General features: G+C 45.6%; 1 protein-coding gene across 2 annotated transcripts; it reads left to right on the top strand.

Moving 5' to 3' along the window:
* The first annotated feature begins 26231 nt into the window (after positions 1–26231).
* LOC147430579 (uncharacterized) lies at positions 26232–71193 on the top strand. 2 transcript variants are annotated; one of them, XM_086493172.1, is made up of 14 exons: positions 26237–26432; positions 26533–27694; positions 27843–28650; positions 61953–62418; positions 62495–62655; positions 62723–66199; positions 66327–66554; positions 66650–66853; positions 67655–67858; positions 67947–68108; positions 69064–69408; positions 69586–69994; positions 70080–70167; positions 70442–71193. In XM_086493172.1, exons 1-14 carry the CDS (start codon positions 26288–26290, stop codon positions 70725–70727), a joined length of 8145 nt encoding a protein of 2714 aa, XP_086349298.1. In that variant the 5' UTR covers positions 26237–26287; the 3' UTR covers positions 70728–71193. The 2 variants fall into 2 exon arrangements, with proteins under 2 accessions (XP_086349299.1, XP_086349298.1); XM_086493173.1 differs by lacking the exons at positions 69586–69994; positions 70080–70167; positions 70442–71193 and having other exon boundaries at positions 26232–26432; positions 68039–68108; positions 69064–69201.
* Positions 71194–72089: the final 896 nt, after the last annotated feature.

Raw genomic sequence — 72089 nt, 5'->3', positions numbered from 1 at the left:
AAGCTTAAAGGTTTGACCTTTTATACCTTGAAGTTCTTGGAGTGATTAGCTGTCAAGAGAAAGCTCCTTGGGCAGGAAGCTTGAAGCTCTAGTGTTTTGCTACAACTTGTGGGATTAGGCCCTTAAAGGGTCTCGGCAGCTTGAGGCAGCAACCTGATGGGACTGAGCTCTTGAGGGAGTCAGAGGTTGGATGCCTTTGGAGATCCCCAGGGGAAGGCAACCTTAGCAAAGGCGGGCATTTGGGCAACCTTTGCGCGGTTGGGGCAGACTTTCGGGCAGCGGGGTCAAGGAGAGCAGGTGGGCAAAGGTGCCTCGCAAGCGATGGCAGGGTGCCAGTCGATGAGTTCCCATACAAACAAAAAAAAAAAGTTGTGCGCATGAAGTTCCCCTTGCAGACCCGACAATGGGCCTCAACTACAATTTGGCCGAAACACGGATCCGCCCATTTTCCCTCAAACTCAAGACCCTTATGTGCCAAAGTCTTTTGAGAAGAGATTATATGAATTTGCTTTGGCAGAGTTGGACACACCTAATTATAGCATAAAAAAGGTGACTAGCTTGAGGGAGCTCCCGTTGTCAGATTGGAGAGATTGAGGGCTCTATGGGAAGCTATCAAGGAGCACTTCGAATTGATGTGGGTGATGTAAGAAGGAAATGAATTAGATGAAATTAATTGAAGAGGCAAACCATGCAAAAATCAACACAAAAAAGCAATCTAAGTTCGAATGTCAATTAAGACAAACACTAATTTTCTACTAATCACGAGTTTCTCTCATGTGGCTCGCAATGAACGTGCCCAAAATCCGTGAGATTCACAATACAATTTTGTAGCTTATTGCTACAATATTTAATGAAAAAGAAAACAAATCAAGTGTGTAATTAGAGGAATTAATTAGAGAATGCTAATCACTAACACATAAATACATTACAACAATCCTAGCTAGCAAACCATGTAGCTTTGATACCAATTGATGGGAATGGGATCATACTAGCTAGGGTGGATGAATGAGAAACATTGTGCACACAAGTGAGTGTGTGTAGGCTAGATTATCACTCAAGCAAATTAGGTTCCAAGATGAATTAACTTGGACTCATAAACACAATCATGAGTAGTTGTTAAGCCATCACAAGCTCACCATAAACAAGGGAGATGTAGTGCAAAATGGAATTGGGGTTATTCATCCATTAAATGAGCTTTAAGTATCTCTACCACCTTGCACCAATACATGTGGGATAATTCCATCTCTTCTCTCCTTGACGCCACACTCTAGTACTCTAGGACAAAGCTCACACCTTACACTTGGTTCCATTTCTTTTTGAGATGTGATAGGTGTTGACCGTTATGATCCTGATACATTGTCTCTGATATCATCTCTCATCCTATATCTCTATCCATGGCCTATTAATATCAATATCATCATCCATAGCTACTCGGCTCCTACAAAAGACCAGGCAGTGGATGGTGTAGAAGCACATCCCACTTGAAGGAAATACTGGCTGAAGAGGCATCCCCAATGTGTCATTTTGTACACATAAGATCCTCAAAAAACCCAAAAAGATTCAGTGCCAAGAGTGAGGAGTTGATGAAGCCATCAATTAGTTCTCAAGAAGCATCCAACATGTCTAAACTTCCTCAAGATCTCTCCACCAAAAGGGAAGGCCATTGAAGACTTTATGTTAAAAACCTTAATAGATGCTATTGAAAATTTCAAGAGAATACTCAATGTGGATTGCATAATGTTTATGAAGATAGCAAAGATGCTACTGACTTGCATTTGAATATTCCATCAAACTGAGCAAATAGATTCCCCATGGAGCTCCTTACTTGAGGGAAATCAAGAATTTTGATATGACCTGTTAGAACCTTCAGATGAAGTGCTTTATGGAAGTAATGCAAAGGTCATTTTTCCCCCATCATATCATATGCAGACATTTGAAGAAACCTTCTACAATGGGTTGTTCACATTCAAGACTAAAATCTTTGGCCTTGCCATTGAAAATCTTCGAGCAAGGATTTGTCGGATACTCGGCCATGGAGCTCAAAACCCCTATTAATCTCCAATTTCTCATTGAAGGAGACAATAAGTTAAGAATACCTCTTGAAGCCCTTCAAAAGCAGCACAAAGCCAGCAAGACAAATCACTACCTCACAGTATGCTAATTGTGTCACGGACAACCCAGATTAGGAAGGGGGAATGTTAGCAACAAGCTAACAAAGCCGCCTAATTTTGAGCTCATTACTTGTAACTCCATTCGATTTTGATATAAAAACCCGGCATGTCCAAAGTTGTAAGCTTGCTTATTATTACAAGATTGTAAAGTCGACAGTCGTGGGTATGAGCTTCCAGCTGATAATTACTCATATGTAGTATTCTATCCCTTTAGATTACCTAGATTTGAATTTGTTTGACATTTTGAAAACCTTGGCTAAGGAATAAAAGACAATTTTTGTAAAACCCCTTATGAAGATTTTGGATAATAAGCATATGTTATGTCTTTGAGCGATGTGTACTCTCCTTCTTTGTTCTAGTGCTCATAAATCCCCTATGGATTATCTATTTGGAGTGTCATTTGCTTCAACAGATTTGCAAAAGAAATCTTTATGTGACATTATAATATGCTCCTGATGATTCCATGAGTTTTGTTAAGCTAATTCTCTTCTGAATAGATTCATAACTCAAGATTCAAGCATCCATATTTCAATTTAATCATAGGAGAGGTATTAGGGCAACATTGCTAAGCTATTGAGTGTATTCCAAGCTGAAATGGACGAGGGCAAAATAGCCTTGTAGATAGTTTTTTTTTTTTTGGAAAGTGATTGAAACATGGATTTGAGACCCCATGCATGTGTATTTAGGCTATGTCTAAGCGATCGATAGTTACCATACATATGTGGTAGTGATATGTGTGAACACACTTAGGACCATTGGGGCATTTTTTCCCTCACTAAGTGTTAACTCTCACAGCTCACGGACACCCTATTACCTACGACAGATGCCGTATTATTTATTTGGTAGAGTCAGGGACCGGGCTTGTCGGTCCAATAGAAAAAGGGTAGAGTGATCGCCGATGAGAGGCGCACTCTAACTGGAACATTCAAGGGTTAGTTGGCTAAGCATGGGCGCCCAAATGTGAATGGACAAGCTCATATAAAAGTCACCTAGACCTAAAAATCACTCATTCTTTCATTTGTGCAATTGAAGAGTGCTCTTGCTCCATCTCCATCTTCTTCTTCTTCATCTCCTTGTGTGTGTGTGTGTGTGTGTGTGTGTGTGTGTGTGTGTGTGTGTGTATGCGTGAGAGAGAGAGAGAGTGCGATCGAGCATTGCGACGACGTCAACGGCGGCGGCGAGGCGGATGAGCGCGACACGGCGGTAGCTCCTTCTTCTTCGCAACCAGGAATCCTCCACGAAGGCGAGCGTAGGGCGGTGAGTGACACACCCTTGCTCTCTTGAGCTTTCTAGATTATTCTAGTTGTGTGCTTGCAGCCATTTGTGGCTCGCATATACTGTACGGCAAGTCCCTTGAATTGACACTTGCAACATACACGCACATTTTTAGCACCGATGTTGGGGAAATGCCCTGCATTAAGCTCGAGTAGCACTCTATGCTTCTTTGTGGTGCACTATGAAATGTAGAAAAGGTAGAGAAGGAAGGTGTGTGTATTGAGAAATAGTTTGTTTTGCTGCAGTGTATTGTTTTTGTTAATAAGGTGTTGAAAGGTACTGTGTTTTCTCTGTGATAACGTGTTAGAATTAAGGTAGTAGATCCATAATGTTAGTTCTGTGTAAAGTACAGTAAGTAGATCTGTTAGCTAATGAGTTGATGTAGTAGTGTGTTAGTGTGTAACAGTAGCTCTATTAGTTGTAAGTAAGTAGGTTAGGTGTGTATGTGCTTGCGCGCACAGCGCGGCTCTGCGGCGACCTTATCCCAAAAAATAAACAAAAAAAACAATTTAAAGATAGGACCGGGGTCGGGAACATTCCCTAGAACCAAGCCCAGACCCAAGCTCAAGTCCACGCTCAGGCTCAGGCTTCAATCACCCTTTAGAATTACTTATTTTAGCCTAATGCCTAGGTAAAAATTGACCTTTTTGAGGACCATCGGAGCTTCGCATAACCGAATGTTGTGTTGTAAAGCACACAACGACCCTCTGAGCGCTACGCTTGTTTTGAGCTATCACACACTCTAATCCAAAAATCGATCATTAAAAAATATTCAAAAATGAATGAAAACGGGGCGCAAAACGCCCAAAAAAATCAGGCAGTTAACCTTCGAGGGTATTCGCTGACGCTTGTAGGGTGCCAAAGACACATGCATCTGCGCTCTGGTCGAGTGCTAGAGGCCGAGCAACTAGCAAGCATTTCGACTTACGCGAGTTCTCATTATTTCTCTACCTTAGGCTCTAGGTCCTCAGCCGGAACCCAAGGTATACCACTCAAGACCCTCATATAGCGTCTAGTGACTCTTCCTCTGACTACGACGTCATGGAGGGTTACCCAATGCCTAATTCTGATAGCTCAAGCCAAGACATGCATGCCATGGGCCCACGGTCCGGGTGAGCGCGCTTAGCCGCTTGAAGGAAACCTTTAGTAGAGCCACTCGCTCCGAACATGGAGCTAACGATGTAAATGAGGGGGGTGGGGAAGTAAATTCTCCATTCATGACCAACATAGACCCTATTCCCTTAGAGAATGTGCACATAAATACTCTATTCACTGCACCCCCTGACTCTTCAGAGCTATTCCCCTCCGAGGTTATATTACCTGATGGTAGAAGCCTTGCCGAAGTGCAAGAGGCTGAGTGATATATCATTGCGGCTAGGAAAAAGGAAATCGAGAGCTTATGCAAGGCGGAGCAATGAAGAGAGTTAAAAGCAAAAGCCCCTATGTCAATATCTTTTCTAAGAGAGCAATCGAGTGCTCATGAATTAGCGACCACTAAGGGTCAACCCATAGAGAGAGCCACATTGCATCTAGTTCCAAAGACACCCCTAGCACCTCAATCATAGATGAAGCGTTCTTAAATGAGAACTAGGAGTACGAGCTACAAACGAAAACTCTTCCCGACCTATACATAGGTCACACCTATCACGTGGGTTGGTTAGATGTCCTACAATCCACAACGGGTGCTACTAGTGTGGAGGATCAACAACAAAGAGTTTGTGAGGTCATCCATAAGGTTATTGAGCTAGAGAGACAGAACAAGGGGATCCACATGCCTTCAACGGGTCTCATGAGATTCTTGGATAGAGGGAAGGCTAAACAACCAACCTTATCGCAAATGGAGACTCCCTCTGTAAGTCCGATGGATCCTCCATATGTTGTTTCGCCAGGGGTCTCAGTGCAATCTGAGCCCACAAGTGTTAGTTTTACTATTCCAAGTCTAGCTCATCCTTCCCTTGATGACACCATGGCTACCATGCCACCCCAATGATGAGCATGCCAAGAAACACGCCATGGACCTCATTTGTTAGTAAAGCACCGCTACATGGTAGCTCAATGCCTGCAATAGTACCTACAAGTGTGTACAAATCATATACACCTATGGGTCCTCATACTCATGTAGTCCCTACCCCTCCCATTATTTCAACAACCTATGCTCCACAACCACAACACCCAAGTGCTTATTTCCATGGGACCATACCGGCTAGCATTAGCATGTCACATCCGACGTCTGCTATGCCTAGGGCCACACATATGAACTTTGGGCCACCACATGGCACAACATCATACCAAACATGGAACCCAAGGGCTTCCTACGCACCAAGCCCAATGCCAATACCTACTCCACATGTAGTCTCTAGAGTGCCTTCACCCACGGTGCATGCTCACTTAGGTGACTTGGCAACATTTTCTCAAGCTATCGGTTGATCTATTGCTGAAAATATGCGTAACACGCCTGATAGAGAACCTAGAAGTAAGGCAGTACAAATAGCCAAGCTCACACAAAAATTTAGTGGAGACGGAGATGTGAGAAAGCATATCAAAGTGTTTGAACAAATATGTGATTCTCTAGGAGAACACAATGACTTGCATAAGAGTAATGCTTTAAGCCTAACCTCAATTGGGAAGGCAGGGGATTGGAATAGAACACGAAGGGTGGAAGAAAAAATGACTTATCCTACTTTTAGGAGACTGTTCTTGAAAGAATACATACGAGAGGGAGTGCTTTGGGGTGTATCCTCTCAGCTCGAGAAAGCCCAATGAGAGGAAGGAGAGTCGGTGAGAGACTTTATTAGTCACTTAAAGCATTTGAATTCTTGTTGTAATCCAAATGAGTGCTTCAATAATAATCAATTGCTTGATAGATTCATTAGGGGATAACGACATGAGGTTATCTACAATGGCCTAGTCATTAGAGGTATCACCACTTGGGAAGCAGTCACCATCAATGCGATCCAATTGGAGGAGAATTTAATGATTCAAGGAGAAAGAGTGTCTGTTGATCCTAAATCTATTAGTTCACAAGCATCCTGGGCATCAGCCGATGACTCTAAGCCTATTGCTAAGGAGTCAAAAGATATATGAGATGACTTTAGAAAATCTCACCAAAGCCATTCAAGAGAGTCTTAGAGACAATCGTGCCGCAAACAATCATATGTATCTTGGAAGGGAGCAACAACGGTGCTCAGTATGCTATGGTCCGCATAGTACAATGAATGCCCTACTTTTAGAGTAAAATTCAATGGGAACTGCAATGCATGTGGGAGGTATGGTCATCAAGCTAAGGATTGCATAGTATTTAAGCGCACAATGGCCAATAGACCAAACTTAGCATGGACAAACACACCTCAAGTGCCTGCATTGATGCCGGCTCCACCTCTTGAACAAATGTCACAACACATGGTCCCTACGACCCAAAATGTTGTTCAAACAACACCCTTACCACCTCCAGTGCTAGGACCTAAACCACCACATCCGAGAATCACTTTTTTGAATCAAGTGGGTTGTGAGTCATCTATTGCTTGTTTGGAAGGCTGTGAGGAAGATATAGACCCTAATATTGCATATGGGATTGATGCGCTTGAAGGAAGTCCACAATACTACATGGAGGACTATTGGGGACAAGTCAAACCTGTCCATCAAGTAGTTGCTCTCTTGCTGCAAGAGGCCAAAACATCATTTACACTGCTAAGAGACCACCTCTTCAATGCTATGAGTGTGGAGGTCCACATCGTGTGGCCGAGTGTCCTATTAGGCTACAAAAGAATGCCACACTAATACAAACCAATCAAGCGAGCACGTCTAGAATGCCGATATGTGCAATCAATGTGGCATAGATCATTTGAGTACCCAATGTCCGAATAATCCTATGCACCGAAGATCACGCCCTTTAACTTGATTGAGGTTACCGAGGAGCCATCACAAAGTACACATGTGGTACCAGTAAACGTACTCATACGATCGATGCTCCAAAAACAAAACCATATTCTTGAGGAAAGAGACACGGCATCAATTGCCCAATCTTAGAAAAAGAAGGAAACACGAAGGAAGAGATCGCAAAAAGCAGCGAAGTCAGACCCCAGTTCAAAGACCAACATAGGGACTAGTGACGACCCCGTATATATGAACGATGCTGAAGAGGATTTTGAGTTAGGTGAAACCATGGAGACCAAAACGACCACTAAGATAGAAACCAACAAGGAAGATCTTCATGAGCCACAATGGCCAGGATCCAAGAAGAAGATATGAACTTATCCAAAGCCTACAAAGGAGATCGAGCGGGTCAAGCAATTAAGGAGTTTGGTAGAAGATACCCAAAGGGATCTAGAGCCAGCACCTAGGCAGATCCAGATTACAGACACAGTGTTCCCTACGCAACAACAACCTCACCAAGTCCATAGACCCTTAGCGATACATAGTCCAAGAAGAAAGTGACTTAAAGTCATGGGAAAGTGGGCGTACTCACTTCTTGTTGGAAAGAATGTTTACAGAGGGACTACTTGACCCTATTGAAGAAATGGAGATCCCATCTTCCCCACGTCAAGGGGCTGAAGCCCAAAAGGTGACGTTAAACATTGCCAAATTGATGGATTTCATGTCTTCAGAAGTTAGAACCACCATCATGTCCAAACTATATAAAGACCCTCAGCTAGTCTCAGCTCTTTGAGCTTTCCTCAATGGAGAACTAAAGGTTGGTCTACCACGATTTGCACAAATATAGATGGGGCTGGTGAGATGCCAATAGAGGAGGAACACTTAGATCCACAACCCAACCTAGATGAGAACCTTGTCGTAGAAATACCTGTTAACAAGTTGAGACAATACTTTAAGGGTGATGAATCCAATGCAACCATACCACTCACTACTAAGGGATTAACCGTGAAGGGAATCCTTGATGGTGAAGCTCGGGTTAGCATTGTGACTAAAAATTATTGGGAAGACCTCACCTTGGGACCGCAACCATAGTAGTAAAGATGGCCAATGGATCTATTGTTAAACCTATTGGGATGCTAGAAGATCTCAAGATCAAGGTCTTTGGACATAAAATACAAATTACCTTCATTATTATGGATTTCTCCAAGCACACAATTGCATATGAGATGATCTTAGGACGCCTTTCATGAGGGAAGCAAAAATGGTGCATGACTGGTCTAAGAACCATGTCTACTTGCAATTCCAAGATTCTGTCATTGAAGTGGATCTTGCAATTGGTAGAGCACATCCTCTAGGAAACAGGTTTATAATTGATCATAGATCTGACACCACAGTTCACTTGGCCACATTGCAGTATTGTTACAAGTGTAAAGCGGACACTGATGTTGGGAAAGATTCTCCTTATATGGATGTACTACTTGGGATGACTGAGTCTGACAATGTGGATTGAGTCCACTTAGTAGCAACCATAGATACTTGGGAAAACAGGGGGACAACCTGGGTAACACCCGAGGGGGATGAAATGCCATCACTCATACCCTTAAATATGCGTGAAGCAATGCATATAGCTTCTTATAAGACTCGTCCTAATATAACAAAGAAAACATACAAGTGGGTCCCTAAATCTTCTCGCGACCATGGCTGATGCTAAAAAATAGAAGCCTTGTAAGAAACGTCCCACTCGCTCCAAGAAATGTAAGGAAACGTGGCATTGGATTCCTAATCGACTATTGGAAGCCCAAGGCTACTATCAAGGAAATGATCAAATCTGAGTGCCAAAACGTAGATTGTGTTCTTACTTATCACCTGACCCATGTGAGTCAAACCCTGTGACGACAAAGCCGATAAAAGATCGTGGGTAAGGAAAAATCACAGAACACTATACACTGGATATGGAGCTAGTATGGGTTCCCAAGCAAGAAAGGCTTGTTTTGCTCAACTCAACCATAGAAAAAACAAATAAAGCTTCTAGCTCCTCATGTAATGCATCAATAGAGGTAAAAGCTTCTACACAACCTCCACCTACCATACGCAGCCTCCATGAAGTTACAAAAGATTTGACACCTCCCATTGTTCAATTATTACCTGATGCACTACTTCAAGTTCGTTCATAGGAGAGTACCTTACCACCCTTGCAACTCGATGAGGCACCCAAGGTAATAGAGAACTATTGGCAAAAATCATCACCTATTACCAATTGGAATAACTGGTTCCAAAAGGTGATGACATCCTTTTAAAGTATGATCTACCCAAGGAAGGGGGGAGTCTTCAATCACGTCAGCCTATTGATTTATTTCCCTCTTACCCTTCTTTCCCTGACCCTTGAGCTTTTCGATCTTAGGGAATGTATATATAAAGCCTTATAGTCACAAAAAACAAAAAATAGTAAAGAGCAAGAGCAATTAGCAAACGAAGTCAAAACATTGACCCAGACCTACACATTCACATCCGATACACTGAAATAGAAACCTATGTGATCAAACACCTTTGATCCTCATCACTTGAGTGATGGAAGGTAGGTAGGATTAGTACAATAGGAGTGTTTTTATTTTAGAGTTTAGTGATTAGCAAAGTTCTTTTTTCCTACTAATGTGCCTCCTAGAGGTATTCTTGTGTTTCATAGTGTGTACAGGAACGTGTTGCTGTGGTTAGGATTTGGACCTTCATGGAATCTTTCTCTCGTTCACTCTTCAAACCAAGCGCGATCATCAACACAAATAGGTGTTTCTTGTCCATTAGCATTGTCCCTTATCTTTTTTGCATCTATGTTTGTCTGCTTTAATTGTGATTGGTAGCATAATATTCAGCGCATTTGCTTAGTACCAAACATTAAATTCAATGTAATTTTTTGTCATAGTCACTTGTCTAGGTTTAAAAAGCAAGCAGTCCGACTAAGCTAGTTTGACCAAGCTAGGCGTTAGAGATCTTCTCTTAATACCATGGGGAATGCCTTCCTATAATCAATGGTTACTTAGGTTCTTAATCCAATTTACGCAGCATTGTGTGCAATGTGCTAGGGATTTCTAGTGGGCTTAGTCCCTATTGACCTTTAGCTTAAGTATTATAAATGGAGTTTACTAGTGCGATGAGCCTGGGGGCGTAATAGTGTTATATGACCCCCAAAAGTTACAAAATTAAAATGTTGAAAACGAGCAAACACAACAAACAAAATCAAAGTGCCACAAGGTAAAATCTTAAGCTGGAAGCAAAATCTCAGCTTGATTTGGTACTTCACTCACATGTATCGCCTATGGTACTAGAGCCCTAGAGGTTCCCAGTGTGGGCGCTTTTCCTTGAAAAGCAAAAAACCCAAGGCATACAAAATAAACACACACATCAAAATTGAATCAATGTGAAAAGACTTTGGGGGGTCAAAGAAAAGTAAGTAAGTCAGGCGATAATTTCATGAGAATTCCTTTTATCGTAGCTTAACTACAAGGTTTTCTAGGTATAGCCTCTAGTCAGCCTTCGGACCTGAAATACTTGGCTCTCGCGATTAAACAACTTAATTGACTAGAGTATATTGAGAAGCTTATCCATGGTATTAATAGTCGATCTTTAGTGCCTTTCGATCGTTAAATTAGTGACCCCGAACTTGTTTAGCTTTTTATCTTTACAACTGTTTACATGTTTGATTATATTACAAATTAATGTTTATTGCTGACAAATGGTTAAAATTTTGTTATCAATCGATTTGTCGGACTACAACTACATATGCTTTTTTAATTGTATATGAGAATGCAATTACTGTGCCAATGTTGTTTGATTTTGTAGTAGTAAACAAGGCTAAGGACGTTCATCGCAAATGCTCTTCCAAATCGATGAACGAGCTTCAACTCAAAAGCTTCCGAGGACGGAATCTACTTTAGGAAGGGGGGCATGTTAACCCTCATGGATCACGGACACCCTATCACTTACGACAGACACCGTATTATTTATTTGGTAGAGTCAAGGACCGTGCTTGTCAATCCAATAGAAAAAGGGTAGAGTGATCGCCAATGAGAGGGGCACTCTACCTGGAACATTCAAAGGTTAGTTGGCTAAGCATGGGCGCCCAAGTGTGAATGGGCAAGCTCATATAAAAGTCACATAAACCTAAAAATCACTCATTTTTTCATTTGTGCAATTGAAGAGTGCTCTTGCTCCATCTCCATCTTCTTCTTCTTTATCTCCTTGTGTGTGTGTGTGTGTGTGTATGTGTATGCGTGAGAGAGAGAGAGAGAGAGAGAGAGAGAGAGAGAGAGAGAGAGTTGCAACGATGGCATGGCGGTGGCGAGGCGGTTGAGCGCAGCACGATGGTAGCTCCTTCTTCTTCGCAGCGAGGAATCCTCCATGAAGGTGAGCATAGGGCAGTGAGTGACACACCCTTCCTCTCTTGAGCTTGCTAGATTAGTCTAATTGTGTGCTTATAGCCATTTGTGGCTCGCATACAGTGTACGGCAAGTCCCTTGCATTGACACGTGCGACAGACGTGCACACTAAGAGGTTTTTTGCCCCGTGAATTGTATATACTCCCATCATTCTAGGGCTATCTAATCTTTCATTGCACACTAAGTAATACTACTCTCTATTGTGTGCCTTGAGCTTCCTTCATCTTCTCCATGTTGTGTGTCTTTCCTTGCAACCCTATTTCCAACAATTGGTATCAGAGTAGGTTGCATCCTATCGAGCTTCATGGCCATCACACACCTGCTCACGTTCTCATATTTCAATGAGCTTTTGTGAGTGTTAGTAGGTTCATTGTTACTCTAAGTGAGCTCATAGAGTTTATTCTACTTAGATTTTCCATTTGTGGTCATTTTGGCCTCATTCCCACTATAGGCAGTACTGCATAGTCAATTTCATCCTTTTGTACATAATTTCTATCAGTGTTGTTTTTTCATATAGCATGTCCCTTACATTCTTCTTCCGGGTTGTGCTATATAGCACGTGTTGTGCATTTTTCACATCAAGTGCAGGCATTCACCATGGCTGACAATACCAAGATGTGTTCAAGATGTTTGTTGCTAAGGATAACTTGGATGGGGACAATTACCCAATGTGGGCTTACATGATGTAGCATGTTCTTGTGCCAAAGGGTGTTTGGAATGTTGCGTAGGGCATTGATTATGTCCTGTTTTTGAGGATGCATGCGATGTTGAGGATGTTGCAGGTTTTAGTGGTAGGGTTGCTGTTGGCAGAGCTATTTTCCTATGATTGAGCAAGCTCATTGGGATGTAAGAGATGCATAGGCCCAACATTGATTGCATTATCTATGAGGTGCCCTATTATCTCACATTCGTTCAGCTAAATCTCCAAAGCAGGCTTGGGATATTCTAGCTGGTCTTTATGCAAGACACAAAGAGGCAAAAATTTCATTACTGTGCGTAAAGGGCTGGAGTTGAAGATTATGCATGAGGAAGATGAAATGGACACTTTCCTTGCTGGTATCAAGGATATTAATGAGCAATTTATTTCTACAGGCAAAGTCATTTTTGGCAGTTCCCTTATGCAAATTGTCCTTGATGCCTTTTTAGATTCTTACCAGACTTTTGCGAGTACTTAGAGACTTATGACCCAAGGAAATCCTAAAGTTGTCAAGGTTGATACATTATGCACATTGCTATTGCGAGAGTCACTTTTCTAGGGAAAAAAAACAGGGCTAAACAATGTGTAGTTGAATAGGCCATTATTGTTGCTCAAAGAAAAAGTGGTAACAACAATGTAACCACTTCTCATGGTTCTTCTACAAGTGGTAAATCACCTTTCCTAATGCTTCTACTGGCAGTACTTCATTTGGGAATTTTGGTGAAAAGGGCAAAAAGAAGATGCATTGCCATTATTGTAAGGCCAATGGTCACTTGATCAAGCAGTGTCTAAAATTGAAGGCAAAAGAGGCTAAGAAGAAAGAGGTTGGTTCTCACTACAACTGCAGCAATTGTAGAGTCTTCTGTGAAAGGAGATTGTGATACTGATGTAGATACAGAATGGGAATTTTTTTACAGAGTTCACTTATTATCCTTTTGTCTATGATGCATGTATGCCAGTTGCTGTAGATACTCATGTGTGGTACTTTAACAGTGGCACTACAAAGCACATTACCTCTCATTGTGACTTGTTTACCTCTCTTGAGGATGTCCCTCATGAGAAATACAGTCACTTGTACTAATAATGCCTCTTATCCAATTAAGGGAGTTGGAAATATTGTGATGACTATTGCAAATGGTAGTTCTTTACACTTATTGATGCACTTTATGTACATGATCAAAAAGAACCTTTTGTCTCTATCTGCACTTGCTAGACTTGGTCGTATTGTGAAATTTGTGGATGACAGATGTACAATTCATGATCTCAATTTTGGTGATGAAATTGTTGCATCTGGCCTTTTATGTCATGGGCTATAAAAGCCCACTTTGTATGACAAGTGTGGGTAGAATTTGACGATGCACTTGCGGATTCAAAGGTTGTTTCAAATGCAAAACTTTGGCACGCACATTTTGGGCATTTTCTTTTGTCAGTTTGCTGCGTTTGTAAAAATCTAATATGGTTGCTTCTTTACTGCCTCTTGAACCTCCTGTGAAGCATGTTTATAAAGATTGTATTTTGGGTAAGATGCAGCGTTTGAAGTTTCCAAAGGATGGTTCTGTAAGGGCTACATGCAGGTTGCACCTGGTGCATAGTAATGTTTGTGGGCCTATGCAAACTCCATCCTTAGGCAATTACCTGTACTTTGTGACTTTCATTGATGATTACTCCAAGCATTCATGGGTGTATCCACTTAAATCTAAGTCCAAAGTGTTTATGTGCTTCAAGCAATTTTTGGTTATGACTAAAAGTGTCTCTAAATGTACTATGGGCACCCTCAGTTCTGATAAAGGGGGGGAGCATATGTCTTAAGGATTTAATGCATTTCTAGCTGATCATGGGATAAAACACCATAGTATAGTTCCATATACACCTAATCAAAATATTCTTGTTGAGAGGAAAAACACGTCACTTACAAAAATGGCATGATGCATGGTCAAAAGTCAAGCTTTGCCACATTGAGTTTTGTCTTGAGGCTATCATGTTGCAACTTATGTACTTAACATGTGTCCTACAAAAGATTTGTAGTCTATGACTCCATATGAAGTATGGCATGATAGGAATCCATCTATTGATCACATGCGCGTTTTTGGTTGTTTGGCTTATGCTTTGGTGCCACAAACGCAACGTAAAAAAGTGGATAATAAGGCTATCAAAACGCATTTTTATTGGTTAAGAAAGCAAAGGTTATAGGTTGTACTATTTGCAAACAAAGTGTACCTTGGTTTCACATGATATTGTGTTTGTGGAAGATTTTGTTCAGCCCTTGCTATCTTGTACTAAAGGAGTAATGTAAGCCAATTTGTTGCCTCTTTTCAGTGGTGGAACTTTGAATGTAAATTCAAATGAGTCAAATGTACAGCCTATGGGGGTTTTAGAAAATGCTACGGATCATCCCATTACCGATGCAAACGTACATGATGCACTTGATGTGGAAAGGGCTGAGAATGAGCAAGTTAGAGGTATGCCAAAATGGCTGGTGCATACTTTGAATGATGGTAAATTGGATGCATCTTTGTATAGTTGTACTTGTTTAGGTTCTTGCCATGCATCTTATGCATCAAATTTCTATGCTTTGGTTGTTTCTAGGTTTTGTGATGTACATGAATCTTTGTCTTTTGATGAAGCACAGAATTTTGAAAATTGGATGGCTACCATGCAATCAAAATATGATACACTTAGAGACACTGACACGTGGACTTTATGTGATTTGCCTCTTGGGAAAAAGGCCATTGGTACAAAGTGTGTTTACAAGTTGAAACACAAGTCGGATGGGAAGATTGATTGCTATAAGGCTTGACTTGTTGCAAAGAATTATGCATATCAAAAGGGCATAGATTATGAAGGGACTTTTGCTCCCACTTGTTGTATGACTACTGTGCATTTTTTATGCACATTGGCAGCTCATTTTGGTTGGGATGTACATCAATCAAACATTGTTACTACTATCGTGAATGGTGACATCCATAGTAGGATTGTTCCGCACTTCTCTTGAATTCTTCACTAGTGGGAAAAGACAAAAATTGGACTTCTCCTCTTGATAGAATTCAATTTTAAATTTTTTTACTCTCTTCTAGAATTAAAAGATACAAAGCTACTAAATAAGTTTGGTGCTTCAAAAACAAAATGCATCAAGAGGTGGCCGTCAATTTAGTAGTGTAAGGGAATATGAGAGGGACCTTACAACGTCCCCAACAAAAAGAAAGAGTTGTCCTTTGCTCACGATAGTTAAAAAAGGTGCTTAGTCTTCTCTAACAAGATACATCTCTTTTATATATATAAATATATGTATGAATATTTGGGCCTAGATTTGGCTTCATCAATAATCCATCATTTTCTCTATATAGGTTATGATGTATCTGTTCCCTCTTTAGAGAATCCACATTTCAGTTTACCCCTTAGGGATCCATTTTAGCCATCACATCTAGCTTATCTATCACAACCAATCTTGTTGATGTTACATTTGAGACATTGAACACTCCTTCAAAAACCTTCAATGTGTTTATCTTGCCTCTTTTTGCTTTTCGTATTAGGTCCTCTTAGGAAGTAGGAGGCTCTTGGCCCGGATTTTAGTCCTCTCACTCTCCTTCTCTTTTTAACAAAAAGAAAATAAGTTTCATCTAACAACGGAGGTTCTAAATTCTCTTGTAGTGGTTGGACTCTAGCATGGGCTCTAGTAACTACCCTTAAGTGAAGTATCTCTTCTCCTTTCAAAGTAGATGGAGAAGCCAATTCTTGTACCAATTTTAATCTTGTTTTGGGAGGGTTGTCTCATCAGAGTTCTAGTTCTCAAAGGGTAACTTGGGAAAGGCACATCACTAGCATACTCAAAATAGCTATGCATAATAGCATAATCTATAGGAAGATAGGTTGAGTCTTACTCTCATTTGTAATATTTGCAGTTGGCTCTAGATCCATAGGTTTGCTAGCCTTTTCATCAAGTATTAAATCAGCATACTGCAAAGCCAAAGCCCCAAGAATTGGGGGTTGGGCCCCTAATACCAGGCTTGGCTATTAAGAGCTCCCCCTGTCTCAACGAGTCAGCCCATCCTTGGATAGCTTGTGGGTCAAGCCTTCCCCTAAGTTCATCCAGTGCTTGTGCTTATAAAATAGTAGTTTTGAGTATCATGATATTCCATTTTCCTACATATATCAGACCAAAGCATACAACTTTCACCTTGAGGAAAGTTTGTACGAGTTTGGAGACTCCCAATGGATTGATTACCTACACAAATTTGTAGAAAAAAGCTTCAGGATAGCGTGGTTGATTCCTCTATAATAGCTCGGTCTCCATGTCTCTCGACACATCTTTTGCAAGGCTTGCTTGACGATGGACTCTGAATCAACATGGTGAGTGGTTGCACTAGAGGTTTTTGAGGTAATGTTTGTTGCATCGGTAGTTCCTTCTAGGTCATAGTTGTCTGCAAAAAAAAAAACATCTACGTTACTCTCAGTCAATGTAGAATGATGCTTACCAAAAAGAAGAATATGGAGAGTTTTAATGTGGAGTCCTTCCTAGAAGTACTAAATTAGCCTCTACTGAGAGAGTTTCTCAAAGATAGGCAAAGTGAAATATATTGCTTCTATCAGTCAATGGCTTTGCACATTGTCTCCTTAGGTTCTCACTTAAAACTCAAAATCTAGGTTAGTTTTTTGATGCTTGTTGATGCCCGTCTTACTATTCTCCTCTATGAAGACATTTACCATGACTTCATGTACTTGCAAACTTAAAGTAGCCAAATATTTTCCTTCCATGTGATTCCAAATTCCTTGAACCATTGTGTGCACATCGATGAATTAACTAACCTACCAAAATTTTGCTACATGGTTTGGTGGATCAATCACATTTCCATTGTAGAATTTATATAGTTTTTGTAATGCCTCTGGGTGATCCATCACCTGGGCTCACCCAGGTGATGTGCTTGAGCCCGGATCTCCTTGATTTGTCTGTAGTGGAGTCGTGGGGCTTGGTAGCCCATGGGCGTCATCGGGCCCAGCTTGCCTCAACTTGTTGAAGGGTCACTCCCATACATGCGTCTGGGAGTGGAAGGGGTGTAGCTCTTTGAAAGAAATTTGTAAGTTGTGACTGTCTCCCCCCCCCCCCCCCCCCCTTTGGGGTCTTTGTAGGTGGTTGCAGAAGTGTGTCCATGTGCCTCTGTATCTCTAGCAAGTAGCGCCCCAACTGTCTCTAATCTTTAGATGATATCTCGAAAGGTAGGTTGCCCTTTGAATAGGGACTTGTATTGGCCTTTCTATCCGCATAAGGTTTTCATCTACAACAAAATGCTCCTCGCTCTCCACTTACTCTCTGCATACTCTACACACTCTCTCCTTCATGGGAATGTCATGAGATCACCCCACCTCAACCTCTAGTCTGTGTGATGACACTCTGAGCTGACCAATCACCACTTGTGAGCTGTGTGGCATGTAGGTGTCCATATAGCATCGTCGTTGTATGAACCCATCCTCCATCATGGTAAGAAAATGGTCTTTGTAGTGTGACATCTTCCACTGGAGGGGAGACATGATCCAAGTCTATTAGATATAGAGCTGCCAAAGATCCTATCGGATCACTATGTTTCTGTTGGGTTCAAGCCCTTATTGGTCAGCCTGTGAGAACAAGTCTCAAGGCATGCAGGTATAGACCATTAGTTAGTTGAGTTTGCATGAGGAAAAAGGTGTGGTTGATATCACCTTGCAAAAGCTATGTAAGGACTTTTTTGTTAATAGAATTGAGTAGAGTAGCGTGTGATTTTCTCTGCATACTGTGTCGACTTCCTCTCTCTCTCTCTCTCTCTCTCTCTCTCTCTCTCTCTCTCTCTCTCTCTCTCTCTCTCTCTCTCTCTCTCTCTCTCTCTCTCTCTCTCTCTCTCTCTCTCTCTCTCTCTCTCTCTCTCTCTCGTCCCTCTTCTTGCTCTGCACCACCATGGCTTCATAGCACGAGTTCACAACAACTGGTATCAGAGCCCTATTGGGCCTCGGCGCTCGACAAGCAACGCTCAACAAGCATCTGCGGATATAGCCGCTTAGGGAAGGATGAGCAACATGTCGACTTGCATCAAATTGCACACAGATGGCATGAACAGCATCGCCCTGGCCTAAGCAGCAAAATCCGTAACTTGATCGACTCCCAGTTCGGCCTGTATAGCACGCCCTGAGCATCTCTGTTGCGCTCGACTATCGCCTGCGCCATTACTGTATTACAGAAGGTTTATTTTTGTGTGTAGATTTTCACACTTATTTCAAGTGGCCACCCAATTAATATTTCAAGCAAGGCACTATTCCCACACTTGGGTACCCTCGACCCTGTAGCACGGTGCTCGTCAAGCATAATAATCGGACAATCAATTAGCAGATCAATCATAATAATCGGAAAATCGATTAGCAGATCAAGCATTGGTGAATTTCCAGATTGCAGGTGTTGAATTGGCAAGGCGTGTTTGCGACATATCAAAACGCTACTATCCTTTGCATATTGAATATGGCATCAACAGTCGACAAGTTCAATCGATCCGGCTTCCATACTTGGCAGATCAAAGTTAAAGGCTATTTGATGTGGAAAAACTTATGGAACGTGGTCAAGCCTCTCGCAGCCGATGAATCCGGCACATCCGCTGCAGTTACAAGGGCATTATCTGCTGAGCTACAAAGGAAAGACGAACAAGCTCCAATGGTGCTAGCAATAGACTCTGACATACCGCCTAGGCAATGAACTCTCCCAATCACTATCTCATAGACAAGCCCATATCGTCTCCAAAGGTATCCACAAACTCTCGAGTTGTCTAAAGAGCCTCTCCCACGGGACGATGTCAAAAGCTTTTCAAAAATCCACAAAGCAACAATAAAGCCTCTTCTTTAGCACCTTTGCCCCATCAATGAGGCAGCATAAAATGAAGGTGTGGTCGATAGTAGAGAAGGTCCACTTAAACCCTCCCTGGCCGAGAGCCCGTACGCCCTCAGCCTCCTCGTAAGAACTAAGCTCAGCCTCAAGAACTACCCCATATAGTTTGGCCATTGTAAGGCCGATCATGATAGTCCTGTACTTCCCTGGGTCCAAAGTGTCTCCAGACTTGTGGATCAGCACAATGGTGTGCTTGCTCCACTCTTCTGGGAAGCCCTCCCTTATAGCCCAATTGAATGCATGTGCAATCAACGGGGCTATCGTGGCGGCTGCATAAATGAGGTTCTCACTCTGTAAACCTATATGGTATGATGATCGACGATGTTGTAGTCAGTGGATGGCCTTCTTAACCATCTCCACTGTGAAGGAGGATCTCGTGGGTTGAGGCCCAGGAGGTTGTGGAATTGGAGGCTGGTTCGACACCTCATAGAGTTTCTCTGCGTAATTGTGCCATAAATGTGGATCCTCGATGGGGGTAGTCGGTCTTGGCTCTTGGAGGGTGCGCCATGTTGTGGCACTATCCATGCTCATGAACAGATGATATAGCTCTAGCTCCTGTGCCTCCTCAAAAGCTCACCGCTTTCGGCGAGTGAGAGTCTTCATATGGTGTCTGGCCTCTCAATCAGTGGTCTCTCCAAGATTCCGTTGTGTACGCAGCTGGCAACAAAGGTCTCTACACTCATCATTGTACCAATGGTTCTATGCCATGGTCCCTTGGGGGAGGAGGGGGGGGGGGGGGGAGTGTGGCCTGTATGGGTGGTGTGCAGGAAAGAGTCGATGGCTGATGTTTGAAGAACGGATGTGATGTGGGAGGCAAGCATATGTAGTGGTGTAGAGGGATGGAGCATGAGGAGTCCCTTCTCAACCTCCACAAAGTATAAGGGGGCTAGCTTATGTATGACATGGGTCATGGTGTGTGGGGTGCAAGTCATGTGTGTGTGGGGTGTGGCATGGCCAGTGAGGGAGAGTGCAAGATAGGTGTGGTCAGCTCCAATCGGTATGGGTGGGATGGTGAAAGAGCTAAGTAGGTGGGGAGCCTCTTTGGGTCCCATTATGAAATTCACGGTGCTCCCCCCTCCCCCCCGGGCTGCAACTCCATGTGGTATACATGTCAATCCTCTTGAAGTAGGACATTGTGCCATCCCGTTATAAATAACAAGGCAACGTTGAGAGCCTAATCTGAGCAAATTTTGGCTGTACTCTGTGGTGCAACCTGTGTCTACTGACTCTCTCTTAGTGGCCTCCTCTTGTATGGCAAATAGTGCCATTGGGTCCTCTATATCGTATGTCTCACACTAATTCCTACCTGTCCTGGCATTGAAGTCTCCCATAAATGTGGAGTTATCCATAATCTCATTTGATAGGCATGTGTATGGGGATGATCTCTCCTCCTTCTCCCTTGTTGTCTTTGTGGTAGCAAATTTAGAGCCTAAGGGGGCGAAAATGCAAAAGGAGATGTAGATAGTTCTAGCCTATGATAGCTCAAAATGGATCCAGAGGTAACGTGCCTGTGGGTCTTGTGAAACAATTTGTATCCTTCTCCAAAGTCCCTGTCTAAAGAGTATAGCCACCCCTCCTAACCCTCGTGTGGCGTGTGCTCTCTCGGTGTGAGGACTCCCACTGAAAGCCTTGAATCTTTGGTCGACTCTGCTTTGGACTCTCATGTGTCTCCGTTAGAAGAATGATGTCCAGTCCTATCATCACCTCCTTAAGCCTCTCTAAGTGTGTCCATAGATCCCCATTGCAGTTCCAAACCGCGAGGTGGATCTCCTCATGTGTCCCATAGGCCACAAGTCCTTTATGGTCTTGCCGTAATGATGACCCTACCATCTCGGTATACTGACTTCTTCCCTTCTTTACAAGCTTTCTTGACTATAGGCATGCATGCTTGGCGGTGGCCCTGCTGCATCTTGGCGAGATCGTCGTCAAGGTAGATAGGGGGCCCCTCGAGCCCTCCCAAGATAACCTGGTTAGCTGATGGATGCACATCACTAGTGATAAAAATGAGATACAAATCATCGAAGGTAGGCCGGTCAAGCTTAGATGAGATCCCTCATTGGTCGTTGTCGAATCTCATCAATATCCTCCATGGTCACAATCTCTAATTGGTCGTCTCACATGTCGAGCTAGGATGGTCTGGATCCTCTGCTGCCACCTCCGTTGATGATGTGAGACCCCCCGCGGTTGTGGGACCTGGATCGCGGGGGGTCTCACATCATCAACGGAGGTGGCAGCAGAGGATCCAGACCATCCTAGCTCGACATGTGAGACGACCAGTTAGAGATTGTGACCATGGAGGATATTGATGAGATTCGACAACGACCAATGAGGGATCTCATCTAAGCTTGACCGATAAAATGAAGGTGTGGTCGATAGTAGAGAAGGTCCACTTAAACCCTCCCTGGCCGAGAGCCCGTACGCCCTCAGCCTCCTCGTAAGAACTAAGCTCAGCCTCAAGAACTACCCCATATAGTTTGGCCATTGTAAGGCCGATCATGATAGTCCTGTACTTCCCTGGGTCCAAAGTGTCTCCAGACTTGTGGATCAGCACAATGGTGTGCTTGCTCCACTCTTCTGGGAAGCCCTCCCTTATAGCCCAATTGAATGCATGTGCAATCAACGGGGCTATCGTGGCGGCTGCATAAATGAGGTTCTCACTCTGTAAACCTATATGGTATGATGATCGACGATGTTGTAGTCAGTGGATGGCCTTCTTAACCATCTCCACTGTGAAGGAGGATCTCGTGGGTTGAGGCCCAGGAGGTTGTGGAATTGGAGGCTGGTTCGACACCTCATAGAGTTTCTCTGCGTAATTGTGCCATAAATGTGGATCCTCGATGGGGGTAGTCGGTCTTGGCTCTTGGAGGGTGCGCCATGTTGTGGCACTATCCATGCTCATGAACATATGATATAGCTCTAGCTCCTGTGCCTCCTCAAAAGCTCACCGCTTTCGGCGAGTGAGAGTCTTCATATGGTGTCTGGCCTCTCAATCAGTGGTCTCTCCAAGATTCCGTTGTGTACGCAGCTGGCAACAAAGGTCTCTACACTCATCATTGTACCAATGGTTCTATGCCATGGTCCCTTGGGGGAGGAGGGGGGGGGGGGGGGAGTTGGCCTGTATGGGTGGTGTGCAGGAAAGAGCCGATGGCTGATGTTTGAAGAACGGATGTGATGTGGGAGGCAAGCATATGTAGTGGTGTAGAGGGATGGAGCATGAGGAGTCCCTTCTCAACCTCCACAAAGTATAAGGGGGCTAGCTTATGTATGACATGGGTCATGGTGTGTGGGGTGCATGTCATGTGTGTGTGGGGTGTGGCATGGCCAGTGAGGGAGAGTGCAAGATAGGCGTGGTCAGCTCCAATCGGTATGGGTGGGATGGTGAAAGAGCTAAGTAGGTGGGGAGCCTCTTTGGGTCCCATTATGAAATTCACGGTGCTCCCCCCTCCCCCCCCGGCTGCAACTCCATGTGGTATACATGTCAATCCTCTTGAAGTAGGACATTGTGCCATCCCGTTATAAATAACAAGGCAACGTTGAGAGCCTAATCTGAGCAAATTTTGGTTGTACTCTGTGGTGCAACCTGTGTCTACTGACTCTCTCTTAGTGGCCTCCTCTTGTATGGCAAATAGTGCCATTGGGTCCTCTATATCGTATGTCTCACACTAATTCCTACCTGTCCTGGCATTGAAGTCTCCCATAAATGTGGAGTTATCCATAATCTCATTTGATAGGCATGTGTATGGGGATGATCTCTCCTCCTTCTCCCTTGTTGTCTTTGTGGTAGCAAATTTAGAGCCTAAGGGGGCGAAAATGCAAAAGGAGATGTAGATAGTTCTAGCCTATGATAGCTCAAAATGGATCCAGAGGTAACGTGCCTGTGGGTCTTGTGAAACAATTTGTATCCTTCTCCAAAGTCCCTGTCTAAAGAGTATAGCCACCCCTCCTAACCCTCGTGTGGCGTGTGCTCTCTCGGTGTGAGGACTCCCACTGAAAGCCTTGAATCTTTGGTCGACTCTGCTTTGGACTCTCATGTGTCTCCGTTAGAAGAATGATGTCCAGTCCTATCATCACCTCCTTAAGCCTCTCTAAGTGTGTCCATAGATCCCCATTGCAGTTCCAAACCGCGAGGTGGATCTCCTCATGTGTCCCATAGGCCACAAGTCCTTTATGGTCTTGCCGTAATGATGACCCTACCATCTCGGTATACTGACTTCTTCCCTTCTTTACAAGCTTTCTTGACTATAGGCATGCATGCTTGGCGGTGGCCCTGCTGCATCTTGGCGAGATCGTCGTCAAGGTAGATAGGGGGCCCCTCGAGCCCTCCCAAGATAACCTGGTTAGCTGATGGATGCACATCACTAGTGATAAAAATGAGATACAAATCATCGAAGGTAGGCCGGTCAAGCTTAGATGAGATCCCTCATTGGTCGTTGTCGAATCTCATCAATATCCTCCATGGTCACAATCTCTAACTGGTCGTCTCACATGTCGAGCTAGGATGGTCTGGATCCTCTGCTGCCACCTCCGTTGATGATGTGAGACCCCCCGCGGTTGTGGGACCTGGATCTGCCTAGTTCAATGGCTCGATCAATCAACGTACCTCTCGTGTGGGTGGAATCTCAGATCTGCTATGATGACTGATCCTTTGGGTTTCCCTTGGCTGGTGTAAGGAAGTCTGTGATCTTTCTTTGAGACTGGCTCTCCCATGATGTCCTCAACAAGCTCTCTCTATGTTTGCGCAATAGTAGAAACAATCCAAGACATCTCTGATCCTCGTAGCTCATGACTCTAAAAATAGGTCCAAAACCCTCTTCGAACAAATAGTGAAAGCGACCTCGTATCTCATAGTACACCGGGTAGTGACACGTGTACTGTAGCTTTGTCTCTTGCTCTAGGCAACGTAAATGACATATCCTAGCCTCCTCTGATGGTACTCCTCGAAATCGGCCTCTCTCAATCTGAAGCTAATGTGAGGATGTACGTATCTGCCTAATAACACACTGAATCCCATGAGATAAGTGTGTATCCATGTATGCATGCGTAGTCACAAAATCGTCCTGCGTGACTTGGAGAAGATGCTCTCTATAGAAAGCCATCTTCGTGCCCCACTCCTGTGCCGACTGTATCCATGTGCTCCTGATATCTAGCTGCATGATTTGGAGAAGATGCTCTCTATAGAAAGCCATCTTCATGCCCCACTCTTGTGCCGACTGTATCCATGTGCTCCTGATATCTAGCTGAATGAGATCGTGATGTATGAGTGTGGTGACGTCTGTCCGTGTGAGAGATAGGGAGGGTGCATCCAAGGAATACTGGAACAAAGGCAATCTATCCATGCTGAAACCATGCGACTGAAACCATGAAGTCATCAGCCCCATACCAACATGCTGTGTCACCCTGCATTTCTAGTTGTCTGGGCCAACTCCAAGGCTAGCCGAGCATATCTGTCTCTAGGGAGGTCCCATACATTGTGTATAAAGGATACTTATCTAGTCAATGCCTCGACCACGAGGGGTGGCGCGGCTAGCTCGGCTCGGATAATCTCATGTGGCAGTGAGGCCTTAGCTCGAATCATCCGAGAAATCATAGAGATAAGAAGCCTCTCCACACATCTCTCCATCTATCTGTGCTGCCGGATCTGCCATGGTGGTCTACTGAGGTTCCCCATATCTGAACTCCGTAAAGCATAGATAAAGCCACCATAATGTCAAAAGCCAGAGCTTTGTTCGCGTTTCCCGAAATTGAATAGAAAGATGTATAAAGAAAAAAATGATGTTTATATAGTAGTATGTGCATTGATGAAGACTGGAGAATGTTAGATGCCAATAGAGGAGAAGGACGCTGCACCTAGTTAACAGAGGCGATCAAAAGAGGAGTCTCCTCAATAGGTGACTTGGCTGTACCCTTAACACCACAGATGAGGAGGTGAGGAGAGGAATAATGGAAGACAACGTGGTATTTGAAGTCGCCATGGGGCCCAGGGTAATGGAAGATGCACAAGCACCATGCGCCAAGAAGGAATGTAACAGAGAGCACTGCCCATTGAGTGTGCCCCTTTGAGGACCATGTGTACCTTAGTCGTCAACACACACACACACACACACACACACACACACACACACACACACACACACATATATATATATATATATATATATATATATATATATATATATATAGAGAGAGAGAGAGAGAGAGAGAGAGAGAGAGAGAGAGAGAGAGAGAGAGAGAGAGAGGACCTTCAGGCTTCACGACTGGGAGAGAAGCTTTAATAATCCCCAAGCATGCATTTGCAATCATGTGTCAAACAAACTCCTTGAAAATATTCTGCCAGACTCTCATTATGTATATATATAAAGTGAGCACATTGAATAATAGGATCAAAAATCTTATCGCAATATCTTTTGAGAGAAAACATGAGATTGTCACCTACTCAACAACCCACCAACCCACCACTACCACTCATAACTTTTTCTTGAGTGCTTACTACAACTATAAACAATTAGGATTTTTTGTTCCAAAAAAATTAATCTTATTTTTAGGTAGCCAAAAAGAGAAGTCATCTCTATGGCCTTTGCCCTTTGGGTAGGTTAAAAAAAAAAAGTGAAATTGGATGGGAAAGATTTTGTGTGACTCAATACCCAATGCCCCTTTTTAAAGGAGGAGGCAAACAAATGCAACACCCTCTCACAAGGAAAATGGTAAGAAAGAAAGTTTGTCATCATTAGCTTGTCATATGGCACTAATCCATGAGATTTATCCAATGGTCCACAATTGCACCCAAAATTCCAACCCTTTACTAATAAGGACTACTTATGTAGTCCAAAAAACCCCCTCCACAAAAGCACAAATGACTATGGTTCACCCCTTAATCCCAAGGTTGATTTAACACTAGCCTTGGTAGCTTTAAATTTTTTGTCGTTGCGCTTAAACCCTGCCGAACATGGACGAGCTTGGCTCCCCAAGCTCGAAGAGGCTACGATTGTCTTCATCGAGCACGCAGGAAATAGCCGAAGAACTGCAGTTTGATAGCTCTGGCGACGTAGAAGCGAAAGAGTGGAGGGAAACTCGTCAATCGGAAGCCAAGGGTGGGTCTTCTTATTTATTTTTCCTCAGAAATTGAGCTCAGAATACAAGAGTGTTCTTGCTCATTTGGGTCTTAGAAGGCTAAGTGCTCTTTTGTTTCAGAACAAGTAAAGGAAGATGCTGAACTGGAAGTCAAATTATCTGGTCGCATGAGACTCGAGGATTTGGACGAAAGAATAAAAAATGCTCTAACTGGAATCACATCCAAGCATCCTAGGGAAGCCCTTGTAGCATTCAGACAGCTGCTGCAAGGTGATGATGGTGGTAACCTCCTCTGCCAATACGTGTTGCTTTCTCCCAAATGTACTGAAATCGTGTCCATCTGGTCATCGGAGTCCGGTAAAGAGTATGCAGTACCTTTGTTACAACTCTTTGAAGAGCTTTTGAAGCATCCCGTGGGTAAAATGGATGAATCCCTACTTACAGATCCCAGCAGGCAGTTGTTGCAGGTGGTACGGCTTCGCCTAGACAAAGTAGCACGGCTCATTATTTCAACCAAGCTCAAGGATATTTATGCAAACCTAACATCAGGGGAACGAAGTCGCCAATGTGCCGCCTTGCATCTTCTAGCATCAATTGTGAAACGAGGCAACATGCTAGCATCAGAGGTAGCTATTACATTTGACTTCAATTTGAATGTGCTACCCAATTTGGCCAGGCCCCCAAAACCCAAGAAGAGAGAGGTGCAGAGCTCTCATAAGTGGTCAACTCGTTCTGCATTTATTGACTTTGCTATATCGTTCTTAGAGGTTTGTCAAGCAGCCCTTCTCCGATGGGTGCTTCAGATTCGGCCTCTGTACGGTGGGGTACTGCATAAGCTCGCCAATGATGATGAAAGCACGATAATTCATGTGCTTAAGGTGTTCCAACTCAAAGTTTTAGATGCCTCTGCTATGGTGCCTGCAGGGCTTCAGAGTGCAGTGTTTGGTGATTCTGCACTTGAACAGATGGCAGCCATATCATCTGATGTCCTACGCCCAGAGGCAGCAGGAGTAGCACATGACATTCTTTTACAGCTCTGCACCGATGCATCACATGGTATTTGTCCAGAGCCAGCTCTTGTATGGGGTGCTACCTCTGGAAAGGCTGGGAATTTTGGTGGCGGCCATGGTAGGCTAGTGAGGTTGATGGTCAAATTGAGGGCAACTGAGGTCCAAAACCACAGGGATCTGCTTTTATCTATAGCAGCAAAAAGGCCAACACTTGTTGCTAATTATTTTGACTTCTTTCCTTACTCTCTTGAGCCAAGAGATACTAATTCCTGGTAATTAAACAGTCAGACCTTCTCTTGCTTAACCCTCCAATTTTTGATTTGGTATTTTTGCATTGTATAAATTAGTGATTCTGGCAGTGTGGTCTCTCACTCCTGCTTCAGGTCAGCGAACACAAGATGACATTGAGCCAGTATGCAGGTTTGCAGCTGCTGCTCTGATCTCGGACATAATCTTGGTTAGCCAGGCTGCGCCACCGCTTGAGCCTCTTGCAACTCAAGGTCTCCCCCCTCCGACAATTGATAGTCCTCTTCCACAGGCAATATTAAGAAGTGCTTTACCTAGGACTCTCACTCGGTTGACTATCAATCGTGGTTTGCTACATGCAAATATGCTGGTCAAACATGTGTGCTTGCGAATGCTTTCAGAAGTTCTGTCAGCTGGTGAGTTTTATCTATGTTCAATCAACAAGGCACAAACTACTTTCCAGCAGAAGTTTGACATCGGAGAGTCAAGATTGGATGCTATAACGACAAAGAGTGAAGGTGGTCTTGATGCATGTGTAGATATGGAAACCTTAAGATTTGATAGCAACCCTGATGACTTGGAACCTCATGATTGTGAGGAGCTGGATGCTCATCACAAATGGCTGGAATTTGGAAAACATTTTGAAAATGAGCTGCGCTCTGTTTTGCCAGATCCTCAAGTTCTTTTCTCTTTGCTTTCCTTAAAGCCGAGTAGCAGTGACGATCCATCTGGCATCAAGGGGACAAAAGGTTCTCTGGAAGCTGGGCGCAATGATGAACCAATGGTAAATATGGAAAGGGATGATTCACATGCCAGCGGAGTCGATAATCGCGAGGAGGATCTTGTAACTCTCACAGAAAGTGGAGAGGCTAAGTTGGTAGATGTATGGAATGCAGATGAAAACTTAGTTCAGTCAGGGGAATTAGAAGATGTTGGAGGTTTTCTCAATGCCAAACTGTTGGAAGTGCTGGCTACATATCAGGTACTAACTTGACAGGATCAATCACTAATCGTGCCACCTTTTATAATTTAGGTCTCAACTTGTTGTGAGGATTTGGTAAGGCCTCGCATATGCAACGTGCCATGAGAAAAACACAGTATTAGTGTATGTTTGGTGTGTGTGTGTGTGTGTGTGTGTGTGTGTGTGTAATCAGATTTACAAAAAAGTGTGTGTTGGGAGCATATATCAATGCCCACTATTTAGCACCGATGACGTTAGTGGGGAGGTCATAGTACTTAGCCAATACTATGCATTATGGAGCTAGTGGTTATTGGGTGATGTGGAAGATTATCATGAGCATATAACTTGCAATTTTCTTGAAGGCAAACTGGGATCTTTCTTGGTTAATTTGAGCATATCTGTATCATGGCATATCTTATACTTGTATTAGTGGAAAGTATTAATCTGAGTTGTGGAGAGTTGATTCTCTCTATTTTTAGTGGTGCACACTGCATATGCCCTATCAACCACATTTTTATTGTATCAATTCCTTCACCTTGTCTCTTTATTTAGTGCCAGGCCTCATTATGGTTGACTTTGAATTTCATTTCTAGATTAATGACAAACTCATTCAGCAACCTTTGTATTGAAGTATGCTCACATGCATGTATCTTTGTGGTGTGTGTATGGGAGCATATTTGGATACCTAGTTCTACACCACTGATTTGGGGATGTAAGTGGAATGCTTATTCAGTACTATGCATGTTGGAGCTGATGGTTATTGTCTTGATGACCACCACGAGGCTATAATCTGCACGTTTATTTAAAGGTGAGTCTGGGCTGTGCCTGATTCATCTAGGTGTATGTATGCCATGGGGTTGACAGTTTGAAGTGAATTCTCGTATGGCTGGCTGGAGCAGACGCAAACTTACAACCGGACAAGTACATCATACTATTCCTGTCAATACCAGCTTGAACTGGCTTTAACATTCTATGCCTCTAGCTTTGATTTTTGTGCCGATTTGCATAGTCATAGGACTGTTTTTTCTCTTTGTGAATGATAATTTATCGCCACATATTGGATTGAAAGCGGTTAAAACCTGAATAAGAACTTAATTTTCTGTCAAAGTTCATTTGACGATGAAATTGGCTGATTTTTATCGTCTGCGATCACTGGCTATGGCTATGACTATTCCTGCGTGGCTGATATATTGGTCTGGGGAATGACAGCTTTTTAGGAACAGTCTGAAACCTATCCTTGTTCGGCTTCAATGGTAAAAATGAATAAGCCTGAAGAAGAAGGCACCTTGGAATGAGCTGGATCTTGACAACTATTTTTGAGTTAGGCTCGCTGATGAGGAATTCAGACCTTCAGATATCAGACAACCAAGCGACAGTATCAGTCTAGCAGACATCTGATGAGAACTTCAAAAGAGAACCGCACCAGACTTCAGAGAAATGATTGAATCGAATTGAATAGGTAACTAATTGTGACAACTCAGAATGTAGTTCTGATTCATATTACTGAATATAGTTCAGAGTACAATTGGACATGATTGGTTCATATTCAGATTTAGATACAAGGTTACAGGATTCTGGAAGGATTAACTAGGATCCTGAAATTTAATTCTGGCTTGAAAAGTACAAATGATACAAAGGGCCATCACTAAGTGCTCCTAAGCTCTCCTAGGCTCTCCTGAGTGATATGTCGAGTCGAGACAAGAGGTCGGTTAAATGAGATTAACGGGTTCTATTAAAATATGGGTATTGGCAGTGGATTCTGACTGCTCGGCTTAGTCGTACACATTTCGCCTCCACGTGGCATCTGCTGCTGCTGGTGACTTTTGAAAGCCTCAACCTGTAGCCTCTAGAGAGGACCAGTGTGAGGCATCTGTCTAAAGAGACTGGTACCACCTGCTATGTTCCTTCTCCCCCTTCCTGAATTTTGGTATATCCAAAATTTCAAATCACAGGCCTTCCTTTTGTTTGGTGCCTTCTTCACAATAGGCTTTTGAACTGCACCAGGTGGCGTCTGAGCGAATAGAGTTGGTGCCCACAACTTCGCTTACTCGTTCCAGATTGTTTGGTAACCATCTGATGTTGAGGAACACTGGGGAGGCTGCATTATCCTTCATGATTAGTCTGTAAATGGCTTCTTGCTCCAGTTGCTCCTTTTAGGTGGTCATTGTCTCGACTTCATAGGGTGTGAGCTGGTACCATTTCTTTGTGTCAGGATCATACATCGTTTTCTTTCTTTTTGTCAGTCTAGCTCTTGCCAACTTGTGACATATAGAGGGAGTTGTCATCCACCCAGCTGGATCTGGTTGATCTACTTTGATTCTATCCTCAAAAAGAATTTCGGCCATTTTTCTGAACTGAGGCTCATGACTAGCTTTGTTGGGAAGATCCTTCTTTGGAATCTTCGAAGCTTGGATAGGCAATTGCAGAAGGTCATTGATATTCCTTATTAGCTGCCCTGATTGGTCTTTGCACTGGCTCATCATCTTTTTGACGTTAGCTAGGTAGCTCAACAACGGCGTCTTTCTTGTCAATGTTGAGTACATACTTCTAGGCTACCCATAGAGCATTAGTGTGCTCATTTTAATCTCGAAGTTGGTTGGAAATCTGAACATAGGTTATCTGATCCACAGGTTCATTGTACATTGGGTACAGTGCTGGGTAGAACCTTGGGAGATCATCCTCTTTCATAGGCAATGCATACATCAATACAGGGGAATCTGACATAGTTTCAATATAATGAAGTACAATATCATTCTCTGCTAGAATCATTTTCCTGGTGACCCTGACTGGATGCCGCCTCTTGAGAGCATGTTCTTGCTCCCACATTGTTATTTTGGTCACCTTGCCTCGGCTACTTGATGCATTGTTTCCAGTAGCACCACCATCCTATGATCCAGTATCTTTCGAGGAATCTGCAGCTTGTGAAGTGTTGCTTTCATTTCGTCCTGACTACCTTTGTATGCCGATCGGTTCCCCAATAGGAATTCTAATTGAATCCCTAAATTTTGTGTATTCATCGTAGCAAGCTTTCGGATCTTGAGATTCCCTTGTGCATCTGCCTTTGGAATCATATATTCTGGAATTCTGTCTAGAACTTGAAGACATTGGGATGAGAGGGTAGCTGGCATTCCTCTTGATCATGATACTGGCGTCCTTTCCACTGAGCCACCGTTCTCCTGGCTCGGACATAAAGCATTTCGAATCTCTCTAGTATGGGGGACGATGATTGTAAAAAATGTTGCTTTGTGGAGAATATGGCCCCACAAATCATTGCTTTAGCATTACTTTTTTGCGTGTGCGCATGGCAGTCTCACAACGCTAGAGGTGTAGGACAGGCAGAGATCGAGAGAGGTCTGCTCAATGATGTCGTTCTCTGTCAGCAAAGAGGGCTACAAGCTGCCTTCAGCCGAGCAATGCAGCTCTCGTTTTGTCTGAGCCGACATGGTTGTTCTCGTTTTGTCTTAATCAAGAAGGCTGCAGAGTTAGAGGCATGGCGACAGGAAGGAGATGGGCCATGGTATGCAGGTGCGTTTTTTTTTTTTTGGGGGGGGGGGGGGGTGGCATGGCACGCAGGTGGCAAGGGCAGCCTGCAATATCAATAATAATATTACTTGGCAGAGGGGGATCTTGCCAAGTCGTTTTTTTTTTAACAGTATCCTAGTATCCAGATCCGAATAAATATGTCTGGATCTGGAGCTTTTTTTCTTGCCTTTGCTTCTTGTTCAGACTCAGAAGTTGTAATGAAAAAGGGGTCAGACTAAGAGTCTGAATCTCTCTCCGTTTGAATAGCCTTCCCTTTATCCTTGCGTGTCAAGACCAACTGGTGCTGAGTATGATCAATCTGCTGGTTGTCAGGCTGGCTGTTTGGGGTCCGACCGGGTTGACTATTTGGAGTCTGATCTGGATGATCCTTTGTCACGTGCACAGCTAACCCTATGTGCATGTGAACAAGCTGTAACTCCTATTTCTAGGGTTTAGGACAGCTTAGGAAGTATTCTGGCGTGCACGCAGGACCTGCAAGTTGCATATCCTGTGATTGCACATGATCACTGCTAGTGTTTGCTAGGTGTAGGCATTCGGGACCGGTCGCATTTAAGTCATTAGTATCAAGCCTAGGTAGTTATCAGCATACAAAGCACCTTTATTAATTAATTTTAATTTATTAGTAAGTTGTGGGGGACTAATAAGAGATCGCTCGATCCATCCATTTGGGCATCAGTCAGTCAATACACAATACCACAGTCAGCATGCAGAGCACCCTAGCGTTTCCAGGAAGTTAACCTCCTGGTGTTTCCATCTATAGTAGTTCTCCCTCATCAACGTTTTCAGCCTTCCATCACCAGATCCATTAGCATCCCAGTAGATACCCCAATGTTAGTATTTTTCAGCCCTCCAACATTCAGCCCATGTGGTGTTTTTGGATGCAGATCAGCCTTGCAGATTTCAGCCCATGGCCTCGTCAGTTTGCAGATCCCAAGTCAGAATCTAGATACACTAGCGTTTTGCATTTTCAACCCTTAGCCTCGCAGATCCAAGCATTCACCAACATCCCATCAGCATCTCAGCATCTAGGACAAGTGTATAAGCACTTGTATAATCTAAAGAAAATACCTCTCTAGCAATAGAGAGGGGGCCCTTGGAGGCGGGTTTGGGACCCTATCGGGTGTTACTCTTCTTCTCTGTATCACTCACAGAACCTTCACCCAATATCATTGTCTCTTCTCTCTCTAGTCTATTGCACATCTCTCCCATGAAGTAAAAGGAACTCTCTCATGCAGTAAAAGGAACCTTGAGTATGCACTAAGCACTCATCTCGAGTATTCACCATAAACCATGTCACATGCGCACTTCACTTGCGCTACGTGGACAAGCTTCTGTTGTAGTCTAGCCTAGGATCTAGCTTGGCACTTTGTGAGCCTCTAGAAGGACTACATGCCCAGGCAGGTCTAGTTGCATACCCTCTCTTGCACAGTGCAACATTCAGCATATAGGCATTTTACCGCGTGTGAACCGCCTCTTAAGCCACTTATTAATAAGTGACTTTTAGCCTTTTACTAAATCATGGGGCTGATTTGGCCATTGCTCGACCTAGTCTTTTGAGGCTATTTAGGCAGCATGGGGCAATGCTTGAAGAGCAGAGGAGATAGGCGAAGTAGAAGAACCCGTAGTACTCGCAACACTAGAACCCTCAACCAACCTCTCAACGTTTTCAACATTCAGCCCATAACCTCGTTGCAGTTGCAGATTTCAGCCTCGGCATTCCCTAGCATTTTTGGCATCCAGCCATAGCCTCGCCGTACAAGCATCTGTACCAAGTATCGTCGTCGAAGTATCCCTCGTCGTCGTCATCGTCATTGTCATCGTCATCGTTTGGAAGGTGTAGCGGAATGAATGTTGTATTTTCTCAAGATGAGTGATCTTTATTGCTCAAGGTTCCTTTTAGTTCTTAGGGAAAGAGAGAGCTTTCCGTCTTGTGGAGAGTGCTATGATCACGAACAAAGTGAGTGGATATTGTGCGTGCAAGTGAATGAGACTGAGAGAAGGAGAGAGAAGAGATACGACACCGAGAGGTTGTAAAACCCTCCTCCGAAGGCCCCACTCTCGTCGGCAAGAGTGGTCTACTTGATTGCACAAAAAGTGTACAATTCGAATGCAGTGGACTGATGCAATGGGACTATGCCAATGACGACGACGGTGATGACGGCGACTTAGGCTGAAATCTGGGATCTTCTTGGTGGCTGGAAATGACTGTTTCGGGCTGGTTCTATGGCTGAAATTTACTGTCTTTGCTGGGCTGATATTAGGATAAAAAAGTACGCTGCTGAATTCTGCTCTTTGGCTGCGTTTTTCCTTGCTTTAACACCTGCTGTAAAACGCTGATGCCTGGCTGTAAAAACGCTGAATAGTGGATGCAAAAACGCTGCAGATCTGCTGCGATTTTAAGGCTGAATGCTGAAGATAAAAACGCTGGTTGGCTGCAGGGTCTAGGGCGTGTTTAAGGGCTGAAATTGCTGCTACAGAAAGTCCTTCAATGCTGAAAACCGATTGGCTTGCACAGGTTCCCGATGCTAGTCAAAACGCTGAAGACCTGTCCTGCTAGCGTTAGTGATAAGATGGGATCTCTGGCCTTGGGCAGTGATTGGAAAACGCCAATAGCATGAGAGGGATGGCGATGGGTGCTAGGGATGGAAGGACTTAGCATGCGAGAAGCAAAACGCTGATGAAGGGGAGTGGATGGGGAGTGGCCTTGCCAAGGTTGGAGAGGGTCTTGCTGAGAGAGGGAGGGAACACCTGTCGCTTGGTAGCCTGCTGCGCTCCTTGGCTCATCTGCCAATTTGTGCTAACTTGGGTTTGCTTATAAATTAACTTACCCAATTTGCCCTACTGAGTACCCAACAAAAGTCACTTAATAAATAAGTGAAAAATGTCAAAAATAGGGAAAAATGGGATAAAATCATCTAAAAAATCCCCAAACTGACTCTGATGGAATCTGATGGAGATGCTTATGCTTATGCAGTGTGCAACCAGAGGATATGCATCTATAGTACTATACTGAGTGACTGGGCATGCACGGTCTACGAATAGACTCACAAAAGTGCCAGATCACTTCTAATCTAACTGGACTAGACGTGACGGAAACCTTGCTATGGTGTAGCTTGTCCACGGACACATAGGGTTGGGATGTGTCACGTGACATCGTTGTCATCGTCGACGCGGCACCAAGCATCTCTAGTAGCACCCCTTAGCACCTTCAATACCTAGCAGTACCCAGTACTCAGCCTCTCAAGTACCAAGGATCCACCACAGTACCCCTCAACATCTACTTCAGTACCTACCCTTCAGTATCTCAGCAGTACCAAGCATCTGCATCCATTATCATCTCAGCAATTAGCATCATTGTATCAGCATTTGTGCAAGTGATAAAGCAAGCACTTGCTCTGGCAACAGAGCAAGGGGGCCCTTGACGGTGGTTGGGACCCTACATGCAGTGTCCTCTCTCTCTCTCTCTCTCTCTCTCTCTCTCTCTCTCTCTCTCGCTTTACACCAGAGGCATACTGATCGACCGAGCGACTGAGCTGGGGAGATCCAGACGCCCACGACTGCGGAGGACTACACAACATCGACAGAGGCTGCAGCAGCAGAGGTCACTTTGGCTCGACATGCACGACGCCCGGTCAGACTACTGACCATGGAGGAGATTGATGAGATCCGCCAGCGAACCGATGCTGGATCTCCTGTGATCTAGTTATCCCAGCTAGCTGTTTTAGCGGCTTAGTCCACACTCAGCAGTCTAGGATTCCATAGTATTTTATTTTGTCATTTTGTGATCTTGTTACTCTGACTTTGTATCAAATCCACCACATTGTAACTTTCGGATCTCATAGGTCACTTTGGCCTTTTGAAGACGTTAATATAACATTTCATTTCATTTCATTTCATCTCTCTCTCTCTCTCTCTCTCTCTCTCTCTCTCTCTCACGCAGCCCTCCCCCTGCCTTCACGCAGCCCCAGCCTCCTCTCTCTCGCAGCCCCCCTCCAGCCTCCCCCTCACGCAGCCCCTCCCTCCCCCTCACGCAGCCCCTCCTCGCTCCCCATCACGCAGCCATCTCTCTCTCTCTCTCTCTCTCTCTCTCTCTCTCTCTCTCTCTCTCTCTCTCTCTCTCTGTGCCGCCCCTTGCTGCCCTGCGTGTCCGCGCGCTGTCCACCCCCAGCTGTAGCAGTTCGCGGCACAGCCGCTGCTGCAGCCCCACCTGCCATTGCCGCCCCTGCCGCCCTGCCGCCGCTGCCATTCGCTGCCGACTCCCCCTGTTGCGTCGCTCCCGCCATTGCCCCCGCCTGCTGTTGCCGCCTGCTGCTGAACTGCCCCCCCCCAGCCTCCCCCTCACGCAACCCCTCCTCTCTCCCGATCACACAGCCATCTCTCTCTCTCTCTCTCTCTCTCTCTCTCACACACACACACACACACACACACACACGGATACATACCCACACACACACTACACACATACACGCATACATACACGTACTCCCCTTCTCCCCTCTTCTTCACAATATGAAGAGAGGGTAGCTCCGAATACAACTATGTCTTCCCCCATCATCAAGATGCCGAAATCGACAATGAAGACAACCTTCATGCTCACGAACAAGAGGCTTGCACAATTGGAGAAGGACATGAAAGAATGGTGGATGGAGAGAGAGATATGGAGGGAGGAGAAAGCCACCTTCATCAAGCTATGGAACGAAGAAAAAGAGGACATGAGAGCGGAAATCCAAAACCTCAAAGAGGAGAAGGAGAGAAGGGCACGGGAGAACGAGAAGGAGAGGGAGAGATGGAGGAAAGAGCAAGAAGAGATGAAGGCACAAATCGACCTCCTTCATGCTTCCATCACATCCCTCACCCCGAGGAAGGAGAGATTAAAGAGGAGGCTAAGGAAGCCCTCAAGGAGGAGATCACCAAAGCCCTCACCGCAAGCATTGAGGACAAATTAGAAGCCACCAAAGAAGGATGGGTCGAAGTGGTCAAAAAGAATATCAAGAAGGTAGCAAGAGAGGAAGCCCAAAAAGATGAGGTACTCATCGTACACACAACCATCGAGGAGGAGAAAATGCGACAAGCTCGCCGTCTCAATGTGCGAGTGACCGGCATCAAAGAAGAAGAAGGGTCCACACCCGAGAGCGATGGGAAAGCCTTATGCAAGAAAGTGGGATACAAGGAAGAAGAGATCCCTTTCTCCAAAGTTTGGAGAGCCGGCAAAGATCCAAAGAAGAGAGCTCTCACCCTCCAATTCGCCTCCGAGGAGTCTCGAACTTCTTTCCTCCGAAAGAGGGTCATCTTGAGAGGGCTAGAAGGCCCCCCGATTTATCTTGATGATGACCTCACAAAGATGCAACAAGATCACTGCCGCACGTGCATGCCTAGAGTCCACCAGGCCCGCAAAGAAGGGAAGAAGGCAGTATATCGAGATGGTAGGGTTATCATTGATGGCAAGACCATCGCATAGGGACTCGCGGCCTGTGGGACACACGAGGAGATTCATGTCACGGTTTGGAATTGCAATGGAGACCTATGGACACACCCAGAGAGACTTGAGGAGGTGATGAGAGGTCGAGACATCATTCTACTTACAGAGACACACGAGAGCCCAGAGAGAGGGTTACCACGGATACATGGTTTCCAATGGGAGTCTCTACATCGGGGATGTATGCGCCAGCACACCACTCGCGGTTCAGGAGGAGTGGCTATACTTTTTAGACAGGGGCTTCACAGCAGACTACAGATTGTTGCCCGGGACCCACAGGCCCGATACATGTGGATTCGCCTCGAGCTCTCACGAGACAGGATCGTCTACATTGCCCTTTGCTACTTTGCTCCCACAGGCTCCAGATTCGCCCCTATTGAGCAGGAGTCACCGTACGCATGCCTCACGGAGGAGATTATGGAGTACTCCACACTGGGTGAAGTCTTCCTTATGGGAGACTTCAATGCTCGTACGCGCAGTGAGCAGTGTGAGACATATGACCACGAGGACCCAGAGGCACTACACACTCTAGATGAGGAGGCTACTATGAGAGATACAGCAGACAGAGCTCCAGTCACAGCCTACGGACGACACCTACTTCGACTTGGCTCCCAGCACCGTCTCGTTATTTATAACGGGATGGCCCAGTGGCCCACCTCAGGGGGCCTGACTTGTATGCCACATGGAGTTACAGAGGGAGGGGGGAGTACAGTCGACTATATTCTGGGACCCAGGGAGGCTACACACCTTATCACATCCTTCACCATTCCACCCATACCCATCGGAGCCGACCACACATACCTCTCTTTCTCCATCACCGGAGATACCATCCCACATAGCTCCACAGCACACACTCCACACACCACCATCCATTTCACACATGAGCTAGCCTCTCTTTACTCAGCCGAGGTCGAGCATGGCCTATGCCTCCTCCACCCATCCACACCATTCTCAGTTCTCACATCACATATCTCTTCCGTTCTCCACACTTCAGCTATTAGCTCTTTTCCACACACCACTCACACAGGACGCACTCCCCCCCCTGGGACTATGCCTCAGAACCGCTGGTATGATGATGAGTGCAGAGAGTTATACCGACACCTCCGTGCACGGCGAGCCTTAGGAGAGATCACAGAGAGAGAGGCCAGACGAGATATGAAGACGCTGACACGCCAAAAGCGGCGAGCATTCGAAGAGGCACAGGAGCTTGAGCTATACCGCCTCTTCATGAGCATAGATAGCGCGACGGCATGGCGCACCCTGCGCGAGCCACGTCCGACCACAGCTATTGAGGATCCACAGATATGGCATGATTATGCAGAGCGCCTCTATGAGGTGCCAGGGCAGCCTCCTATCCCACAGCCACATGAGCCACGCCCCACGTGCTCCTCCTTCTTTACAGCAGAGATGGTAGAGAGGGCCATACGCCGCATGCAGCACAGACGATCAGCTGACCACACTGGATTACAGAGTGAGCACATCATTTATGCGGCCTCCACTATAGCCCCGTTGATTGCACATGTCTTCAACCGGGCTATAGGGGAGGGCTTCCCAGAGGAGTGGACACAGCACACCATAGTGCCTATCCACAAATCTGGCGACACCCTGGACCCAGGGAACTACAGGACTATCATGATTGGCCACACGATGGCCAAACTATATGGAGCAGTACTTGAGGCACAGCTTAGCTGCTATGCAGAGACCGAGGGTTTACGAGCTCCAGGCCAGGCAGGTTTCAGACGAGCTTTCTCCACCACTGACCACATCTTCGTTCTGCGCTGCCTCATTGATGGGGCAAAGGCGCGGAAGAAGAGGCTTTACTGTTGCTTTGTGGATTTCCGCAAGGCCTTTGACACAGTCCCACGCGAGAGACTCTTCCAGCGCCTTCACAGCATTGGGGTACCGACAGAGATGATTTGGGCCATATATACTCTCTACGAGAGGGTGACGGGTCGAGTTCGTTGCCCAGGCGGCTTTTCAGAGACCATTGCTAGCACCATTGGTGTTAAGCAAGGATGCCCACTCTCCCCGACACTCTTTGGGCTCTACATCGACGAGATCTCCGACTACATACTACGAGCAGGGGGAGAGGGGAGCGACTTGGCAGGTACTCCGGTCCACATCATGTTATATGCTGATGATATTGTGTTGATTTCAGAGTCACCCGAGGGCTTGCAACGCCATCTTGAGGCCTTGGACGAATTCAGCACACACAAGGGGTTGACTGTGAACCTTGACAAAACCAAGGTCATGATCTTTCACACATCCAGTGCAGTGAGGAGCGCTGCCACCTTCACAGCAGCAGGAGGACAGGTTGATGTAGTCACCTCCTATGTCTATCTTGGCATCACATTCACCAGTCTACCAGGACCCTTCACTATGAGGCAGGCTGCTGCTGACAGGCTCACCCGAGGATATGCAGCTCTGACCATGCTAGAGCGGAGATGCCACCAGGCACACTTTCAGGAGCCCCGCACGAAGGGCTGGCTTTTTGACACCTTAGTCACCCCGGCCCTGATGTACTCGGCGGCAGTATGGGCACCAGGATTGACAGATGACCAGTGGACACAGCTTGAGAGACCACAGGTATGTATGATCTCACGCTTGCTCCGCAGCAAGAAGACAGTGCCACATGACATTATTAGAGCCGAGCTCGCCACACCACCTATGGTTGTAGAGGCATTATTCCAGACAGTTTGCTTCATCCAGAGGATGAGAGAGCTACCTCCTGACAGACTTACTCGTAGAGCATTTGAGGCAGCTATACAGCTATCAAAGAGTGGGCATGCGAGAGCTTGGTACTCACAGGTCAGAGCATGGTTTGAGGGACACGGTCTTGACATGGAGAGCCTACCACCATTCCAGTACGACCCCCACTCACCATCTGTTCACCTCTCTCGCAGTGAGAGAAACTTGGTATTGAGAGAGGATCTGTGGCAGCTATACACTAGGAGAGTCTGGGAGTCACCTGGCTTGGGGACGAGGATGTCAGATTACAGAGACCAGTTTCTCACCATATTGTCTGGGGGGTTCATACAGAGACCACGCTATATGGACACATATATGCCACATAGCTCACGGGTGGCGATTGGTCAGCTGAGAGTGGCTTCACACAGGTTAGAGATTGAGATCGGGAGACATACTGGTGTTCCCTGGGAGGAGCGAGTCTGCAGAGCCTGCACAGAGGAGGTGGAGAGTGAGGAGCACTTTGTATGTAGATGCAGAGCATACACTGAGATCAGAGGCAGGTATGAGGCCTTATTCAGAGGACAGCCCACTCTCCGAGAGATCATGGACTCTCGAGATCAGAGACAGCTCGGACGTTTCTTACTAGAGATACAGAGCCATCGGGACACACTACTACAGCCACGCACAGCTACACAGACAGAAGGGAGACAGTCGCAGCTCACAGACTTCTTTTAGAGGATTGCCACCCCTACCTCACCAGATACTCAGAGAGGAGTGACACTCCCACAGGCGGAGGTGAACCGAGCTAGACGACGACCACGAGTCACAGGCTACAGGGGCGTGAGCTCCCACCACCGACAGATCGAGGAGATCCGAGCCCGGGAGCGCCGTGCCACTGAGGAGCGAGTAGCTCAGATGAGGGCCGACCCGACAGCTTTCATCCGGGTAGCCTTGGCACCAGCCCCGCCCATGTACCACATCTTACATCCCCCCATTTGTACAGGATGGAGCTAGAGAGCTTGATGCATTCTCATGATTGTACTACCTTGAGCATATAGACATGCATATACCCCTAGAGATAGAGCCCCATCCCTCCTCAGATACTCCATTACCTACATTCAGTTCAATTTTGTATCAGTTTTGTTTCATTTGTCTTTCCGATAGACGGATGACATACACGCCATGTACATTTGATTTGTCTCATAGGCCGATTTCGGCCTGACATAGACGTTAAAAATCTTTCTTTCTTTCTTTCTTTCTTTTCTCTCTCTCTCTCTCTCTCTCACAACAGAAAACGATGATGTGAACTCCTCCTGCCTTCTACTCGCGCTGCATGCAGGTGCTTGCTGACTGGTTTGCACATCGGATTTAGGGTTCGCGTTAGTCTGCAGTACTCAAATTAGGGTTTGCGTGGCTTTTAGGGTTTGCTGCAAGAGTCGACATCTCTCTCTCTCTCTCTGTGCGCGCGAACTGAAGGCTGAAGGCATGAGCTGTTGCTGATGGCGTTGGGGGCTGCCATCCAACAAGTCACAAGCAGCTTATCCAGCAGGTTGCGAGCATCTTATCTAGCAGATTGCGAGCAGGCCTAACACGTATTTTGCAAGCAAGGGGGCACCTTGATGAATAAACATAGACCAACAGAAGGCCTTGGGGGAAAAATCAGAAATTAAATGCAATCGAGCACAAGCAGTAGCGCAACACAGCAAGCTAAAAACAGAATCAGCAGGGATTTTCAGGACCTTTAGGATTTTTTCAAGAATCTGCAGACAGAGTTAAAAAATCTGCAGACAGACAGTAGAGATTTTCATTGATCTTTTAAGGAATTTTTCAAGAAACTAAAAAACCCAAGGGAATTGAGAAATCTAGATAGCAGATTTTTTTCGGCAAAGGTATGCTTGATGCGGGAGACAATGTATGCATAGTGTGGATGCACATGTGCGCTTAGTGGCTCTTTTCCGGACGGTGATTAAGCATGAGGAAACTGAATGATAAAGCCGACCCCCTAGAGGATGCCATTCAAAAGTGCAAAGAGGAAATGACGGAGACTATTACCAAGATGAACCGCAATCTATTGGGCACAATAAAAATGCTCGAAGGACGCGTCCTGATCCAAGAAAGCAAGATAAACGCACTGGAAGACCGAGTGACGACTCAGGATGAAGAGATTGTGTCGCTCAAGAAAGATCTCACCGAAGCACGATCAAGCAACACACTGGAAGAGGGCGAATTGCAACCCTCAGTAATCGAAGAAATCAACACAATCAAGGAGCAAGTACGGGCCATCAAAGAGGGAGAAGAGCAACACAAAGAGATGACGACTTCTTGGGTGGATGTTCTTACAAAAACTCAGCAGAAGGCGGATGAAGCCGAGAAATGGATCGAGGTGGCCAAGAAAGGAAAAGGCAAGGAGATAACGTCCACGTCCACACCCACTATCATTAATCAGACACTAGAGGAGGAGCAAAGAAGACGTGTGTGCGTTTACATGTGAGAATTTGCGGTCTTAAAGACGAAGGCAATGTGGACGAAGAGGTAAAAGAACTCATGGCCTTGATGGGGATTCATGAGCCGACGCACACAAGAGCCTAGAGAGTGGGCAACATAAAGAAAATGGAAGCAGTGGGGAAACCTCGAAAGAAAGGGCACTCATCCTCCGTTTTCCCTCTATGGAAGTGAAGAAGTCCTTGAAGAAAAGGCCAACTCTTAAAGAGACGGGCATTTTTCTCGGGGATGATCTTACCCTCTCGCAAATCTCTCATATGCAGGAAGTAATGCCGGAGATTAGAGCGGCAAGGGGAAAAGGCAAGATTGCCTTTTACCGAGATGGAAGAGTGGTAAACTGGAGCGACGCTCCACATGACGGTGCGAGACTTATGGGACCACACTCAAAGTGGCGGCTTGGAACTGTAATGGATCCATGCGTCTTGATGTGGGTGCTTTTGAGGATAGCTTTATTGGAAGACATCATCTTTTACTTTGAGATACACCAGGTCCCTGGGCAATCCATGTCTCACATCAATGGATACAATGGGAGACAGCTTGACACGCTCAGAACACAGAGGACGGGGCTATGGGGGAGTGGCAGTGTTATTTAGAGAGGATTTGCAGCCATTGATACATATAGCCCGCAGGGATGAGCAGGCTAGGTACATGTGGGTGAGATTGAAAGTAGAGACATGCAGATATCTCTACATTGCTATTTGCTACTTTCCCCCGAGTACGTTAGTCTATGCATCACCCAGAGGACAGTCCCCCTTCTCTATTTTGGATGATGACATATGGGAGTTCTCTAGAGATGGTGACATTATCATTCTAGGGGACTTCAATGCTAGGATTGCCCATCACCAGACAGTGTTTTATGATACTTCAGAGGAGATGCTGAGAGAGCTAGATGTTGTAGAGACGGGCCTGTCCAGACTATCACATGATGCGGAATATACTGAGTATGGGCGACACCTGATGGACATGGGCCACCGCACATGGACTGGCCATCTTGTAGCACGGATAATGTGTCGTGCTCTCTACAGTGTGGGTGCCCCTCAGCGCAATGTGCGTGACAATCTCACTCAAACAAATGGAAACTCTCTTAAACAGAATGAAACACAGAAACAATGGATAACAACAGAGACACAACAGTGGACCAGAACATGTGGACTCGACTAGCTCAAAGAACCATGTACAGACTTTGGCGTGGCAGCACTCTCAGCTCCAGCCCAGGACTCACAGGTACAAATGGGGGTGTCGAGGCTCAGATGTGCAGGGATGGTGAAGCAGTGCTCTGTGTAAGACTCGCTGCTCTCCAGAACGATGCTGGACCAAAGGAGAAGAAGCTGATCCCGATGACCAACCGCTACTACTCATATGTAACACCATAAAGGGCCACCAACGGCTCATAAATGTCAGCCATGTGGTGACCTAGCCACGATGTCCACTAGACCACCGTCGGTACCCTGCCACTGCACGTGTCACTCCCAGCCCAGAGAGTCCGTCCAGTGTGAAACAGCCTAGACCAACTGTACTAATTGTGTCCTCTGAAAGTGACACTGTAGCCTGCTACAGGTTGCCTGCCACAAGACCGCTCACCGTCTCTGTGAGAGGAAATACTGAAAAAACTGTGAAAGAAAACCCTTAGGTACTGCATCTGCACATATTTCTTGAACAGGTTCTAGGCCCAAAAGTGGAGTTTAGACACACTGTACTGCTTGCAAACGTTTTAAGCCTTTGGATATGCGGGACTCAGTATGATTGCATAATCCAAGAATCCAATTGGCTAAATAGAATAAAGCTCCACAGCAAAGAGATATGCTCGGTTTGGATCCAGCGCATCTTTATTATTGATAACCATAGTGAGAGAAAATGACCTGGTCCATGCTTGTAGATAATTTTGCCACACTCTTCTCGAAAGGAGGGATGACCATAAGCTTGCGTAACACTGCAAGGAGGGATGACCATAAGCTCGAAAGGTAATGACCATAGCCCAAAAATTTAGCCACACTCTTCTCGAAAGGAGGGATGACCATAAGCTTGCGTAACACTGCAAGGAGGGATGACCATAAGCTCGAAAGGTTGATGACCATAGCCCAAAAAATATGTTGAGGTTGAGGGGGTGGGGAGGGCTAGGGACGAGGGGACGGGAGAGGGTGGGTAGGGGCGAGGGGAAGGGAGAGGGTGGGTAGGGGCGAGGGGGTGGGGAGGGAGTGGGTAGGGGCGAGGGGTGAGGGCCTAGCCAAGGGGAAGGGAGAGGGTGGGTAGGGACGAGGGGATGGGGAGGGTAGGGGCGAGGGGAAAAGAGGGGGAGGGTAGGGGCGAGAGGTAGTTAGGGGGTGGGTAGGGGCGAGAGGGGGTGGGGTGGGTAGGGGCGAGGGGTGAGGGGAAGGTAGGGGCGAGAGGGAGTGAGGGAGAGGGTAGGGGTGAGGGGAAGGTGAGGGGGGCGAGGGCTTAAGGGGGTGGGTAGGGGCGAGAGGGAGTTAGGGGGTGGGTAGGGGCGAGAGGGAGTGAGGGAGAGGGTAGGGGCGAGGGGGGCGAGGGCTTAAGGGGGAGGGTAGGGCGAGGGCGAGAGGGGGAAGGGAGGGTGAGGGACTAGGGCGAGGGGGAGGGACTTAGGCGAGGGCGAGGGTAGTGATGGGGACTAGGCGAGGGGGAGGGTAGAGCGAGGGCGAGGGGGAGGGAGGGAGGGGGGACTAGGGCGAGGGGAAGAGGGGGAGGGTAGGGCGAGGGTAGGGGGCGAGGGTGTAACCGGCCTGTTCAATCCAAAAAGGGCGGTAGACTTTACTTCAAACCTTGATTTAGCTTTCACCCATTATTAGTCGTCTATTTTACCTACGCTATAGTGACACAAGAGAGGGGAATGGGATACAGATGCTAGAATGCACCTGTATGAGAAGACCGACACCAGATTGGCCCCTAACTTAGGCGCCCCTTTCGGTATTTCTTTATTGTTTAAAAGAGGGAATATACGCTGTGGATCCCTACAAGCTGCCCCGCACAAACTTGGCTGAATTTCAACTGTTCCGCCCTGATTTCGGCAGCATAACTGTACTAGGACCCTTCACAGTCAGTATTCCCACGCATTGACTGACTTTCCCGACGCATACGGGCACTTTGCAAAACCTGGCGAGAATCTGCAGCACGCTGAATTCTCTGTTTTCAGCCCTGAAAATGCGTCAGATCAACTGTACAGCGGTCCCCTTGCGTCCCCGAACCTCCTGGGGGTATTAGGGTCCGTTTAGGGCCAAAACCCTAAACCTGCAAAAATACACAGCAGACTGTAATTTACTGTTTCGGGCTCCGTTTCGCGTGCCGGTCGCATCCGTAGCAAGTCCTCGAGCTCCCGCACCTGTAGGGCTACTTGCCCTTTGAATCGGACGAGATTTCTGGCGTGAAACCTCTCCGAATTCACCTGTACCTGCGGGGGGATTAGCCGCTAGCTAATCCAGTACCTGTGCAAGAGGCTCTTGCCTCGGCAATCGCGCATGAACCCACACAACTGTACATTGGTCAAATGAAGAGCCCACTAGAGGGGCATAACATACTGCCAAAGGGGGGAGAGAGGGCAGTGTGTAGCGTGCAGGGCATCACTCCTGGCACCGCATTGTGCATAAGAGGGAAAGCAAGCACTCCATAGCTCTTAACCTGTGACAAAAAACTGCAAATGAGCCTCTCCCAGCTTAAAATTCAGCGCCACTTCTTGTTGCATGAGGCAAGTGCACCAGAAGGTGCCACTTGGCACATTTATAAGCATTTTCCCGTTTCGGGGTTGCCGCCTAAAAATCTCCCAACCGGCTACCCAGTTGACTTCACGGCAGAGTAAGAAAATGTTCCCCTTGTCATTCCGGAGGTAATGACGTCAACACATTTTCAGGTCCCAAAATAGCAGTTCCCTAAATTTTAGGAGATGCTGCCATTGTATCTTTCTAGGTCATCCGACCCTCTTTGTACACTGCGGCCACATCCAGAACTGAAATGTAGCCTCTGTAGCAAAGGATTCCACTTTGGCTAGTCAATGACCCCACTTGGCTAACCATAGTCCTTGTCCAACCTTAGTGCTCTCTTGCCCTCAGGCCTGGACTCCCTCTGGACAGTTCCACACTAGCTATGCAATGCAAGGCAGTTAGATTTCCCGAGGGGTGTTTCCAAAAAGTGAAAGTAAATAGATAATAAGAAAGAAATCAACAAAAAGGATTGATAGTAGTCACACGCTGGTGACAGAGGGAGTGACTAGGGCGAGGGGGTGAGGGAGGGTAGGGCGAGGGCGAGGGCGAGGGCGAGCGGAAGAGGGGGAGGGAGGGTGAGGGACTAGGGTGAGGGGATGAGGTGGAGGGTACGTCGAGGGCGAGGGGAAGAGGAGGAAGGGGAGGGTGAGGGACTAGGGCGAGGAGGAGAGGGGGAGGGTAGGGCGAGGGGTAAGGGGCGAGGGAGGGACTAGGGCGAGGGGGTGAGGGGGAGGGTAGGGCGAGGGCGAGGGCGAGGGCGAGGGGAAGAGGGGGAAGAGAGGGTGAGGGACTAAGGCCAGGGGGTGAGGGGGAGGGTAGGGCGAGGGGGAGAGGACATATATTGGCAAACAAAGAGCACCCAGCTATCAGGAGCAATACAGCTATCAAGATCTTGGAATTCATCTTGCAGGACGGGCTCTGAGAAGGGAGTTTGCTAGACACAGAGGAGAGCTTTCTTCTGGTCGGAGAAGCAAACACCAAAAGGGTTGATGTTTTAGTTGGGGTGAACTCCTGTAGAGGAGGTTTCTTACTGCTGCTATGCTTCTTCATAGGCTTAGGTGGCACATTAGATTTAGTTACTGTAGAATCATTTGAAGAGGGTGTACCTTCATGCAAAGAGTGAATAGAGACTCCATAACAAGGCATAGATTTGGTAGCCTCTAACCACTCCAACAGATCTTCATCTGACCCTTCAGGTGTAGTAGGCTGTTCTTGTTCAGGTTTGGTTTCCATTGACAAAGAAACTTGCTGCACCACGGGATCCATACCACCTTCTAAGAGAATGGGTTGCATCGAGGAGCCAGAAGTATGTATCCACATTGTGTCGTTTCCCCAATCATGAAGTGCTTTAGTGTGTCACAGCCATGGTCTTCCAATGAGCAAAGGAAATCCGCCTTCAACCTTGGGAAGACGAACCACAACAAAATCCAAGTTAAAATTAAAGTCTTGTACCTGCATAGGCACATTGTCCACTATGCCCACTGGGTAGACTGTCCGTTGGTCAGCCAATGTAACTGTGAAGGGAGCAGGGCGAGTAGGCTGTAGACCTAGAGCTAACATAGTGAGCTCGGGCATCAGGTTGATGCCAGATCCACCATCAACGATGACGCTGGATAGCTGGTGCCCAAGAATAGATACAGTGAGACGAGGACTTTTATAATCGGTGAGGGGAGCAGTTTGATAGGAAATCAAAGAAGACTCTGAGGGCTGTAGAGGGAGGTGCCTGCCATTAGGCCCAACCCTCGGGTACAGAGACTGAATGACTGACAGGGTGTCACTTCTGAGTGTTGCGTCGAGCCTTAGCATGTCGTATAGTGACACTTGCTAAAAAGTATTCTTCAAAATGGCTTCTGCTGTGGGCTTGGCGCCTTCGAACTGGGCTCCCTTTGGGACCTTAATCTGTTCCAAGTTAGCTGCTTCCAAGAAGGCTCCATCAATGTCAGATAACAGGGAAGTTGGTTTGCTGTGAGCAATTTTGAAGGACTCGTCCTTTGGGTCAGGTAGACCAGATTGAGGAAGTGGGGACTGGCGAGGTGGACCTGTGGGCAGACTGAGACCAAGAGGTGCTCTTTGTGCCCGAGTAAGGACACCAACAGGCTCCTCCACTTGTAGTGGCTTAACCACATGAGTAGCAGGTGATGGTTGAGGCACGGTGTTCACAGTAATCAAGTTTATCTTCGGGAAGGTGAATTCTTGCTGGTTGTGAGTCGAGCCTGAAGACGTGGATGCCCTTTGCGTTGGACAATCCTTACTGTAGTGATCCTTCGAATCAGGGCAATGACGACAAGGAGGGGACCCCTCAGGTAAAGGACACTTGCTCTGATAATGCCCATATTCTCCGCATCTGTAGCAGAGTATGGGCCGATTGGAAGGACGAAACGGGGGACGAGGTGGTTGCTGCATGGAGTTGGAGGCTGAAGTGTAGAAGGAGGGGTTGAGGTGGCATTAGCATTATAAAAACTTTGAGTCGGGAAAGTACTTGACATACCTTGGACAGCAGGGGTATTGAGCAAAGGTGGCATGTAGTTGGGATGGCCGTAGTGGGAAACCATGTTGGATGCTGGTGCTAACCCCTGTTGGAGAGTAGGACCAAGACTTTGCTGTATTTTGTGCAATCTCTTTAAATAGTAGCAATTCTTATCTTCATGACCTGATTTTTCGCAGAAGTGGCAATAAGAGCGAAGGGGACAGTCCTGTGGAGGGTGTCCTGGAGAGCGGCATGAACTACACCATACCATAGCCTTAGTCTCTTGCTGAGACCTGAGCTCTTCTAACTCTCTTTTAAGTTAATCATAAGCCTCTTGATGTGGAGGCTTCTCTTGTCTGAGAGAGAAGGATCTCTCTTCGTGAAGGGCCCGCTGTAACTTTAGGGCTTTCAGTTCCCTTCTTAAAGAAGTCAAGGGGTCTGATGGACTGTCCACGAGTACAGGGGCAATATCTAACTGAGGAGAGTCAGTGAACTGCCTTCTTCCTCTATTCTAGTAGCAGTAGCAACAAAGTCCTCCAGACTGGCTTCAGGACGGAGACTTTCTCTGAGCTTTTGTTGAGAAGTCTTAGGTAGAGCCTTCTCTACCCACTTCTTCACCATGAATTCCCCTGGTTGCTGAGGCAGCTTGGCGACCAGGGACTTTGTTCTGGTCATGAGCTCTGCAAATGTCTCCTTGGGCTGGAGCAACAGGTTGGCCAACTTATCTAGAATCTTCTCTTGATAATCCCGTGGTCGGAAAGCTTCATAGAACTGCTGTCTTAACATGGTCCAAGTAGTAAAGTGGTTTTCAGCAAATTGACTCTACCATTTATCTGCAAGACCATCCAAGGTGGACGGAAAGAGCACCAGGTATGCGTCTTCTCTGTTGAGGCCACGACCTCTGCAAAGAGAGACAAACCTCCGAGCATGGTCGTCTGTATCTTCTGTGGAGAGACCTTTAAAGGTAGGGAACTTGATGTTCACCTTTGCCATAACACTTGTGAGCTCCTCCATGGCCTCTTGCTCCTGAGTCTGTTGCTCACTAGCTTGCTGTAACAAAATGGGGGAGAGCCTTACCGGAGAAGGTGACCTGGAGGATGTAGAACCGGTCGAAGGAATGGAGGTAGCCGTATGAGTAGGTATGGGTGATGGGGTCAATATGCTTCTACTGGGCACCAAGGGTTGACGCCGTCTGTGGTAGTACTTCAGAGGACTCAGTAGTGCACTTTTGACGCTCCAATGACCTCCTTGTATGTGTCATGCAGTAACCGCCAACCCCACCAAGCTTTGGGCAAGAAGACCTTCACTTGGGCAAGACAACCTTCACTTGGTTGAACATTGGTCTAGACTCTACTAGACCAGGGCGAGTGACTAGACCACCTGGCCTGGACCAGGACGAGGAAGGACTAGACCAGGGATGAGAAGGACTAGACTAGGACGAGGACTGGGGACCAAGGCGAGAGAGGACCAGACCAACAAGGCGAGAGACTAGACCAGCTAGATTAAGCTGTCACGGGTGAAATTGGACCAGACCAACAGGTTGCACAGGCGAAACGAAGAAACGAGCTACTGAGACTTCAGTTGAGGTCCCACTGTGATCGCCAAAATGAGAGCACCTGTAGCGCGGATAATGTGTTGTGCTCTCTACAGTGTGGGTGCCCCTCAGTGCAATGTGCGTGACAATCTCACTCAAACAAATGGAAACTCTCTCAAACAGAATGAAACACAGAAACAATGGATAACAACAGAGACACAACAGTGTACCAGAACATGTGGACTCGTGCTAGCTCAAAGAACCATGTACAGACTCTAGCGTGGCAACACTCTCAGCTCCAGCCCAGGACTCACAGGTACAAATGGGGGTGTCGAGGCTCAGATGTGCAGGGATGATGAAGCAGTGCTCTGTGTAAGACTCGCTGCTCTCCTGAACGATGCTGGACCAAAAGAGAAGAAGCTGATCCCGATGACCAACCGCTACTACTCATATGTAACACCATAAAGGGCCACCAACGGCTCATAAATGTCAGCCATGTGGTGACCTGGCCACGATGTCCACTAGACCACCGTCGGTACCCTGCCACTGCCACGTGTCACTCCCAGCCCAGAGGGTCCGTCTAGTGTGAAATAGCCTAGACCAACTGTACTAACTATGTCCTTTGAAAGTGACAGTGTAGCCTGCTACACATCTTGAATGGCCTACAGAGGTTTTCTGCTTCGAGAGGCTTCACATGCTTCCCACACAGACATGGAGCCAGCACAGTGGACTATGTCATGGCACAACCGAGCCTCATCTCTAGTATCCAGGACCTCACGGTTGGACCCACACTTGGTGGTGTGGCAGTGGATCATGCTCTTGTGTTGCTGACCATCTCTTTTCAGTTTAGTGTAGCACACAGGCTATGGGCAGCAACCCCTACTCGCTACACCTTCACGCAGGAGACGGACTCTGTTTACATAGATGGGATCTACAGACGCCTGCGCAGAGAGGAGCCTGGGCATCCTCTGGAGGAGCTTACCGCTATACTGAGACAGACGCAGCAACAGAGGCATACCCACATACCCAGCCTGAGCAGAGACGTCGTTCGGGGAGCATGCCTCAGAACAATTGGTATGATGAGGAATGCCGGGACACTAGAGCTAGACTTCAGAGGGAGGTGCTTTTGGGGGACATCACTCACAGGCAGTCACAGATTGACTTCCGACGCCTAGTGCGACGGAAGAAGAGGGCATTTTTGGCTCGCCTAGAGCAGGATCTATACCAGCTATTCTTGAGTCGACTCGCGTGAGGTGTGGAGGCTCTTTCATGAGCACCCCCCCCCCCCGTGCCATCACTTCTACTGAGGCTTGGGGCCAGTATGCATCATCTTTGTACACACTTCCTTAGCAGCCCCCCCTACCCGGCCCCCCCCATCCATGCCCACACACGTGTTTTTTTCACCGCTGAGATGGTGAGGAAGGCCATTGACAGGATGAGGACTGGGAGAGCATATGATCATGATGGCTTAGTGGCTGAGCATTTCATGCATGCCAGAGATTTACTAGCAGAGCTTCTAGCAGTTATGTTTAACCGTGCCATGTGTGAGGGCTTACCTGATACTTGGAGCCTATCTACTATTGTACCTATCTTCAAGTCGGGAGACCCTATGGAGCCTGGGAACTATCGCACTATCATGATTGGACACACATTGGCACGGTTGTACGCATCTATTCTTGAGCAGCAGCTGAGTAGATGGGCAGAGAGGGGGGGATACGCGCAACCGGGCAGGAAGGTTTCAGGAGGGGTTTTTCTACTCTTGACCATATCTTGACACTCAGAGCCATCATTGAGGAGGGCAAATCGCGTGGGAGATGAATCTATTGCAGCTTTGTGGATTTCCGCAAAAGCATTTGACACAGTGCCCATAGCTAGATTGATGCGCAGATTACAGCAGATGGGAGTATCCACAGAGAACATTTGGGGGGTCATGGCATTATACAGGTCAGTAGTGGGGCATGTACGCATCCCAGAGGGTCTATCCACACCGGTTTACTCCTCTATTGGGGTGAAGCAGGGTTGCCCGCTCTCTCCTACTCTATTTGGTATGTATGTAGATGAGGTTTTTGACTACATTGAGAGAGATGGTGATAGAGGTGCACTGCTGGCAGGGACATGGATTCCACTATTGTTATATGCTGATGATATTGTTTTGATCTCTGACTCTCCGGAGGGGATGCAAACGTCACCTGGATGCTTTGCATAGGTTTGCCCAAAAAAGTGGTTTGTCCGTTAACCTTGGTAAAACCAAGGTCATGGTATTTAATACCACCCCACAGTGGATCAGGAGGTCAGCGCCCGCACTGCATACGGCCAGGAGAAGGTGGAGTATACAGATGCTTACACTTACCTTGGAGTGGTTTTTAGTGGGCCAACATTTTCATTGAGGAGGGCAGCATAGGCTAGATTGACCAGAGCCCATGCAGCATTGGGTAGATTGGAAAGGATGTGTTCACAGGTCCAGTTTCACCTCTGGCTCTTTGACACTTTGGTGGCTTCTGCATTGCTTTATGGAGCTGAGGTTTGGGGACCTTCATTGGACCATCACAGGAGGACAGGCCGTAGTGATGGATGGGGGGACATGGAGAAGCCTCTGGTCTCTATGATCTTGCGGCTCATTAGGGCCAAGGCTTTAGTACCATGTGCTGTTATACGAGCAGAGCTAGCTGCCCCGCCATTGGTGGTTGAGGTGCTCACCAGATCTGTCTCCTTCATGCACCGCATATGGGAACTTCCCAGAGACAGATATGCACGCCTTGCACTTGAGTCCTCTCGATAGTTCCATGCAGGGAGATACTTCATGCTGGTATGGGGAGATGACATCATGGTTTCAGGCGCATAGGTTCAACATAGACAGATTGCCTCCTTTCCAGTACTCACTGGATGCGCCCTCTGTGACTCTTACAAAGTCCGAGATCACCAGGCTCATTCGCCAGGACTTGACCCAGCTAGACACCAAGAGGACATGGATACAACCAGTACAGGAGCTGGGCACGAAGATGGCTTTCTATAGAGAGCATCTCCTCTAGCTTACGGAGGATGGTTTTGTGACGAGGCCTAGATACATGGACACTCACCTATCTCATGGGATACGATGTGCTATTGGCCAGATACGCACATCTTCACACCAGCTGTGGATCGAGATTGGGAGATACAGCGGAGCACCAGCAGAGGCCAAGACATGCCCCCTGTGTGACATCGAGCCTGAGACAGAGTTGCACTACACATGCCACTGCCTCGTCTACTACGAGATACGAGGCCGCTTCCATTGCTTGTTCAGAGAGGGCTTTGGACCATTCTCTAGAGTCATGCGGTACGAGGATCAGAGATGCTTGGGTTTGTTTTTGCTCGAGCTGCGCAGACACAGAGAGAGCCTTATGAGAGGAGAGGCTAGCCAGTCTTAGAGACGGATCACAAACTTTTTTAGAGCTTCCACTGGACACAGGGAGGAGTTACTATCACAGCAGCGCTCGTCACTTTACACCAGAGGCATACTGATCGACCAAGCGACGAGCTGGGGAGATCCAGACGCCCACGACTGCGGAGGACTACACAGCATCGACAGAGGCTGCATCAGAGGATTCGGGTCACTTTGGCTTGACATGCATGACGCCCGGTCAGACTACTGACCATGGAGGAGATTGATGAGATGCGCTAGCGACCGATGCTGGATCTCCTGTGATCTAGCTATCCCAGCTAGCTGTTTTAGCTGCTTAGTCCACACCTAGCAGTCTAGGATTCCATATTATTTTATTTTGTCTTTATGTCATTCTATCATTTTGTCATCTTGTTACTCTGACTTTGTATCAGATCCACCACATTGTAACTTTCTAGTCTCATAGGTCACTTTGGCCTTTTGAAGACGTTAATATAACATTTCATTTCATTTCTCTGTGTGTGTGTGTGTGTGTGTGCTGGTGATGCTTGGGTACTGCGAGGCTAAGTGTAAGGTGCAACGGAAGTGAATGTTGAACTTTGCTCAAGATGAGTGCTTTGAATTGTGCTCAAGATTCCTTTTTCTTAGGGAAGGGAGAGCCTTCCGTTCTTTAATGAGAGAGTGCAAGTGATCACAAACAAAGTGGATAAACACTGTAAGTGAAGGTGTCGAGACTGAGAGATAGAGAGAGAAGAGAATACGACACCGGAAAGTTGTAAAACCCTCCTCCAAGGGTCCCTCTCTCTATGGCGAGAGCGGTCTACTTATGATTGCACAAATCTCTACAATGCTTTGACTTGCCGACAATGTCGACGATGATGAGGACGACGAGGAGACGGGTTGAACTCTGAAAATGCTAAGGGCTGAAATCTGCAAATCTTTGTTTGCTGAATTCTGACTCTATGTCGGTGACGATGTCGATGATGACGATGCGACGACGACGCGCTGAAAACGTAGATGCTGAAATCTGCATTTTCCGGGCTGAATCTACAAACTTTGCGGGATTTGACTGTGCGGCGAGGATCTGCTGCGGGAAGGTGAGATCTGCGAGGTTCGGGGGTTCTATTGTGGAGTCTGAATGCTGAAAACTGAAAATACTGAGTCTAGGGACTGATTCCATCGCTCAACAGGCAACTTATCAAGCAAGACCAATCAAAACTTGGCGTTTTCTTCATGAACAAAGCCAGTGATTTTACAGCCTACACCATCAGCGTTTTCAGCCTGACTTCATTGGTGATTTTCAGCCTTGACCTTGGCGTTTCTGCAGTAGCATCACAGCCCATAAGCAGCGTTTGTGCAGCAGAATTGCAGCCAGCAGCATGGCGATTTTCAGCAGCCTTTAGACAACTATTTTGCAACCTTTGCATCAGCGTTTTTAACCCAGCCAGCCCAGCGTTTTTGATCCAGCAAATCAGCGTTTGTAGCAGCAAGAACCAGCGTTTTGCAGCAGCAAATTCAGCCGAAGAACCATTAGACTTAGCAGATAAAGAACAGCTCGACACAGTTTTGAGCTTCTGCATCATTCTTGGAGAAAACAATGATATCGTCAAAGAAGGTGCCAACAAATAGCCTGTACTCTGTACTCTCGGAAAATCTTGTCCATCATCCGGTTAAATGTCGCAGGAGCATTGGTTAAGCCAAAAGGCATCACCAAAAACTCAAATAACCCAAAAGTCGTCCGAAAAGCTGTCTTGTAGACGTTTCTCGGCGCGATTCTGATCTGATGATATCCACTCTTCTGTTGGAATTAGGGTTGCAGAGAAGCGCACACAGCTTGGAGAAGACGAAGGAAGCTCAAGGCACACAATAGGGAGTGTGTTACTTAGTGTGCTATGGAAAGATAGATAGCCCTAGAGTGATGGGCGTATATACAATGCTCGGGGGAAAAAACCTCCTAAAGAGGGAAAAAATGCCCCGACGGTCCTAGTGTGTTCACACACATCACTACCACATGTATATGGTAACAAATCCCCCCTGGAGTGATGCGGTGAACGAGAGCTGATACATGAGTAAAGGGAAGTGCCATGCCTTGAGAACATGATCAGTCCACAAAGGGGAGTAAGCCCAAAGCTTTGTGAAAAGCTTCAAGCTTCTCACGAGACAATGCCTTTGTGAAAAGATCTGCAAGGTTGTCTTGTGTTGGCACATAAGCCAAGCTGATCTCTCCTGCTGAGAGCCTCTCCCTGACAGTGGTAATGCACCTCAATGTGCTTTGTGCGAGCATGAAAAACTGGGTTCCTCGCAACTGCCAATGCGCTCTGACTGTTAGTGTAGATAGTGTTGGTAGTGTCCTGTCTGTTAGGTGTAGCGGAATGAATGTTTGCGCTTTGCTCAAGATGAGTGCTCCGAACTGTGCTCAAGGTTCCTTTTGTTCTTATGGAAGGTAGAGCCTCCCGTTCTTAATGAGAGAATGCTATGATCACAAACAAAGTGAATGGACACTGTGCGTGCAAGTGTATGAGACTGAGAGATAGAGAGAGAAGAGAGATACGACACCAGAGACGTAAAACCCTCCTCCGAAGGCCCCACTCTCGTCGGCGAGAGTGGTCTACTATTGATTGCACAAAGTGGTACAATGATGATGCATGGAAACTGATGCAACTTGGGACTATACCGGTGACGACGACGGGGATGGCGACGACGACCTAAGGGCTGAAATCTGCAACCTTCTAACTGCTGAAAATCTGCTGAACTTGAGGGCTGTTTTGGGTGGCTGAAAACGCAGGTTTGGCTGCGTTTTTCGGGGCTGAATCTTCTTGACAAAAACGGTGATGGCTGCTGTGATCTGTGGCTGAAAACGCTGCTGAAATTGCAACCTTCTGATGGTAATGGAAACCCTGCAAAGCTGGGGCTGAAATCCAAAAACGATAGCAAGGCTGGGAACCAAAAACGCTAGCAAGGCTGGTACTTCTTTTGGCGATTGGATCTGGATGCAAAACGCTAGAGGCTGTGAGGCATGCTTGCGGTGGAGATCTACTGGAAACAGAAACGCCAGGCTTGGTGATGCTTCCCAAAAACGCAAGGAGAGGGAAAATCGCCAAGGCTAGGAGTTCTTGATGGTTCTTGTTGAGAAGGTGCCTGTTGAGCGGGGAGCTCCTGCTGCCTCTTCTGCCATTGAGTGCTAACTTGGGGTTTGCTTATATACAAACTTAGCAAAATTGCCCTACCTACTTTTGTTGGAAAGTCACTTAAATTAATAAGTGAAAAATGTCAAAAATAAGGAAAATAGGCTAAATGCATTGGAAAATTTCCCTGGTGGATTCTGAAGGGAATCATGATGATCATGCTGTGTGCAACCAGAGGATATGCATTTATACTAAGTGACTGGGCATGCACGGTCTACGAATAGACTCACAAAAGTGCCATATCACTTCTAATCTAGAATGACTGGATTGATTGAACTCTGATCATGTTGTAGCTTGTCCACAGACACATAGGGTTGGATGTGTCACGTGACATCCCCTCCTTTTCAAAGTGAGGTACTGGTACCGAACTGTATGGCGTCGAGGGAGATTGCCAATAGCATCCGGAATCTTGGAAGGGACTCTTCACCGGCCCACTCTGATGTGTGGGTCGTGCGGTACTTGAACTTCATTAAGGTCTACAAAGCTTGCTTCTTTGGGCCGCGCCGAAAGCGACACAAAGTCTTTTGTGGCTCCTTCAATGCTTCAACTTCGTCCAGATTGATGCTTCGTCCGTCTTCAAGAATCTCCACGGCTGAAAATTCCTGAAACCACTTCCAACACAAAACCATGAACATACCTATTTCATGTAAAGTGAGTGGAAAAAATCTTGTCTTCGCTAAAGACTGTGTATGCAATGTAGATGAACTAAGAGACAGAGTGCCAAACCGTTCACCACACACACGCAAACAATGAGATCGAATCTTCCTCTTATGATCTAAAGCAATCAATTGTGGCAAAACACAATGGAAATTCCCTTCAGAATCCATCAGATTCAGTCAGGGGAATTTTCCAGTGCATTTAGCCTAGTTTCCCTATTTTTGGTTATTTTCACTTATTATTTTTAAGTGACTTTCCAACAAAAGTAGGTAGGGCAATTTTGCTAAGTTAATATATAAGCAAACCCAAGTTAGCACTTTCTGGCAGAAGAGGCAGCAGGAGCTTCCCGCTCAACATTCAACTTCTCAGCAGTACCCCCTCCTCAGCACTCCTAGCGTTTTCAAGCATTAGACCAACCTCCACTTCCCTTGGCGTTTTCTTCACAGCAGCCTCGCCTACAAGATCCATCCCCTGGCGTTTTTACCCATTTGCAGCAGCCCAAGCCATCAGCGTTTTTGGTCGCTAGCAGAGCAGTAGATCCAGTGTTTTTGGACTCAGACACTTCAGCCCATTTAGCGTTTTGACTCAGCAAACTTCAGCCAATGCAGGGAATTACTAACGCTAGCAAGAATCCTGCCATTTCAGCGTTTTTTTCAGCATGGAAAGCACTGCCACAGCCAGCGTTTTTTCAGCCTTCAGCAAGAGCAGCAAAACGCAGCAAGAAAGAGACTTATCATCAGCGTTTTTGTCTTCAGCATGACCCTCGACACACCCATCATTTTCAGCCATAAGGACAGCAGTACAACAGTCGACTTCAGCCCCGAAACAGTCCATGAAATTCAGCCAATAGAAGATCACAGATTTCAGCCTAAGTCGTCGTCGTCATCACCGTCGTCGTCATCGTCATAGTCCCATTGCATACGCATTGTACACCTTTGTGCAATCCAAGTAGACCACTCTCGCCGACGAGATTGGGGCCTTCGGAAGAGCGTTTTACAACCTTTCGGTGTCGTATCTCTTCTCTCTCCTTCTCTCAATCTCATTCACTTGCACGCACAATATCCACTCACTTTGTTCGTGATCATAGCACTCTCCATAAGACGGAAGGCTCTCTCCTTCCCTAAGAACTAAAAGGAACCTTGAGCAAATAAAGATCGCTAATCTTGAGAAAATACAACATTCATTCCGTTGCACCTAACAGCATACATTCGTGCTCATCACTGATCTTTGCGTTTCCCACTTCTTGCTCTCTTCACTCTACTTGGATTGAGTGACTGGCTCCTCTGGGATCTCCTCGATGACATTGCCAGAGCTCCTAGTGATCACATGCATAGGTACTTTCTTTGCCATCTTTCCCTTGGTCACTTCAGCCTTTAGATTGTTGGGACGTTGTGCTGAAAAGTGTAGGTTCTTCCCACATGTATAACAATTGAAGTTCCTTCTGGTGAGATCAGCTCTTTCTCGACCTCTACTACAAAAATTATGGTATCTGCCTCTCCTAGCCATACCACTGGTACTGGCTCCATTGTCTGGGTTTTCAGTAATTGTTTCTTGCTTACGCCAATTCGACGTTGGTTTGTGCAATAAGTGACGCGTCCTTTCCTCCCTTAAAATGATGTATCCTGATTGTACAGTAGTATCACACATGGCCATAAGCTTTACAGTATGTACACTGAACACATTCGTGTGTTCGGTGCTCTTTTGATTTGCATCTAACGCACCAGTTTCTGCCTTTCCTAACAAAGGTTTGGTCTTTAAGATCTCAGATATCTGGTTTGAGAGCTCTTTTATTATTTTTGTCCAAGGCAAGATCCCTTCTTCTTGGTTTTGACTGGTTCTTCAAAATGACTCATATAACTATCTATTGAGTTCCTTAATCTTCTCTACATAGCTCCTTACCGATAGCTTGCCCTGCTGGTTCTCACCATACTCCAAGATAAAGGCTTTCTTCAGTTTACAGTAAGTTCTTAGCCTACACGCTGGAGAATGATAGTACCACTTCCTAGCTGCATTCTTTAGCCTTTGAGGCAAGTATTCTGCCCAATCATCTTCGTCGATGTCGTCGAGGTCATTATATTGTTCAAAGGCTTGGATATGGACATCCGGTCATCTTCGTTGATGTTCTCGAGGTCATTATATTGTTCAAAGGCTTATGGACATCCAGTCATCTCTTCTGTTGCCTCTGAATGTTAGGCATGCGATTATCAAGTCGTCGGTCTTTTCTCGGTGTTTGGGTTTGTCATGGTACTCATTTTCTCTCTCTTGACGTCTAGGTTCGTCATGGTTATCAGTCTCTCTTTCCCGACGTCTAGGTTTGTCATGGTGAACAGTCTCTCTTTCCCGACATCTAGGTTTCTGCCTCCCAACACTGGGGTTTGACATGGTAACCATCATCTGTCTTAGTTACTGTTTCAAGCTTCTTTCCTCGCCAGGTTTTGCCATCGATTTACAGTGTTTGTGCTTGTGTCTGCCCGACTCTCTAACATAAGATTGACCTTTCCTTTTTCCGATAGAATGTCGAGAACTATGCGAATGATTGACTGTTTCAGCCCTCTCTAAATGCATTCTCCTTGAATGCTCTGACTGTTCAGAAGCTCGATGTGCATCAGCGTCTCTGATGCTTGGTTCCGCGTTGGTCCCTCAAGACGTGGCTGAAGATCACCAGACTCTTGCTTTGACCCTTTGGCCACAATATTGATATGATCTTGATCCTCATCAACTATTCTTGTGGCTCTCCTACCTCATGCTGGTCGTCGTACATGCATTGTGAATAGCTACCAAACTCCGAGTCTTGACTTGGGAGACTGGTTCCTGCCAAGAGCTTTATTTAGCTCACCACCAAGATCGCCAAAATGGAATGAGTTGGAGCTTGACAACTATTTCAGAGTTAGGCTCATAGTAATTGTTCCGTTATCAGACGACCAGGTGACAGGATTAGACAAGCAGACTTTTGATGACAGATTCAGATGAGACTGGCACAAGACTTCAGAAAAACGATTGAAATGAATTGAATAGATAACTGGATGACACAACTTAGAATCTAGTTCAGATTCAGATTACAAAATATAGTTCAGAGTACAATTGGACACGATTGGTTCATATTCAAATTCAGATTTAGGTACAAGGTTACAAGAATTGGAAGGATTGACTGGAATCGTGAAATCAGGTTCTGGCTTGAAAAGTACAAATGATACAAAGGACCAACACTGAGTGCTCATAAGCTCTATTAAGCTCTCCCAAGTGAGACAATGCAAGCGTCAAGAGACAAGAGGTCCCTGAAATGAGATTAACGGGTCCTATTTATAGGTGTTGGCATTGGATTCTAACTGGTCGTACACTAATAGAACTGCTCCACTGCGCCTTCACGTGGCATTTGCCTCTGGTGTTAACTTTGGAAAGCCTCAACCTGTAGCCTTGAGAGAGGACCGGTGCGAGGCATCTCTCTACAGAGACCGGTCCCACCTTCTACACGCCCCTCCTCCTAAGCTGAAAATGCTAGTAGAAGATTTTACAAATAGTTCATTGCTACAGCTTGACATGCTTACTGCTATTTGTCGGAGCAACATGCACTTAAGTTAGTAATCATTGTTGATGTCTTGCAAATTACTAAGGGGTCGAGAGCTCTCAAAACTACTTTATTGGTCTATTATTGAGGACCAACTGGAGGCTTTTGTGTTTTGGGTAAGAATTACATCTTTTAACCTCCAAATTACACTGACCTTGGCTCAGATAATACACATAAGGGGGTGATCATTAGGGATGAGATCGTGTTCGACAGTCTCAGAATAGTGCTCAGATTAACTTAGGACAGAATGCAATTAACTACAGGGCCATTTGATGACTTTTAGAAAACTTTTGCAACAGACTGGCAGAGTTCATCTGTTCAAGCTACTTACGGTAATGAATGACACCCCACCCGAAGGATTGATCACGTGCACAAACGTTTTTGGAAGCTTGAAATGTGATGATCTAATTGGGCTCTCATTGTTGATGTACCTTTGCCATCAAGAGAAGGCTGTTGAGTGTAAGGGGTTGTTATTGTGCACCATTGGGTTTGTCCATCACCTTACTCCTTTAAAGGGCCATAAAGATTCATTTTTTAAGGTTTGGCAGACTAAGCGTCGTGCACTTTGTTAATTGATGCTTTGTAGTAGGAACTAATCCTATGAAATTTCGCTGATGCAGGGGATTATGCCAATGGCAATAGTGGACAGTTCTTTTGATGTATTCAAACTCATGCCAGACGATCCAGATTGTTTGACCTTGTCTCAGCAAAAAGCCTTATTGAAGCTGCTCTTAGCAGCATCAGGCAATCCCTGCAGGCGAGGTGCAGGCTTTAGGCCTCGAGTGGGCTTTGAAAATCTGCATTCAAGGCATTTATACCGATATCTAAAGCCAATATTGAAGTTTACACTTGGGTCAAGGATAAAATGGATCAAGCAACAGTGGCAGCTTCTAGCGTACAGAGCCATGATTTGCTGCGGAGCTTTTGAAAATAATAGCTCTGAAATAGGTGTATGGCTTCAGTTTCTTCCTTTTTGTGATAATGTGGTGTTGTCCTTCTTATGCGATGCTGTGGAGACTGTTGGAAGGAATGTGGATAAGTATGTGGATACATTAGTTTCAATTATACATTCAAATTCAAAACAGGGTATGTGATCATAGCTCTCTTATGTTTCTCTATGACACTTTGGTTATGGGCTGATGCTGTTTGGTTCTATTTTCAGAAAATCAATTTGCAGTTCTGCAATTCGGTCCACTCGTGGTCTGTATTCTTGATAAGTGTCTTCGTGTCTTAGCATCAGCTTCGAAAAATTTGAAGATTTTCCAAAGAACTAGTGTTTGTATTTATGTTGCCAATGCCTTGAGCCTACTATTACAGTCACAGGTATAATCTTAGTTGAGATGGTTATTTCCACTTTTGCAAGCTGTATATCATGTTAGCTTTCTTTCAGGTACACCCGCAAATCTTAAGTCTTGTTCTAGACGCCTTGTTATCTAGTAGACTAGAGGGATCCTCAGCAGATACTACCGGTTTCAGGTCTGAATGGACTCCATTACAGAATTTGTTGCTTTATGCTCGGTGGCATCAAAAAAGGGATGAAATCTCATTCATGAATGCTGATTTTTTTCAACTCCAAAGTGGGTCTTTAGCAAAGGCTCTGAAAGTTTGCACTGGTGATACAACTAGTTCTCCGGAGGCAAAGGCTCTTGCGCTCAGCTCATGCCTCCAGTGTGTTCCTCCACAAGAGTTAGCTGATAATTTCCCGCTATTGATGGAGATATTTTTTAGTGTGTTTAAAGGAAGACTTCCAGTTTTGGTGGGTTTGTGTGGGGCTTACCGGTCTCTACTTTCGGCTATTTCAAAGCTATGGCCTGAGTTTTTGAAAGAAGCTTTATTATCAGCTTCTGGTTTGGCACATTCTATGCACGGAACAGAAAGCATGAACGCCTTGCCTGAAAGGGCGAGACTACCACTCTCATCACATGGAAGACCAGAAAATGATGATACTTTGTCTGCAGGCGTTTCTAATATACCCTCTTTTGCTTTTTCAGTTTTTTTATTGGGTTTACCATTTGCAGTCATCTTCCCTGCTCTTGCAAGTTCTCATGAAGTAGAACTCTGGGGATCACCCCACTTGCAAAGCATTCTTCAAGTGGCATTGTCTGAAGTTTCGCCCCGACTTTGGCTTTGCACAGCTAATCTAATTCTTTACTGGGTGGAAAACTTTTGGGAACTTCAGTGCAAGAAATTTCTGACCACAAAATGCCAGCTTGAAGTCTGTTTTTCTCTTCTAAAATTGATGATATTACCTGCTGAAAAGCACGGCTGGCTTGCTTTGTTACAAGCTGATGTAGATACAAGTACAGAGCTGGATGTAATTGTAGAATTTCTTCAGGGAGTTTTGACACACCCCGTCATGAATGCTCAGTTTGAAGCAGCCAAGTATCCTTCACCCACAGCACCATCAGATTGCGATGAGGGAAAGACTATGATTGATGAGCTTTTAGTCCCTCAAGTCGTTGAACAATGGTTTCAGAAAGGTGCATGTGGGCTTTCCTTGCACCTTACTCACACAGTTGCCATCTTTAAGGAGCTCTTGCAATGGGCAGCTGAGCCACCTAGCAGGGATTATCCTGGAGCATTTCAGAAAGATTGTCAATCGCTACAGCGGGTTGTCTTGTCATCCTGTAAACCTTTTCTTAGTGAAGTATTTCTCGCTGCAAAGACAGCTGTTGCTAAAACAGAACAGGCAGGCAGATTTTTTCCAAATGTACCAGTTTACCTAGCTTTTACCTTCTCATCTTATATTGACATCAATTTATTGGCGGAACTTTCATGTACCTTACTTTCCGAAGAGCTTACTGAAAAGGTTATTAATTTGGGCACCTCATCCGTCAGCATGCCATGTCACACTGTAGGTCTTTACTTTACCACTTTAACCTTTAAAAGAGTTGCTAGCTTGCTTCAAAGGGGGAACTTGCAACAGATTGCCATGCCTCAGCAAATTCTGCTTCAGAATCTGTATCAGAAGGTGTTGCACATTGTGCTGAAAACACCCTTTGATATGGCGTTTTCTTGCCTTTACTCAGGTTTAGAAGCACACGGCAGTTATGGTTACCTCTCTTCTGATGAATGGGCAGAAACTTCCTCTGCTGCTGTACCTCTTGGTTATATCTATAAAACTCCATTAGAGCTTCTTGCTCATCTCATGACAGGCATCAATAAGACAAAAGCAAAAATCATCTTACATCTAATTCAGTCTAGCCAGTGCTATCTTGCTGTATTTGCTGAGGCATTACTCTGCAACTTGGGAGTAACAAATCTACCTTTGTTGAGGCTAGCCCCTCTGGTGTCAGGCCCACTACTTCCCCAGCCTCTTCGTGCCAATGCAGAGTATACATTTCAAGATAAGATACTTCTCTTGCCTTCTGTGAACTGGCTTGTCAATGTAATAATGGGTCAAGGACAGATGACCAGTTTCAAGGCGGTGCAACAGATATTATCTTTCTATTCTATGATAGTTGTGGAAATACTTAAGGATTGGAATATTTTTGGGACAGGTTTGGATATGGCAGAACTCAGTCCCTTCTTAGAATCCAAGGAGCATTATGATAACTTCATTCGACTCTTCGGCTCTACAACCCCTGGCCAAGTAGTCCTGATCTTCAAACATTGTCTGGCATCCCATCTTTTTTCAGCTGCTGAAAAGGAGAATTTCTTCTCAGTGATGGTAGAGAAAAGCTATCCTCTTTTGGACTTATCTGTTGGGCATATTGATGGATTATCCGTGGAGGCCACATTGAAGCTTATTAGTGTAATCACTGCAAAATCTATGCTGGCAAAATTTTTGTTGCTATCTGACATCCATGAAGCGAATACTGGGAGTATACAGAGTGTTGCTGACAGATCTAAGACATCTGAGGTTATTATGGTCTTTATAAGCACACTTTGTGCACTTTTTGACCAGAAGTTTTCTGAGAGCTCACAGGATAAGGATGGTGTTTTGGAGGTTACTGGTGTTCAAATCAGTTTATCCAAACACAAGCTCTTGCAAGTTCTTGAGAGAAACTTGCTGGAGAATTTGAGAAGTATATTGAACGCAACAGTAAGTGTTCAGCTTGAAGCTCAGCATATGTCTGCATTGAAAAAATTCACCAAGTTTGTGCTTAGATATAGATATGGACAGAGCTTGCCAATGCAGGTGTTGCGTCTCTATGCCTTTAGAATGGTTCATGTCCCTGATTTTTGTAGGCGGTATGCCGCATATGGATTTAACTTATTAGTTGGGCATTCTCAGTTTGCGTCAACTCTTCTTTCACCTGGAGTCAATGTGGGTATTGGTTCGTACAGTGGGAATGACTTTAATTCGAAATCATTGTCGTCCATCTTATCTGTGTTGAAGACTCCAACCACCCAATCTGTAATGAGTAAGTCCATGTCAGGGGCAGATTCTAAAAAAACAGGTGACCCAAAGCTGGAGCTGCTCAAATTTTTAAGGCTTCTTTACTACTTAAAACAACAGTCTGCCACGTTTGACACCTCAATGGAGCAGACTGTGGACTCCATCGAGCTCTTATCTTTGTTGTTGGCAGCCTATGGTGCTTCCCTAAGCAAAACTGACAAAGAAAATCTGCTGTTAATGCAAGATATGGAGTCTGTTGAAGGGGCAAGCTTTTGTGGTCTTGTGGGGATGGACTATTTGTGGGGTGGGGCTGCCTTGAAATGGCGACAAATAAATAAGAAGGTCGAACATGGTGCTGATGCGACTAGATTTTCAGACAAAGATACCAGCAGGGAAGCCCGCAAAAGATGTTTTAAAGAGGGAGTGCCACTAGATCCGACAAAATGTGCTCTTAGTATATTATTCTTTCCTCTGCAAAGAAGTGTGTCAAGAACTATGATGCTTGATGGATCTGAAAAAGAGGAGGTTTTTTTTTGTCCCTAATCTCTAATCTTTAAAGTTTGTTGTCATTTTCTACACAAATTTGCCAACGTGTCAAGTTTGAAATTAGTGCACTCTCAGAAGGTTTCTTGAAGTATATTTGACTTTGCAGAAGCAGTCCGATCCAGAGTCAGCTGAAAGATTGTTGCACGATGCAGGATATGACCCTTGTTTTATATTGCCTTTTGCTTTGCACAGCCTTTCTTCTGGATGGATAGATGCAAATGAATTTGTACAGAAAGGGTTACTAGCTATAGCGTTGATGAGCACTGCATCTGCTGAAGAGGACATGCGCAAGCTTGGCTATGAAATTCTTGCAAAATTTCTTACAGTCCTTGAGGTACTTCCATAGTGTCGTGATACATTTTTCCCTTTTATGGCTCTTTATACTTTCAAGGGTATTCACCAGTTTGATGCTGTGTGTTGGTTGTATAGGAGTGTCCGAGTTTCAAAGGAAAGCCCCAAATAAAGCTGTTGCTGGTTTTTGTGAAGAACAGTGTTTTAGAGCCATGGCAGCGAATGCCATCTGTGGCAGCTCTGTTTGCTGCTGAGGCCTCTTGTATACTAATGACTCCATCAGATGTTCACTACCCGATTATCAATAAAATTTTGTTTCGCACAACTTGCTTAGACCTTGAGGTGCGTTTATTTCGGCCATTATGTTTGCAGGCGGATTAGAGAATGAAGTCACTTGTATAACAGATCATGTATTTCTGAGGATGCATCATTCAAGTATTTGGTATTGGCTCTTTCACTTTTGAGTATGTTTTAGCTCAGCAGTGGCTAGGTTGTGTAGGGGTAGAAATAGAGGACGGAATGAACCTTTGCTTGCAAGTAAATGAGATTTTTATGAGTACATTGGACTGATGAAACAAATTGGTGTGAAGCCTCTGAAATCATATTGGTTGTTCCGATGCCTTCCTCTCAGTGCTTGCCAGAAGTAGAAAAGCTAGCCTGAGGGAGAAGCCAACTTACAGCTACGACACATATGAGTTTTGGTATTTCCTAGCATAGAAGACATAAATTATTTGCAGAGTGAGTCCCTACTTATGTGCGAGCAAAGTGGCTGCAGTGCTGCAGTGATGAAAGTTAAGAGTCCATGTGGGTGCTGTAATGGTGAATGAAATCACTCCTTTAAGTCAAAAATAGTTTTAAAATTTCATCAAATTCTCATCTAGTCCATGTATGTCAGTTTTCTGCTGAACTGAATCAATCACCCACCAGGTGCTTCCACGTTTCACCTGCACCCGGATCTCTTTTAAGGGAATTTTAAGTACAAGGACCCTCAATTGGATAATACTATCATTTGCAGAGTCTCTTGAGATCATTGAAATAAAAGGATTGCAGTAACCATTAAAATTCTCCTCATTTTTTTCTGAGGTATTGTAAGGCATTTAAGGAATTTGGATGTCTTATGGGTATGGATGGATCTTTTTGCAGACTATTCCTCTTTTCAAACCCATGTTTGGAAGTGGAACAGTGTACTTTCGGGCAGATCGTTCTTGGATTCTGCGACTACTAGCTTTCGGCTTAAGAACCTCATTTGATACACATGTTTATCGGCGTCGCTTTATATTAGAAATTTTGATGAGTTTCTACGGCTCTCCCTTGGGTGACAGATACACTCGAGAGTGGATTTTGCAGGTATTTTTAAGGCTCTTTGTACACATTCTCTTCTTTTGTTCAGATAGGAGGCTTGAGCCTAACATGGCTGGCATTATTTTTTTGCCAGATTTTATATCGGGCTTCAAAGTTACGAAGCTTTGCACAGTACCTAGTAGAGCATTGTGGTCTATTGTCTTGGCTAACAACCATTTTTTGTAGCAATGGTACAGCAAAATCTGGTGAATACGCGGGTGGAATATCCACCGAGATAGCTTTTCAGGCCTTACAGGTGATACAACAGTCTTTTAGCTTTCTGGATCCTGACTTGTTTAAGGGGTTACCATGAACCTAAAGTGCTTGTCAGTGGCCACACTCAAGTTGCATGCTTTCTTGAAATCCTTACTCGTGTTTTTTATTGTCCAAAGGATAGATTTTAGGGTTCTGGAAATTAGCCGTCTGTACACGCCAATGACATAGCATAAAGCATGAATTATAGGGCAAGGAACAGGAATTTTCTTGACTTTGTTAGGATTCCAAAAAAGTTTCAAGATTCTTTTTGGACTTTCTGTTCACTTCATTCTTATCTGGACAACAAAGCTGATAGTGCTTTCAACAAGAATTTCCAACAATTTCTTTGACGACTATCTTGACCATTTTACTATTGTCTTGAATTTATTTATTTGGTTGAAAGCTCACTGTTGGTCCCACTTTAAGAGGAGCTTGTTAAAGTTTATAGGCCTTGTCTGAGGTCAACCAATGAGACATATAGTGAGTAGTAAGATGGACTCTGGAGCATGCTGTAGGCTGGGAAATTTTCAAGTGTTTAGTGGCTGTAAAGTTCTGGCTAGGTCTACATGTTTATATCTAGATGAATTGTTGGAATTTTCTTTTTGGCATGTGGGAAAATATATGAATTGTTGAATATTTAAAATTTAGCACTCTCTCTTTTGCCAAGGACAATTGCTGTGCCAGATTAAAAAAGGGCTCACATTTTCACATTATCTGTCTGAGAACCCGGACTCGAGCCTCACATCTGAAGTTCACTTTGCTAAATTTTTTAAGGCTTGTTAAAATTTATTGAATTTCACCAAGAGCATTGCAATTGGCTGTGGGCAATTGAGTGCTTTAAGGAGAAATCTTGTGTGTGAATTTGTGTTTGATAGAAATTACACAGCATTTTAACATCGCATAGTTTTCTTTCCTCTTGGAATAGAACATTTTCAGATTTTGTTTTCTGTCTTCAGATTTTTGAAAACACTCTCCAATGGAGGAGCATAAAACGGTGGCTAATCTCTGAGGGTTTTGAGGAGCTTTCAAAGATGGTTATGTTGCTGCATTATGCTTTGGTAGAAACCTCAAGCTTTGGTGAGCCAGCAATGGTCATTAAACCTTACCTGAGAATTATAGGAACTGCTTTCCAGCTATCACAAGTGAGAAGGAAGTTTCAAAGTCATTGTAATTTCTCATTAGCAGAGATTCTTGCGTTAGTTCACTTTGCTGAGACGGAAAAGGCTTGTACACATGAAACACGAATACTAGCTTTGAGAACCATCCTTGAGTGCCAACCGCCAGCATGCCATTCGATCCAGGTGAGGACAGACACGGTCTTCTCTGCATATTCGCTTTTTAAAAAAGTTTTTCTGCCTTGAGGCTCAAAATGTATAGAAAGCCTTTAAAATTCAAGGATTTTGAACAATGAATCTCCCCTTTGTCTACTGGTGCTTTACTTAGTATGTTTTTTTCATTCCCTAATCGTACTACTACAGGATAGATTCTTATTGTGGAAAATGGGGATGTGGTCGCTTTCTTTAGCCCTGAGAGATTTTTATAATTTACCTTATGCCCTGGACAACAATGGCAATGCAAATGTTGAGGAGAGCTCCACCATAATGGGCAACTCAAAGGACCTTATTACTATGGTCTTGCAATGGGTAACGGCATCCCTGATTCTAGGTGAATCAGACAAGGCTATCTTGCAAGGACCACCAACTGCTTGGACGTTTTTCTGTGGAACAACAAGGACAGAGGATTGTGGGTCTGCTTCTGAGAGTGATATAAACAAAAGCCTTCTCAAACTGCTCATTCATCAGCAATCTATGTTAGGAACAGCTGGAACAAATGCATCGGCAGTGTGTGCTGCTTTACTGCTGTTGCCATCAATTGAAGGATCTTGTGGTATTCACCGTGCGTTCTTGTTTTCTGTTTATGCATCTTCTTCTAGATTTTTTTCTCATTATAACTATTTTTTCCATTGGAGTAGGTACATTTATGAAAGACTTTCAGGATTTTATAGAGTGGCCTCTCCGACAACTTTCGCCTCCTTGCGAATTAGAAGCATCATGGCGATGGTAAGGGATTGTTCTTTTCAAGAGCGAGCTATTTAAGTAGCAACCCTAATTAAATTCTAGAGTATGCACAAATCAGCCTTGTTGCGCAAAGAGATGCTCAAGAAAGCAAACCCCAAACACCATACAACAACCCCCCCCCCCCCCCCCCCCCCCCCCCCCCCCCCCCCCCAACAAAAAAAAACGTGCCCAGGAGAGAGCTGGGAGCAGGATATACTACTTCCTAGAGAGACATTTTTCCTGTAGTTGCTAAGAATTAACCGCATTGTTTCTGCAGGCGGCCTTCCCAAACGATGCCGAGACAGTCGTCATTTGAATATGAAACATGCCAATTGCTGTTTGCGTTGTTTCAACGGATGTTGTTTATCAAGGAGAGTTCTGAGCTTCATAATATGGTTGAGCAACTACAACTGGGTCTACTAAGTCTTGTAAAGAGACAAGACACCTGCCATTCAGCTCACGTTGTACCGACCAGTGTAGAGCTGTGGAAGCATTTGAAGAAGCTCTTTCAGCTTGCAGATAACAATGGACAGAGGACTGGTGAATGTGGAATAAAAACATGACTGGCCACCTAGCTTTTCAAAAGTCTCTGGAGATATGATTGGGCATTTTAGTCATCTTGTGCAAGATAGCTCCCTTGGTTGGGTTTGATATGTAAAGGTAGCATGTAAAATAGGAGGTTCAGCTTGGCGAAAAGGAATTGTTATACGTATACAGAAGACTACCCATGCTTTGTCGGGCGTGAGAGCCCTTCCTCTGGTCATTTGTATGGTGATGTAAAAGCTTTAGTCTCTTTTGCCCTGCCAGCAACAGCAATGCTAATGTGTCATAATCCAATGCATGTAGATTAGATCGTTGATAGCATTAGGGCTTTGCCAAGGCAGTTTAGGCATATGGAATTCAGGGTATCACCACCATTGTCTCAAGATTGTGGATAAATACTTCAAGTCGGTTCTGTTGAGCTATTAAACACTCTTAATCGTATTCAAATGTTCTTGCTTAGCTAGACAATATCTTGTGCTTTGGGCATTGTAACGTGGCTTAAAATGTCATCCAAAGCTCTAGAAAGTGATGCAAAGAGTTTCAAAGTTTTGTAATCTCAAGTGAACTGCCTAATGTGATCCCATTATTTAGTCTTGCTTTTAGGTATTTATTTTACTTATTTGTCAAAGTCTTGGGTAGGGCAATTTACTAGGATTGCTATATAAGCAACCCTTTGTCTCCATTGTACACATTCAGTTATTCATTACCAAGGTTGATTGGTTCAGGAGACTCTCTCTCTCTCTCTCTCTCTCTCTCCCTCCCTCCTGTGTTGCTGTTGCCCCTGCCCCTGTCCCCTCTCGCGTTGCTGTTGTCCCTGCCCCTCGTGCCCCCTGCTCACCATAAGCAGGACACAAAAGGTTAGCACCCTCTCTCTCTCTCTCTCTCTCTCTCTCTCTCTCTCTCTCTCCCCCCCCCCCCCCCCCCCCCCCCCCCCCCGCGCTGCTGCTGCCCCTGTCCCCTCTCGCGCTACTGTTGCCCTTGTCCCTTGTGCTTCCTGCTCGCCAATGCCCCGCCCTCGCGCTTCTCCCGCTGCTGCTCTCGAACCCTCTCTTGCGCTCTCTCCCCCGTACCCCCCGCTGTTGCTCTCCCCCCCCCCCCCCCCCTCTCTCTCTCTCGCGTTGCCCGCCCCGCTCCCTCTCTCTATCGCGTTGAGCCCCCTCCCCCCCCGCGTCTATCATACGCGTCCCCCTCCCCCCCCCCCCCCCCCAGTCTATCGCGCGCGTCCCCCCTTTAATTTAACTTAATTTTAACTTACTCCCCCTCAGTCTATCGCCCCTCCCCCCCCTTTTTTAACTTGAACTATTAAACTTTTAAAGTTCTTTCAGCTAGCCCCTCTCCCCCCCCCTTGTCTATCGCACCCTCTCCTCTGTCTATCGCCCCCC

This window comes from Adiantum capillus-veneris, chromosome 21 (assembly GCF_014529385.1).
Source record: "Adiantum capillus-veneris isolate H3 chromosome 21, ASM1452938v2, whole genome shotgun sequence".
Taxonomy (NCBI): Eukaryota; Viridiplantae; Streptophyta; class Polypodiopsida; order Polypodiales; family Pteridaceae; genus Adiantum; species Adiantum capillus-veneris.
Note: the sequence above shows the minus strand (reverse complement) of the source record. Positions and strands in the feature narration are given on the sequence as shown.

Bases quoted from the DNA above. Each gene is read 5' to 3' on its own strand.
- LOC147430579 (XM_086493172.1), top strand. From the start codon at position 26,288: ATGGACGAGCTTGGCTCCCCAAGCTCGAAGAGGCTACGATTGTCTTCA. The intron at 66,854-67,654 runs GTGCGTTTATTT...ATCTTTTTGCAG, and splicing joins CAACTTGCTTAGACCTTGAG to ACTATTCCTCTTTTCAAACC. The intron at 68,109-69,063 runs GTGATACAACAG...TTCTGTCTTCAG, and splicing joins TAGCTTTTCAGGCCTTACAG to ATTTTTGAAAACACTCTCCA.